Below are 57612 nucleotides of genomic sequence, written 5' to 3'. Positions count from 1 at the left end.
TCTGTTTTGTCTCTGTCAGATAGTGTAAGAGAAGTTTGAAAGCCGGTACAAAAGCAGCTAGCTTGACTTCCTGGCCAGAGTTCACGGTCTAAAACATGACCTGGTCAGGAAGATGATTGAGGGATTAAAGCATCTGTCATACAAGAGGGTGAGAGCTGCTATTCTTCAGCCTGAAGAAAAGAAAGCTCAGGAGGATCTTACCTTGTGTATAAATATGGGGGGTGGGTATAAGAAGGTGGAGCAAGAGTCTTCTCAGTGGGGCCCAGTGACAGGACAAGAGGCTGTGTGCACAAACTGGGATATAGGAAATTCTATTTAAATATAAAACATTTTAAACTCTAAGAGTGGTCAAACACCAAACCAGGTTGCCCAGAGACGTGGTGGAGTTTCTGTCCTTGGAGAAACTCAAAACCTGACTGGATGTGGCCCTTGGACACCTGCTGTAGCTGACCCTGCTTTCAGCAGGGGGCTTGCACTACACCATCTCGAGTCCCTTCCAACCGTAACTACACTAACAGTGATTCTATAATCTGCTACTCAACCTGCTTATTGCATGTGACCACCTCTAGCTTAGACTTTTGTTAATGCAAAAAAACCCCCACTGTCACAGATGGAGGATGACGCACTTCGCTCGTAAAAGAGAAGCAGCAATATGTTTATTGGTATAAAACAGTGGTTTTATTTATTTATTTATTTAATGGTTTGATAGTAAATGCAACAGTGGTTTAACAAGATTTGATGGCAAGGTACACCTTATTATTTACTGCACAGAAGACAGGTCAGACAAAACTGTCAGGGAGACCCTCCCATTGAGTTGAGGTTCAGAAAGGACCCCCTTGTGCTCTGAACTTCTCAGCAGGCAGTTTAGGTGCACCTGGATCCAGGCTTAGTCTCAGCCTTAATCAACAGTTTATGTCTAAAATATTACATGTGCACAATCAATCCCTTATACCACTTAGCTAAGATTTCGAAGTTCTGTCATGCTATTAATCACTTGCCGATCATCTGTGCAGCCCCAGGGAGTAACCTTGAGGGGCGCCCCTACCCAAGGGGAGATTCTGGCATGCAGCCTGCTGCCATGCAGGAGGGCTCAACGGGCTTTGGGCTGTCCACTATTTAATGGAGTAAGATAATTGACTAATAGTCATATTTGCATTCTGATTACAGATGTTCGTTTCTTTCAGACTTGGCTTGACTCGGACCTTGACTGGCACTGCTAGGTGGGCGCACTGTTCAAATTAGCCCTTGGCTCCTGTTGTTACTTGTCTCTCTGGAATCCACTTTGAGTCAGATACAGCCATCACAACCGGACACATCCACTTCCAAGACACATCCATTTTGACAGCCTCAGGCTACTTGAGCACTGCCACTGAAACAAAGCTTGGGTGGGGGTGGGGGGAAGGCACACCACCACACCCATGCACTCCTATTTACATTCTGGCTTCTGAAATATGTTAAGCATTTTGTTTAAAAGTTTCCTTCTTACAGTGTTGAGAGATAGGAGTGCCCTCATCAACGGGAGACAGCTTATATGGGTTTGACTTGGATTTTGTGTTAAAAGCTCCTTGGCTTGAAGTGAAGTACTGTTTTAAGAGTAGGAATATAAAATGGCGAGGATGTTTATTTGTAGTGATAGATTGTGCTGTTTGTTTACCACCAAATTCTTGATTGATTATATTACTGGTGTAGTTACATACAGGATTGCTGAAAGGCTCCACCTTAGAAGCAGCTTTTGTTTCTTGTATTTCAAGGACAAAACCTTAATATATATTGATCAGTTGATGCTTGTCACCTTTAGTTTTTCTTGAATGTTTCTTAAAGTCACCAAAATATCTACAAGTAGTTGTAGTATCAGGCCTATCACACTATTCTCAAATTTCACATCTTAAACCCCAATGTAAACTTCTGAAACTGTTCTTTTCTTGCTGGGACTACAGTGCTACACTCTCCAGTCCTTATTCTTTCCATTAATGCAGTCATGGAAGCAAAGGGGAGAAAGACATGAGGTAAGGCAGGATGACGGGGTTGAAGAGAATAGCTGCCCTCCTAGTTATCTTCCCATCCTGCAGCCCCATGCTCCTAATACGTTCTCACGTCCATGCTTCTACAGAGGCAAGTATCAAACTGAGTGCTTAATTTCTGTTGTCAGTCTGCAGTAAGATTCTAGCTGCATTCTTCCAGCTCCCGAGTTAGCATGTTCTTCTGCACCTTTAGCTGTTACAGCAGCCATCACGGGAAACAGTGGCTGTATCTCCCATCAGTAGGAGTGTGAGCTGAATTAAGCTTTTACACAATATATCTAAGCCAAAAAACTACTGTGAAAACACTGTGAAAAAAACAAATTTTAATCAAATCCATACCACATCAGCAAAACATGAAAACTGAAACACTTTATTTGGACATCGTTCAGCTGAGCAAACATAATACATATTAAAACCTGAGCAGTCACTTCTGGCATGTTTAAGTTCCTCACCAGCCCCTGGGGTCAATGGTCTTGAATGGTTGACAGTTCCGGAGATCTTGCAAACTTGTTGAAACCACTGATTTTGCAGGAGCCCACGTCCAATGCTTAGTATCAAACACAACTTAAACAAGTAGAACTGCATTAATACAGCCATCATTTTCTGGATTGTTTGTTACTTGTGCATATTTCCCTAGAGAGAAAAGGGAATTAAATGTCTACAAAAGCTTGAAGTAGTTCATATAATTAATTAGATTTTTCTATGTTTGCAAGTTCAATCCACAAGTCTCTTAAGTGTAGGGAATTCCTGTTCCAAAATTGAAATGCATTTTGAAATCTGTATCTATCTTCTGCTGAGCTGCAAAACTTAAGTTCTCAAAATAACTTTTTGCAGGTTGCTTTTTATAAATGGACCATTTAGAGTTCTGGGTGAACAAAAAAATAACATCAGAGGTCCTGCTATTGTCTATGTCAACCCCTCTGTTAAAAGAAGTCAGCCTAATCCTACAAAGAAGCTTCTACACAGAACTTCCACTAAAAACATAATACAGTTGTTAATTGTTCACGTGGATAGGTCTTTAGACTTGTAGCATTGCTTAATCTGAGACACAGGCAAACAAACTGAATCTTTGTTCTGAACTTCACCTAATTTGATTTTGAAAGTGTAAACAGAAAGCCTAAGATTAACACGGAAAACTTGCATTTTTAGAGTTGCCCAGTAGTTGCTTCTGCTACAGCCCAAACCTAACATTTAACAATGGATCAATTATGACTATAGGATGTTGTCTTAACAATACCTCAGGCAATGAAGACTGAAAACTTTTAAAAGCAGCTAGCTTAACTACTTACCCCAGATGACTTTGCCCCCTTGTGTCACAAGGCCAAGCTCACTCACGTTCACTTCAATGACAGTACCCTTGGTAATTACACCCAGTGTTGTGTACAAAGGAGAAGAAGGATTCTTCTTTACACCAAGGATAGGTAGGCAAAATGTAGCTTTAAGTTCAGGATGTGTCACATGCGCCTTCTTGAAACGTAAGCCCTGTTGTATAAGGAGTGACAGAATGAGTTAATATTTGCTTTAAGCCCTCATGACTAATCTAGTTTAACACTTTAAGCATTATGTCCTCAGCTTTAGATGTTTTGAGACACTGGGAAAAATGAAACAACTTCGAATACTGAATACTGAATGCCTACTACATAATGCCAGGTTTGCTTAAAAACCTGATTAGTGGCAAGATAAAGCTTTCCACGCATATATTCAGGACGTCAATTCTTAATACTTGTACAAGAATACTTGTTACCTCAGATGGCTTCTGTTTCATGAAGAAATAAGACATTTATGGTAACACATTTAACAGTGCTACTAGTTTTTAAGACTATGAATTTTTCCTTTTTTCTTGTAAAACAGAAAAACACTTCACATATTGTGAAATATTAAATACCCATCTCTTACAGCACCTTCCATCTAATGACCTGTGCTTCATAAAGGGTACTTTACCATCAAGTACCATAAACTTCTCTGTGTCAATAAAAATCTATCCAAGGCTTCTGTGTAAGACCTAGTAATTGAACTAGTTGAACTAGTAATGAAGTACGATCCAACACACAGCCTGCGTAGTGATTCTGTTGATTCCTGTGAGGAAACAGGAACAGCTATTCACAGAAAAATTACACAGTCTTAGTGAATCTAGTTTTATCTCCTGTGCACTGCCAGGCTGCTAGAGTTCAGGCACTGTTCCTGCAGCTGTGTAAGAACACAGCACAGCACTCCCCTTGCCTACGGTCTGAACTGTGCTGCAAGCTTATTTAACAGGCCAGGAGGAGGGAGTTCATGAGTTCCTACAACAAAGTTGGCTTCTGCAGCTTACAGAATCACAGTAGCTTGAAACAGAAGCCTCCAACTTTAAAACCTATTCGAAGTGCTTTTGCTAGAGACATTCCCATGCTAATTAGACAACTCGTAGCTCTAACTTACTGGCACCATCTCAGTTATGGGTGTAAGAGCAGAGATTTCAACAGAGACTGTGACTGCAGGGGCATCTCCCCACCCTCAAGTTATTAGAAGTTTAGGTTTCTGCAAGGGAACTAAAAGGAATGTTCTGCATCAGTAGTAATCAAGTGCATTATCACAGAAGAAAGTTTCCTCACCACAGAAACTCAAAGTAGTAAGTAAAAATAATCGTTACTTCAATATTCTTCAAGGCTGGAGAACATTACCATTGGTCGAATGAATCGCTCGTATTTAGGAGGCTTCCTCGTAAAGCCATCTCCAACAAAACAAACTTTTGTAACCATTCTCTTCCAGGCCTTCTTCTTTCTCTTTCCTGTACGTATCACTTTTAAAACTTCTGTTTCTCCTTGTGCACGGACCTTTGGCACAGGAACCTCCCATTTCCCCTGGAAGAGGTGAGGAAAAAAAAGTCAGTAATCTTACATGCTGCATTGCTGAATGAAAGGGGACAACCAAAACATAAAATAAAATTTATGTAGAGTGTAGTGGTAAACATACTTTTTATATAACTCATAGCTACTTATTTTAACTAGCAATTACAAGTTATGAAAATCAAGATATTGCATCTGCTTACTTTGTCCTAGATTACTCAGTTACTCAAGGATTCAGGTTTTACTTAGGCTATAAGACACCTGAGCATCAGCAACACAAAGTGGTCACTGTCACAAGTAATTGTAAGTATCTGAATTTTAATACAATTACTTACGGCTTTTTCTTTTCTTTTCTGCTTGATCATGTTAGAGAGAACCTTAGCCCGGGACTGGCCTTCTCTGTCCAGCAGGTATGCTGGTACAGCTCCTTTAGGTGTTTTTTCATCATTCTTTTTCTTTGTGTTTCTCTTTTCATGCATTTTAATGCTACAAGGAAAGAAAACCAGTATTAAAAGCAGGGGGGAAAAAAAAAAGAAATGTTCGTGTTTATGTATTTTAACTTAGCTCATGTCTGCTCAAAGTTTTCTTTTAAGAAATATTTGTAAACAAGTACATGCTTATATTTGAGGAATAATCCTAAATAATTTTCAAGGTAAACTAGTAGTTTCACTTAATGTAACAACTGACAGGCTGCACAGCGCATAAAAGCTTGCCAATTCACAACAAGGCAAGAACACAAGACATGCAACTTTCAAGGATTTCTGAATGACTTAAAACAAGTAGCCAAGCACTTTGAGAGATAGAAATTTTCCTCTGACAAAAAACAAACTACTACTCTTCCACGATTTGATGGCAGCATGTACAAATACCAGGAACACATGTGCATAAAAGAGGTTGTGTTTTGTTAATTTTGAGGCTATTTAGGGGGAAATAACTAGTTTGTAGGTCTGTTTAACAAGCCAAATACTTTAACAAGTAGCAGAGGAAAATAACTATCTACACTTGGAAAACAACAAGAACACCACGGTGGATAAAAGAGAATACCATTAACAGCTTTGATTTCAGTTTCTGAACAAGAGATTTTCAGAAAAATGCTTTTGTTTACCTATGCTGCAATTATCCTGGAATACAAGCTTCATGTTCTGCCCAAATACTGCATACGTTACTGTACTGTTCCTATTAACACTGTTGTGAGAATGCCTGCTGCCTCCTGCTACACTAATACATCAGTTGATGTAAAAGACCTAAGTAAATGCATTCATGTTTGTGTCATAACTACATTAGTCACTGCTATTGCTAATTAATGCATTATCTTATGGATGGCTTTTAGGAGCAGAATTATCCACTGAGGAAATCAGAAATGTCTTCGCTGAGGTAAAACCCACACCCTCCTACAACCCGAGTGCTGTTTAGAAGCAGAACTTTTCCAAGTAATGAGTAGCTCTTTGAAACGTCTCATCTCATCCTTCAGCTGTCAGGATGACTGGACGGCGCCACAGAAGCGGCGGGTACTCACGTCTTCTTCATCTGTATCTTCTCAGCATGCCGCTGTTTGTGGTAGAGCTTGGCCTTCAGCCCGATCATCTTCTTGGCTTTCCGGGACCGCTCGTGAGCCTCGCGTCCCTCCTTCTTCCTCCTCTTCTCGTGGTAGTCCAGGCGGTACCCATAGCGCTTGCGGTGGAGCTCGATGTACTCGTTCTGCGGCTGAGGGCACAAGGCAGCGCGGTGAGCGGGCAGCAGCGGCCGAGGCCCGGCGCCGCTGGGACACACGGTAGGGGCCCGACGGGGGCCGCAGCCCGACCGCGGGGCCCCCTCGGCCGCCTTCACCCCCTTCCCCGTCCGCCACCGCCCCCATGCCACACCGCCACCCCGGCCCTTACCATGGCGGAGGCCCCGCGGCGTCTCCCCACGCTCCACCGACGCCTCCACGCAGCCGCCTCCTCCTCGGCGAAAAGGGCGGGCCGCCCGAGAAGCGGCCCCGGCTGGAAACGCTCCCCCGCGGCACTTTGTTTCCTGCCGGCGAGGGGGCGACGGTCCGCGTCCCCCAAGGGCGGCTGTTCCGACTTGGCGGGGCCGCGAAGAGCGGAAAAACGCAGGGGGAAAGATCGAAGGAGAGGGTCTTGTCTTGCCGCCTGGGTCTGTCAGGTGGGGGCGGGAAGGCGGAACGGGGGGAGGGCGGCTAGGTGCCGGGGCTGGGGGGGAAGGGAAAAAGGAGCGCGCCTTCCGGCGGCATGGTGGCCGTCGCGGCCGGCGCCCGGTCTGGGCCCAAAGCGACCGCCCAAGCGTGGTCGCGTTAAAACTCTTCATCCGGAGGCAGAAGGTAACGCGGGCGCCGGCGGTGTAACGTGCCGGCGGCTCGCAGCACGGCAGGGAGGGCAGCGCCGGTTTGCGGAGCGGCCGCCGAGGCGGCGGCGGGGCTCGTCTGCTCGTCAGGGGCAGCGTGAGGGCGCCGCTCCCGCCCGCTCGGCGCGGCGGCGGGGGCCGGAGCGCGGCCTGCACGCAGGCGCCTTCCTTCGCCGCGAAACTGCCGCGGAGCGTAAGGTCGCTAGAGCTGGACATCGCCTCCGTAAAAAAAGCGCAGCCGGCTAGGATTATTCCTGAAACTTTCGCACTTGGCCTCTGTGTCGCAGTGGTTTTGGCAGCGCTTGAAAGCGCATAGTATTTAATATTTTGTGTTGTTTCTATCCCAAATACGTGCTTCTCCCTGCCCCCTTTCCTCCTCCAAAATCGGGAGACCTGTTTATGCTCCAGTGATTGGTAATCGATACCCTGGAGCTCATCTGAGCGCGAGTGTAAACTCCGATGGTGAATTTGCAGCTTTATTGTTCACAGATTTCTTTGAGAAATATATTTAGTGTTTGTGGGCATGCATTAAGCGGCATTTTTAGGGCTTAATAACATTTTTTACAGATCTGACACCGATTTAACCTGCAAAGCAGCAATGTGAAGAATAGTAACCTGATCTAACTTGAAAAATAGCAAAGTTTCATGACTTGTTTATGACCGGTAGCTATATTACTTCCATGTAAATGTTTTGTACAATGTTTCCTTACCTGTCTTGGCAGGGAACAGATTTAGGTACAGGAGTCAGAATGTTGAGGTTTGTGAGGAAATTTTCGGTGAACGCATTCAAGTCATCAAGTCTGTGCAATGAGGTAAACTCTTTCCTCAAATTTTGATACTGCCACTGTGAGCAAAAGAAGTAGTTTGGTTACTCAGAGTAAACACACTTTTGTTGGTTTTGGTTTACAATTCAGTAATCTGAACTGAAGATATAATTTCATGTTGGAACTGGACTTCACATAGTCAGAATTTGAAAGTCATTGTTAAAGTTATATTATTGACACAAATCACTGGACTTATTTAAAATATTGTGGCTACTGACAGCATGTTTTGGTGCCATCACAGATTTTTACTGGACTTCCCAAATAACATTGGGATTGGACTTGATTTAAACCACGGTGCTACCAACTTCATGCTTCTTGTTTCCAAATTGCTGGTATTTTGAGCTTATATAAATACCCAACAACAGTATCCGTTCCCGTAGATATTTTTTTCAGTTTAGTTTTTTACAGCTGGCAAAAATGTAGCTACGAAGTAATTATTTATAGTGATAAGTATTCTGTATGGGTTTGTGTTTTTTTTCCTTTTAAGCGTGTGTGTTTCAGCAAGACAAAAATGAGACTCGTAAGCGTAACATGGCAAGACTGCAGTCTAAGAAAGTACAGTTCTCCACCAGGTATAAGTTTATTTTTGTAATAGTAAAGATTACTCTAAAAATGAGTGAGAATACTTTCTAAATTGTGTTTTATTGTTTATCTTTTGGTCATTATTTATAGAATTTGGTGTCTGAAGCACAAACAGAACAGTTAAAAGGTTCAGGGACTGGAAAGAGGTGTTTCGTATTGCTGCTCTTTTCTCAGTAGATGTATGGTATAAAGCCTTTAGAAAATAAGAGAAAGAAAAGATACAGATGTATAAGAAGTCAGGTGAGTTGTGAAGCGTGCTAGAATTGTCACATCCCACCTGCAGGCAGGGGAGAGTGACTCAGAAGCTAGAGCTAAAGAGGGAGGGAGATCACCAGTCCTGGATCCAGCCCCAGACCTGCCAACAGGGGTGTTCAGTGTGGAGAGCACCCCAGAGGCTTGCACATGCCCCTATTTATTGGCCTTAGTTCCAGGACTTCTGGAACCTTCTCTTGCTCCAGTTGCAGGAGTGGCTGAGACACCAGTCAGCCAAGGGAAGCGATACCTTCTCTGGGGGCGTTGCCAGGGCTTACTGAATTATGGTTAGTTTCATAAAAATTTAGCTTGGCAGCTTATTTTACAACTAAACAGGGTATGAGAAAGGAAATATCTTTCAGGAAAATACGCATTTAAAACTCCTCAGTACCATGTTTTCTTAACTTAGGTCAGTTTGCATTTTGTCCCTGAGAGTTATGCTGTCTTAGCTTCAGTGTTTAAAGAAGAAATGACTTTTGAAATTTGTTACCTAATAGCTGGTTCAGGTGAAAGTCATCATCAGAATTGTCTTGAACTGTGGCATGTTTTGTTATTGCTCCTGCACAGTAAGATTTTGCTGTGCTGCTGATGCTTTTCTGTGTTGGCTTTTCCCTATTGTTTATAAATTACAGCTGTTCTGGAGAATTTATCTTTATCTGAGAGAGAGTGAAATTTATTGAAAATGAACGTGTACATATCTGTAGATGTACATATCTGAGGTGTTAAAAATTACAGATTGTCATGAGTTGTGGTTCTAAATCGTTTTTTTTCTGTAATTGTCTGAAATATATTTAGTTTTGTTAAAATCTATAATTTCTACATTTGGATCAGTCTTACAGATTGTTGTGTTGTTTTGTTTTGTTTGTCTCCAGGAGATATTAAGTCTCTACATTCTGTCATTAATCCTCATATATCCAGGTATGTCATGCTAGCTTATTTTTTGGATGTAACTGGCAGTCAAAGGAACTGATGTGATAAAAAGTCAGGGGTTGCGTGCCCATTATGTGCATAGGTCATGTGCATGTTCTAAATTAAAATTAGTACTTCCTTACTTTTAGCCTTCTGACATTTCAATATGTAAGAGTTTTGGTGTCAGAGAAGTCTTGGACTGTCTCTTGTTTACCTCATCAAAACTTCAAGACTTCACAATTTCAATACTAATGTGCTTCAGTATCAGAAGGTATACTGTATATGCAACAGAGGGAAAATGTTATTCATCTGGTATGCTATTCTCAGTCAGTAGTAATTGTTTATACAAATAACAGTATCAATGAATAAAAAAAAATCGCAGTAAAAGCAATGTTTTCACTTCATGCAGAATCCGAAACATTGGCATTATGGCCCACATTGATGCAGGGAAAACTACGACAACAGAGAGAATGCTGTATTATTCTGGATACATAAGAACACTTGGAGGTTAGGAGTATTTTTTGTATTTCAGTAGCTTTGAGAGATTTAATAGTATGCAGTAACATGCATCGCAGTTAGAGGTTGCTACACTTAGCGTAAAGCCAGCTGTTCCAAAGTTGTGCTCTGTAAAATTTCATTTTAATGCACGTTCCATTATGTTCTAAGGCATTTGTATTTTGAGAGGTCATAGGTTCATATATTTCTTTTAGTTTCAGTGCATTATGTTTTGTTTAACACTTAATTAGAGTATCTCCATGTTTTCGTTGCTACTTATTGGCCTTTCTGGTAAAGCTGTTCCTTCAGTTCTTTCCTAACCTGTAAAGAAACCAGATTAACAAAAAGTCACCATTCTTTTGAAAGCCATAGCACATGAAGAATTCCTTGATTCGACAACTCTCACAAACTTCGTCAAGGTTGAAGGGGTCACAGCAGCCTCCGCTTGTGCTACTTCTTGACTTTTGAATTTAATTTCCTGTTCTCTACTGTGTATGAGAATGGTAGATGATGTTAGGCTTGTGGAGTGGTTGAACTTGGTGGCCTGCTTGTTTAAAAATTTGTAACTGCTTCTCTTTTTAATGAAAATAAGAAAAAACAGAAGTAAAACTCAACATCTTAATTGTTTGGGGGTTTTTTTGACTTCAGTTTAGTTTTAATTACCTTTTAATTACTAAATTTTAAAATGTCAGTCACGTTGATACAGTAAGTGGAGCCATGTTATTTAAAACTGTAGTTTGTTCGTGATTTTGGTCTTTGCTTTGGTTTTTAAGTTTCTTGTGGTGTTAGTTATGATTAAGAACAACAAAAATGTTGTTAGAATTGCTTGTCTTTGACTTACAGAGCATTTGTTCCCTGGAAAGGGAGCCTGGGTAAATTGGCTGACATTACAATTTTCTGAAAAAGACTAGTTTCATAGCTTATATAAAAGGGACAGTGTTTCCAAATCTCTCTCAGTGTCTGTATTCCAAGACAATTTCAGCTTTTGAATAATTTAGGTACCTAACTGTAGTCCTGCCTCCTGTTCACAGATGTTGATGATGGGGACACAGTGACAGATTTTATGGTACAAGAGCGAGAACGTGGTATTACCATTCAGTCTGCTGCTGTTACATTTGACTGGAAGGACTACAGAATCAATCTGATTGACACCCCAGGTACTACACTTTAGCAGTACTCATATTATTAGAGGAGAGTAGATGAGGTGGGATGTCGTAGAATGTCGTAGCGCAATATTTAATTGGTTTAATTGCATCAGTGAAAAGGCCTATACTGAGCTCTGTTCAGCTTTGTTTTCTGGTGCCTAATCTAGTTTGTTTAAAGTGAACTCAGACATTTCCACACTAAATTGCTCTCAGCTCTGGGATTGCAGTGTAACAGTCTTCTGTGTTTAAAGGACTGATGGGTGTTATTTCTCTGCAGGTAAAGACAGGGCTGTTTTGACATGATTTAAAAAAAAATTGTAATGTAAAACTTAAAAATGTAAAACTGTTAATGTTGCCTGTTTGAATTATGATGGTGTAAATGGAAGATTGTTTTTTAGGTCATGTGGACTTTACAGTGGAAGTTGAGCGTTGCTTGAGAGTCCTGGATGGAGCAGTAGCGGTGTTTGATGCTTCAGCTGGTGTTGAGGTAAAAATAACTGGTAGATATTTATTTTTTTGTGTGTAATGACTTAAATCAGACCAAAATAATAATAATGATAGCACAGAGATGTTGCTCAGTATTATCTCTTTTGATGCTTTGATCAAAATTCAGCTTCAAGAAGCTGAGCATTTAATTTCAAGTTCTGTACTGTACAGGGATATCCATGGTAATAAGGGGCGAATAGGTGAGATTCCCATTAAAGTCTGGTGTTTTTTTGTTTTGTTGCTGTCCTTTATACACATTGATTAAGCTGAATGCCTCTGGCTACCTGTACCAATGGAAAGAAATATCTGTTCATTTCTCATTTTCAGATTTCATGTAGAAAATGAGTAAATTTGAGCCAGAATTTCTCCCTCCCCAACAGCCTATTTAACATGCTCTTTGGGGCATAGTGCAGAAAAGGTGGAATTTGACTTCGTAGCATGGGATGGTTTAATGTTCAATCCTGTAGAAAAGTTACATGTTGTGAAATCGTGGTGTTCTATGGGACATCCCTTTTTCCTAGATGAGGCATGAGAGAATGCTTGATCAGTGTGAGTCACATTATTTAACTTAGAATTCAGGTGCCGTCATATATAAACCTGAACCTGAACTGAGTAACAGCCCACCACACCCAAGAACAAAACAATCAGATCTGCTTGTGTTTTTGCTAAAACTGTGTAGGAAATTCTTGCATTATTTCCATATGTTGATAAGAGACTGTTTCTGAATCGGAACTGATTTTCATATGTACCTGTTTTAACTTTCAAATAACAATGCATATCATAAGTGGCTCAGCAGTACACAGATTACTAGCAAAACCACAGTAGTTTTTAGAGTTGTACATGTAGCCACAGAAATGCTTGCCTGGTACACTTAAGTAGCTTGTCAATAAAGTCTGAGGTCTCTACATGACTGAGTTTTTTCTGTATATATCCCCTGTAATGCTTAGTTTCTCTCCCGTGTTCCTTTGACCGTATACCTGTCTGCCCTTAGTGAAGGAGGAGGAATGATGGCAGGTGAGATGTAAGATGAGACAAAGCTGCATGTGAAGTTCACAATGGGATTGTCACAACACACCCAGCACAGTTCCTTTCTGTCCTCTGAACCCAGTACCTCAGCGGTATTGGGGACTGTATAAGTTCAGCTGTTGGCACTAGTGTTTCCATTTTGTCTTTTGCCTTAGGCCCAAACTCTGACAGTGTGGAGACAAGCGGACAAACATCAGATACCACGAATTTGCTTTTTGAACAAGATGGACAAAACCAGGGCAAGGTATTTTGTTATTGTAATCATTAATAAAAACTTTGTAACGGAATGTATCTAATAAGTTTTGCTGTTGAGTGTAGACAAGCCAGTTATGTTAATACTTATTATATACATCTTTGATTATGCATATGTGTATTTTTGTGTAATTGTAGGAGTAATTTTTGCAGTAAATAAGGAATGGTAAACCTATTATGCCATTAAGTTTTTGTAACTTAGTATCTGTTTTTTGTATATAGTTTTACATATGCTGTTGAAAGTATCGAACAAAAGTTGAAGACGAAACCTTTGCTTTTACAGGTAAGCCTAGAAATTAAATGTTTATTTGCTTTCTTTTGAATGGAATTCCTTTCGTCATTTTTTGGAGCTATCTAAAATCAGCACTCTATTTGCAGTTGCCCATTGGGGAAGCCAAGACCTTCAGAGGACTGGTTGATGTTGTGACTAAGGAACAAATAGTTTGGAAATCTACTTCTGATTTGGATGATGGAAAAAATTTTGAGCGAAAGTTGCTGCTGAAGGCTGATGATCCCAACCTATTCCAAGAAGTCCATGATGCCAGAAATACCTTAATAGAACAAGTAAAGTTCTAAAGTAAATATATAATATATTTAACACTGTTTTTTAGAACTGTAAAAAGGGGACCTCTGAAAGGGACCTCTGGAGGTGTCTGGTGCAGTGACCTGCTCAAAGCAGAGCTGACTTCAGCATTAGGTCAGGTTGCTCAGGCCTTGTTCCCTTGAGTTTTCAAGTCTTTAAGGTTGATGGTTACAATCTGTCTAGGCAGCCTGTCCCAGTGTTTGATTATCTTTGTAGCGAAACATACTTCTTTTTGTTCAAAGGGAATTTACCGGGTTGCAACCTGCAGCAGTGGTACTTTGTCTTTCCTTGTGTACCTCTGAGAAGAATCTGGCACTCTCTGTTGTCCCTGAGGCAGGCCCACCACCACCCCATTTCAAGTAGTAAGAGATGGATTTACATCCTGCCATAGCCTGTCTGAGTTACAGGCCTGTCTCTCTGGCCCTCCAGCTGCACTCCAGCCATCTCAGTGGTTTTCAGTTGGACTTCCTGCACTTTGTCAGTCTCTCTTGTACTGGGGAGCGTAGAAGCAGTGTTTTAGATGCAGCTTCACAAGTGCAGAGTAGAGGGTACTAACCACTTGCCCCAGTCCACTGGCTCTGCCAGCGGTCCTCAAACTACGGCCCGCAGGCCAGATACGGCCCCCCAGGGTCCTCAGTCTGGCCCCCGGTATTTACAGACCCCCCCTGCCCCCCCCACTCCGCTGGGGGTTGGGGGGGGGGAAACCAAGCAGCCGCCTGTTTAAAAAGTTTGAGGCTCCCTGGCCTATACTGTTCCTGGTGCAGCCCAGTGTGCAGTTAGCCTTCGTCACTGGAAGGGGATGCTGCTGACTCAAGCTCACTTGTCCGGCAAGACCCTCTGGCTGACTTCTGCAGAGCTGTTTGCTAGCCAGTTGATCCCCACTCTGTATCAGCACATGGATTTGTTCTGTCCTAGGTGTGAGATTATGCATTTGTCCTTATCAAACTCATTTCAGATTTTCTTCGCTTCCTTTCCATCTGTCAGATACTTAATGCACCTTGTAAATGCTAATATGTGGTGGCAAAATATGCTGAATATAGAGAATTGGACTCCCTGGCTGTACAATACATGTGTAAAATGGAAAATACTCCCTGCTTTATAAATAGGGAACTGACGAAAGCTAAATTTCACAGTCAGTTGGCTAACTTGGCATCTTGTACTGTTTTAGATGTCAAAAGATATGTGGGGCACTCACACAAGGCCTGGTAGATGTGACTCAGAACCTGCAGGATATCCATACCTTTCTGGAGTGGCAGCTGGAAGCGGGATGGGGTGTTGCAGGCTGGTCAAAGTGGCACTAAATACTGTGTGAGAGGCAGCTGAATCACACCATAAATCTTGTTCCAGATCCATCCAAAAAGTCCATGGGAGAGATGAGGAAAGAACGGTATAAATACTTGTTTAGCATATATTGTCCTACTGAAACTAGGAAAGATGACAGAAACTTGACCTACTTGCTACCAGGTTTTGCGCAGCTGACAGTTTAGAAGGGGTGAAGAATGGAAGGATTAATGGAAGTAAAATAATAATTTGCCTGTTGAATGTACAGATGTACATTCAAAGGTACAGAACATTTGAAATAGTTTGTCCAGAGTGTTTTTCTTCTCCCTTCACTGGCATTTTAAGGTCCCACATTATTTTGTGTAATTGACATGATGATACTGGAAGATTTGGTTATACTTGAGAGACTAAGCAAGTCCTCTCTCCAAGTAAAAAGTTTTCCTTATTACATTCAGTTTGCTTATATACAGCTTAAAAGTGTTGTAGTGATTACATTTGAATGCATGATTTTATAAGCAAAAACGTGGGAGGTTAACAACTGTGTCTATCTCAGATATCAATCCATTTTGCTGAAAGGGCTGCCCTCCATACAACTTCGAATAACACTATGATTCCTTTAAAATATCAGAATCAGATATCCATTTTATATTGCTCTGAGTTCAAGTAAAACCCATAAACAATGTTTTTTCAAAATTTCCTGGTTTTAAGAGGCTGAGTAGTAACACTCCCATTTATCTTCAGAAATGTATTGTCAGACAGAAGGGTTTGTAAGAACAATGTTGGTTTTTTTTTCTTTGGTTTCTGGTCCTTTTCTGAAGCAGGAAGAGGTGGACCAGTAGTGTGATAATTGAAATAACCTTGTGTTTGTGAAGTATTTTCTTATATGCTTTCTAGACTATGGACACTTCTTATCAGAAACACTGTAAAATTTAGTAGTTCGAATACTGGCCATCTTGAACACTTTGCTTTCACTTAAATAAATGAAAGCTGTCCTTTCTCATGTTGTAACTATCAGCTTGATTAGACTTCTAATTGTTTTATCAGCAATTCATTTCGGCATGTCGTCGGTTGTTGTAGCCACTAGAGGGGCAAAATGCCTTGCTGCACGTAGGGTGTCCCGAGTCTGTGACAGTGCAAGAGTGTATATGAAACGAGGTTTAAAGAATAGTTATTTGTCAAGCTAAGTGGTACAGCTCGAAAACCAGATCAGCTCTTGGACCTACAAGCCTTTGACGTGAAGAAGGTCAAAATGCCCTGAAGGCTTGTCTGGTTTTTCCAGCTCTATATTTGTTGTTTCATAAAGATTACTTGCTGCATACTTTAGACTTCGCCTTGTTTGCACATCTGAAATACACTCAGTTATACCCTTCATGGCTGTCACTGTATGACTGCAGGTTTTTTCAGTCTCGAGGAGAAGTACAAGCTCTCCCACTGATGTTTTACCTGACAGCAGCTTTATAAGTTGATTTGTTTCCTGCCTCTGTCCCCCATCCTTCCTTGAAACCTTCATTTCCATAATTTTCCATGGTATGGGTTTATGATCTGATGTCTTTAAAGGCTTTGTTCCTGCTCTGTTTAGCTATATATCCTAAATAATTAAGATTTGTGACTTGTCTGTGAAACTGCCATATGCCAAATAATAAAGAACTATTCTGTTGAAGGTTGCAGATCTGGATGATGAATTTGCTGAACTGGTTCTAGGAGAATATAGTGAAAATTTAGACTTAATACCAGCTGACAAGGTATTTTTTAAATTTCATTATTTATAAACAAGTTCTTGCAAGTTCTTATTCTCAGGGCTGCATTTTTCTTCCTTTTGGCACATGCAGATGATGATTTTGCGGATGTGTATTTTTTTATTTTAAAAAAATCACACTAGCTTTTGTAGTGAATTTACAGTACTGTGAATTTAGGACAAAGTATATTCAAGCTTTAGTATGAATTTTATGTGATAATGGGCTAACTATGATTCTCAGACATGCTAGGCATGAGTAAAAGTAGGGTACCTTTGTTCAGGAAGGTGGTTGGTGGTTTGTTGTTTTTTGTTTTGTTGTTTGGGGGTTTTTTAAGTTAGGCTGCTGCAGAAGAGTTTATGGAAAGGTGAATGAAATTTCCAGATAGACTTAGTGCAGTTTGTGTACAAGCTGCTGATTCTTCTTAACAGAAGTAGCATCTCAACTGCTATGAATTGGTTGGATCTTCAGGCACTGCATGTTGAAAATGGGGAGATACAACATTCTGAATTAAAAGGACTGTCAGAAAAACAAGAACAGGTGCAGATCTGCATGAAATGTTTAGAAATCTTAAAAGCAGTGATTTAGCATCTAAACATTTGGATTTATGGTTTGGAGCTCATGAAAAGCAGTGAAAGCAGTTTGAATGAGTGAAGTTACAGTTGTAAATGTACTTTTTAACTTTTGGGGATTTGTTAGCAATATCTGATCGCTGCAATGCAATTTAAGGCCAAATTGTAGTTCACATGTTAACAGAAGATAATTCCTTTTTGCAGTTACAGTCTGCTATCCGCAGAGTCACGCTAGCTCAGAAAGCAGTACCTGTACTCTGTGGTAGTGCACTGAAGAACAAAGGAGTGCAGCCATTACTGGATGCTGTTACTATGTACTTGCCTGCACCTAATGAGCGTTCATATGACTTTCTGTAAGTACAGGGAGAAAAGGAGGGTCAGGAAAAATAAGTTGGAAAGCATAAAAGGAGAAAATGAAAAATATTAACAAAGCATTCACATCTTTAAAGATGTTTACTGGTTTTAGGTATTAAATACCAATAGAGATGTGTGAACATGAAAATACACTTGGACTACTGAACCTGCTTTGGTCAGTGCTACTGGAATTGTATGCATTTATCTCCAGTTGTCGAAGTTGCATATTAGTTTTCTAAAATCTATTTTTAATCTGAGGATATTGCCATTTTACAAAATTGGGGTTTAGGGATCATCTTTAGTATTGGACGAGTCACATGATATCTTATATGTCCTACTGGAGCTGAAACTGGTTAGGTTAATATTTTTTAGTATGAATTATTTTAAAAAATCTGTCTCTATTAATATTACAATAACAAACATATCACTTCTTAAATGAGCGGAAATTTAGGTAAATGTAAGTTTGAGTGGACTAATCATACAAGAATGCTTTTTGTTGTACTTTTTATTTTGCAGACAGTGGTACAAGGATGACCTGTGTGCCCTAGCGTTTAAAGTTCTCCATGATAAATGCCGTGGACCACTAGTTTTCATTCGGATTTACTCAGGTTCACTAAAACCTCAGTCAGCTGTATATAACATTAACAAAAATTGCACGTGAGTAAGTTAGGGGTGTGGTTTAGTGTAGCATTGGAATGTCTGTTAAAGTCCCGATTAATACAAGAATTTCTTTTTCAGGGAGAGAATGAGCCGGCTGCTGCTGCCTTTTGCTGATCAGCAGGTTGAAATACCATCACTAATGCCTGGCAACATTGCCCTTGCTGTTGGGTTAAAACAGGTAATGCAAAATACTAATTCTGTAAGAATCATAGAATCATTTAGGTTGGAAAAGACCTTTAAGGTCATCAAGTCCAACTGTTTACCCAGGGCTGCCAAGTTCTCCACTAAACCATGTCCCTAAGCACCACATCTACATGTCTTTGAAATACCTCCAGGGATGGTGACTCAGCCACTTTCCTGGGCAGCCTGTTCCAATGCTTGACAACCCCTTCGGTGAAGAACTTTTTGCTAATATCCAATCTAAACCTCCCCTGGTGCAACTTGAAAGGGAGCTTGTTCAACTAGTGTGTTTGCTACTTCTATGGTATTGTATCTCAGATGTGGTTTTGATTATTGTAATATATATGTAAACTTGCTTTATTTGAAGTACATGTACGTGTACTTCCCTCTAAAATGAGGTACTACAATGTACAAATGTCAGTAATTGATGTGGGAGATGTAGTGCTGATTATGTGGAAAGAACTGAAAACTGAAGGTGTATTTCAGTAGGGTTCTGAGCTTCTATCAATATTGTAACACTTAAAATACAATGCAGTGGCATGGAGACACCTCCTGTGGGAAAGGACAGTGATATTCCAAATAAGTTACCTGAAAGCAACAGTTTAATTCAGTTCAAATAAGTTCATTTCATGCTTGCTTCTTTTAGTTTACTCCTTCGGTGTTTTATTGTGTGAGCAGGCTGCATAATCTCATTTGCATAGATTTTCTAAAATGTAAACAACTTTGGCATGCATAAACATAAATTTTCATTTACCAATACCGTTCTTTGTGGCTTTATATCTTGACTGGTAAGTTAAGATTTAAAATGCAGTGAACTGGACAAAGAAATGTTATTTTAAATCTGAGCGCAGGTTTTCCTCTTTTCAGGTAATTTTAGTTATTTGAAGAGAGAAGTTACAGTAGGTGGCTTTTTTACTTTTTTAATAAATATTTTAATTATTATTATTTATTTTATTTATATATTTACATGTATTAGTATATTTATTTTTTATATAATTATTTATTTATAACTAAGGAGTTTAGCACAAGTGGTTTTGAGGAAGAGAAATGGCCAGGGTTTGTGGTTCTGGGTTTTTCTATTTGGTTTGGGGATTTTTCTTCCATATACCATCCTCTCTTCTGTGTCTCCTGGGTCACTGGGTGTTGATCTATAGAGTGCCACTGGAGATACCATAGTGTCGTCAAAGGCTTCAGCAGCAGCTGCAGCACGCCAAGCTGGAAGGGATGCTGGGGGAGAGAAGAGGTCTAGCAGTGACATAGAGAGCCTTCTGCTGGCAGGTGTTGAGATCCCTGACCCAGTCTTCTTCTGCACAATTGAACCTCCTTCAGTGGCCAAACAACAAGGTACAACGTAACTACTGAAGAATATGATTAACATATTTGCAAAAGAGGTATTCAAGCATTACCATGTTCTCATGTGTAAGGAACAATGCTTGTCCCCAATCCATACACACCTGGTTGACATGAGTGACTTGCACAAATCTTATCAATCAGTGATCTACTAAGGGCCTTTTTGGCGTTTTGCAAAGAAGATACATTTTAGGTTGTGGTTGTCAATATTATTTGCTATTACTATGTCAAGCAGTACTAGTACTAGAACTTTTTCTAATTTTTGAATCTAAAAAAGTAGTAGTTCCTCATTTTTAGAGAAGAGATGGAGGCACTTCCGTTTCCTCCTGTCATGCCTAGTTTTGTTGCAGACTCGCTGGTGTGCTGTACATAGTGTTCCGAGTGCAAATAACCTTGAAATGTGGTTTTGGGTTTGGTTTTTTTTTCAGTTGGCACTCACAGTTTTACTTTATGGTGTAGAAGTCTTCACTTCCCAAGACTTCTGTGTGTCTGGTTATGGTTCACCTGTGCAGCGTGACTTGTAATCTTACTGCCTTTCCCAAGAATCTGTACCAGAGAACTTGGTTATTTGACTCTTTTTGGAAATACATACTTCAAACTCTCTATCATCATTCCAACAAAACTGAGCTTGGTTGAGTGTGAAGAGGAGGAGTGATAAGTACCAGTGTAGATGATGGAATGGAACAAGGTAGAATGCGGATTTGGAGCAACATGTCTGCAGGCTGAGGCACTGGGTTGTAAGGTGTTCCTGTTCTGGGGGAATCTGGATGTTTAGTTTTGGGGGGGTGGGCGTGGTGTCTGGGTGGTTTTTTCGCCGAAGAGTGTAAGATAAATGCAGCCTCAGCTGTGAGTTTATCATTCTGTACCTCCTTTCCTCAGCAGTTAAGATAATGGGGAATCACAAAAAATAATTTGCATTTGAACCTTTTCATGTGTCATGGTTTGACCCCAGCTGGCAACTAAGTACAAAACAGCTGCTTGCTCACTCTGCTCACCCACAGTGGGATGGGGAGGAGAATCAGAAAGAAAAGGTAAAACCCATGGGTTGAGATAAGAACGGTTTAATAATTCAAGTAAAACAATTTAATAATAATAAATAATGAAAGAAAGGCAACAAAAAGAGAGAAAGAAAACCCAAGGCAGACAAGTGATGCACAATACAATTGCTCACCGCCTGCTGACCGGTGCCCAGCCAGTCCCTGAGCAGCGATTGGCAGCCCCTGGCCAACTCCCCCAGTTTATATATTGAGGATGACATTCTATGGTATGGAATATCCCTTTGGCTAGTTCAGGTCAGTTCTGAAAAGTCCCTGACTTAGGGTAAACTGCTTAGAAGCTATTAAAACATCAGTGTGTTACTGACAGTATTCTCATACTAAATTCAAAACAGAGCATTGTCCCAGCTACTGAGAAGAAGTCTATCCCAGCTGAAACCAGGACACATGTTGGAGTAATCAAATATTTAAGCAAGTCATACAAGAGTTAGTTGAAAATTTTTCTTACTACTTTTTACTGACTTGAAGCATTTATTGGTTATGTTCTGTCTTCATACAACTACAAAATATCACTCTGAAAATAATATTTTTAGTAAGTTAAAGCGCTCTGTAGCATGCGGTATTTTTTTTTGAGAATTGAAGATGCAAGTTGCTTGTGATTTGAGTTGACTTTGCCAAAATCTGTGCTTCTCTGAGGCCCTTTTGATTCCTTCTGAGAATCTGACCTTATGAGGAAAGTGATGTTTAGACATTCCTTGTGATCCTCAGGTTACTGAATTCTCTTGTTTGATACTTACGTGCAGACTTGGATAACGCATTGAGCTGCCTTCAGCGTGAAGATCCAAGTTTAAAAGTGAAGATAGATCCTGACACAGGACAAGTAAGATGAATCTTCCACTGCTCACCTTATAACCAAGCTTTATTTTAAAACTGTCAAGACCACCTTTCAGTTAGTTCATTTGTATACTGAGCTTTTCTTACATTAAAAGGACTCTAAATGTTTGTGTCATATACGTACAAAGTTCTGTGTATCAAACTAAAATAGAGTCTTGTGCACTTGTGCTTTACAAGTAGAGGCAATCATCCTGTGCTCTGCATGTTTTTGACAGTTCTGTATTTAAAAAAGTTTGAATCAGTCTTAAAGATAATGTAAGATGACATTTTTTTATAGTGGTCTCTGTACTGGTAATTACCCTCTCATTTCTGTGGTGTTTATGTCAGGTGACCTAAAGCAGTCTAGGCTCCTTAAAATTTGAAATATTTCTAAGAGACTATTAAGAGCATGAAAGTCCTTGTTTAAACAGTTTGTGTTAAAACCTGAGTTTTGCATGTTTTTCCTTTTCTCTCTTAACTCTCTTCTTACTAGACTATTCTTTGTGGCATGGGAGAACTACACATAGAGATCATTCATGACCGAATCAAACGTGAATATGGAATTGAGACTTATTTGGGACCTCTTCAGATAGCATACAGAGAAACCATCCTAAATGCTGCCCAAGCTACAGGTAAAATGGGTGAATGGAAAAAACATCTTGTTTCTGGTTTTGTAGCTTGATTTACTTTAAAGGATCTTATGAGGAACTTTTCAGATGAATTTTACGAGTAAGTTTTTTTCACAGATGGTTGTTTTGCCTTTTTTTTCCCTCTGCAGATACATTGGACAAAACAGTAGGAGATAAACGACACTTTGTAACTGCTGAGTTAGAGGTGAGGCCCAGGTTGGGGGAGAAAGCAATGACAAAACCTGTCATCAAGTATGCTGCAAGTGTCATTGAAGTACTACCCAAAGAACTCCAAGGAGCTATAGAAAATGGAGTCATGAATTCATGCATTCAAGGTAAAGAAAGTGTTACGACAGCTATACTGGTCTAACATTTCTGTAAAAAGCAATTTAGTATGTTTCTAGGAGGAAAAACTCCTGGGCAGCTTGAAAACTAAAAGATAGTACATATTAACATTAGATGCAAAGGAAAATTCTAAAATTTCCTTAACTACAAATTTGCCAAATGCTCCTTTCTCTGTGCCAGGAATGGAAGTCAGCATGCCTTTGGTTTTAAGGTTTTCTTCTCATTCAACAGTGAGCTTGGGGTTCTTTTGGTTTGCTTTTTAATCTAGTATAAGAGATGAGGCGTTTGCTTGATGACATCATGTAAACTGCAGTGATGTAAGAGAAATGGATTGGGAAGCCAACATGTGCATACCACTTCTGTTAGAGTCACTGACGTTTTTATTTTCAAATACGTTAAATCCATTAAAGTAGACAATAAAAAGCCTTACCTAACTGCAAAGTGTGGGATTTCTAGAGAATTTAAAGTGATTAAAAATATTTAATAACTTGTGGCCAAAGAAAAATTTTGCCCTTACAACAAAATTAACAGGTAATGGACTGATAAATGAGAATTACTCTAGAAGAAGCATGAGGTGTTTTTTCCATGTTGCTTTGTTAAGTTTGAAGGCATCTCTTGTCTCTGGCTGTGGAGTGAGTGTTGACTGTGTGTTTTATCCATGCTCCTTGAAGAAACTTCAGAATGATGCTGTCTCCAGCCTAAAATTCATGCCACTAAATGCTTTAAATAAATAAATAAAAATTCTAGCCATATAGGATGTGTTTTTCCTCAGACGTGGTTCAGGTGTCCCATCTGATCTAATACAGTTTTTGGTCTGGCTGAAAGTCCTGCGTTGGAGGGAGATAACCTACCCGGGACACTAGATGTGGTTCAGCCCTTGTGGAATAGTTAACCCTGCAGTTCTGGTAGTGGGTTAGTATCAGGTTTTGTGTGGTAACATTGTGTTTAAAAGGAAAATACAAGATATTCTGGCTTCTTGTTAAACAAAAGCTTTCACTGTTTCAGATGAGCTTTGGTTTCAATAGACAAGTTTTACATACTGCAATGTATTAAAAAATAACTTCATTTTTGCTAACGGTGGTATGAATGTGCATACTAGGGAACTTTATCTCTTTCTTTTTTTTTTCCTAGGACCTTTGCTTGGATTCCCAGTGCAGGATATAGATGTGACAGTGCAGTCGCTGACAGTGCATCCTGACACGTCCCACACCATGTTATCAGCCTGTGTCTCCCGCTGCATGCAAAAGGTACAGTGAAACCGTAAGATGCTGAACACAGTAGCATGCTACACTACTGGGAAAATACGTGTGTTATCGATATCTGGAAGTTGTTCTAGTCTGACAGTGTAATGCCCTCGCTGGGGACTTCATAGCTTTTGGAAGTAGAGAATCTGAGAGGCAGTGTTAGCTTGAGTTATGCAAGTACTTATGTCAATTTTCTAACAAAAAAAAAAAAGGTGTGTGTGGGAGTAAACGTAACTATCCTTCCTTTCCATGTAGGCTTTGAAAAAAGCTGGTATACAAGTACTGGAGCCTCTGATGAATCTAGAAATCACAGTAAGCGAAGATCATCTCAGTGTAGCACTCGCTGACCTTGCACAGCGGAGAGGCAGTATTCAGGAAATTCAGAGTCGTCAAGATAACAGAGTTGTGGTTGCTGCTGTTCCACTAGCAGAAATGATGGTATGTGATTATCTTACTAATGGTAAAATGCAAATTGATATTTTTTTATATTCTTAAAAATAATCAGGCTTCAGTTCAATTTTCCTGTTGTTGTGGATGGTTGTATGTTTTTTATTGTATTTTGATTACTGAAGGCCTGAAGCAAGTGCCCACAAATCTAGTAGTGTGTGTGCCTGATTCACATTGTTAAATGAGCATGTTTTCAACTGTTAAGTCAGAGGAGTAGTAAACACTATTAAAACAGGTTTTACAGAGAGTAGTTGCTTAAAAAGTATGTTATTAGGCTGACTGATAAATGTATTGCACTCTTAATACAGTAATATTATAAAAACAAACTTACTGTGTTTATTTTTATGTTGCAGTATACTTCTGATGTTCCCCTTCCCCCCTCAACCTAAGCAGCTTTCTGTGCTAACTTAGCTTCCCTTTATCCTAAATTGACTTGTGTTGTCCATTTTGTCCAGGGCTACTCAACCGTTTTGCGTTCTCTAACATCAGGCTCAGCAACCTTCACTTTGGAGCTTGCCAGTTACCAAGCCCTGAATAGCCAAGAGCAAAGCGCACTTCTTCAGAGGAGGATGGGCTTGGTGTGATTTGCTTTACTCTGTAGAACGAAGACGGTATTTTCTGTCCTCCCTATTAAATATTTTCAGGAGCCTGCTTATGTACACCAGTGTGTTCTTCTGGGACCAGCTGGTTGTGGCAAAATGCTGAATTTACTGCTGTGAATGAGCAGCTGTATGAGCAGACTGCTTTTAACTGTCCAAGGGAAGGTTAAGAGACACTGTTCTTCTGGCACAAACTTGTAATTGCAAAGCAGCTGAAGCAGAGATGCAACCACAATTTGCTGCTTTGCAAATTCTTACCTTATCATTGTAGATATCTATAAGTGATGCAAATCCTCTCCATAGAAATGAGCATTAATTGGACCTTAATGTGCCATTAGGACTGTTTCTTACTTCAGTAACCAAAGTTTGTGAAGTTTATGTCTATAAATGAAGTAACTACAGTTGTGGTGGTCTGTCTTGATTTTTTTTTTCTGAATAAAAGAATATGGTTAATAAGCATTTTAAACTGTACAACTGTAAGTATTACTTCCTGTATTGTTAGAAACAAATTTGTACCAGAGTTCAGGCCTGGGTGTAACTTCTGCCTGAGGTCTGTGCAAAAGACAGAAGAAAAGTAGAAGTTTCCCAGAACGGTGAGTTCTACCTACCACCTTGGAGTATGTTGAGGGAGGATTTTTTTGACTTTTTTTTTTATTTAACCTGTAACATTTCTGAATTGCTATGTGTTACAAGTCAGTTCTGATTTGCAATTATCTGATTATGTGCTACAATGACAAATGAAGTGAAAAATTACAAGGTATTTGGAAATAAAAAAATAGTTTGCTCTTTATTTAAGTAGCATCTTAGCTTTATTTTTCCTCAGCTTTAGAAGGTGTAAGGAAACTGGAATTAGTAACCATGGCATCAAGTTTCAGGACTTAACAGTGTAGAATCCCTCTTTCTAATGAAAGCTATTATTTTTACTCCCATTTTTTTTAATTTACTCCTATTGCCCCACCATTTTTACTCCAACCAGAATGTCAAAGAACTTTATTTTTAAAGTGAAAATTTTAACTGTTGGTTCAAATACAACACAGGTACATATATTGATTCACCCCCCCAGAGGCACTTCAGGTTGTTGACTAGAAGTCTTTGCAGTAATTACTGCCCTCTTGCTTCATGGGCACAGTATCCAACAAACACAGGTTCGGCTGCTATGCCACGGCTGTTAAAATAAAGTAGAATGTGTATGATTAAATTAAACAACTAGCCCACTGTGTAGGTGGACAGATAACAGCACTCCATCTTACTCTGTGTAAGCAAAACTGTTTTGAAGAAATAACAGATGGCCTGTTTAGGGAGAAAAAAGGGCCCTATACCATTGATTGAAACAGAGAACTGTACTTAACTGAAGTTAATAGTGATTGATTAATGAAGAAATAGATGCACCAGGGTATTAGAAAACAGGTTAAAAGCTTACATTCAGGGGCTAGTTGTCTCTACATTCTGCAAAATCTATTGCTTTTATTGAATAAAAGTCATAAGAAGATGAAAATATCAATCGGTTGACATTTGCACACTCACCAACCTAAATAGTTTCCTTCATATGCAGCTCTAATTAAGTAATTTTCATTAATTTTTGAGGGAACCCAGTTTTAGTAAACAAGATTTTTCCCAGCTATGCTATCATAAATTATTCTGTGGCTTTAAAAACAAACAAGCAAAAAAACGCTGTAGCTTATGATGTGCAGGAAGATAGTCTAAAAAGATGTTTCAGGGTTAAAGTGGTTACAGTCAAAATTCCGCTTCTTGGCTATTTAAGAGCTAGACAGTACTGCTATAGTGATTTGTAGGGTAATACACACTGGTGTTTAAACTGCACTTATGAGCTGCTGTGGAAGAAACTGAATAATGAAATGGCTCAGCTGAACTGCTTGCCCCCAAGCAAGACCTGCTCTTAGTAAATGACAGGGTTGTTGTCTCAGTCTCTGGAATATATGCCCACCTTTTTGTTTCCCTTCCTCTGCAGTTTGGGCTGCTGTATTCTACAGGAAGCCGAGTTTAGATCTGAATAGCAACTTCTGCTTTCATGGTACTATTTCAACAGCAGTGACCTTGGATAGGCAGAGCTACTGTTCTTATAGTGACTGTGATCCAACTGTTAGGGAGCTCTATATACCTGCTCTTTCACTCCCTGGTACCCAGCTCTGGAGCAAACCAGAGCTGTTCATTCTACCTGGAAAGCTCCTTGGCCTGCCACAGCTGCCATGGTCTGTATATACCACGTATAAAAATGTTAGTAAGGAGATAGCCTTTTTGCCCACACTCTAAGACTACAACAACCTGGCTGATTAAATCAGCTCTTTGAGTTCACACAGTGATGAGGAAGCCCTGTATACATAAAAGGCAACAGAACTGCTGCTCCAAGGAAGGCTCATTTAATCAGCAGTAAGGGAATGGTTTCTCTAATGTTCTTCAGGTTCAAAGCCTATATAAAAGAAATAATTTTCAGGAGGACATGTCCTTTTATTAAGGTAGTCTGTTTGTAACAGGAATTGTTCAAGTTTTACGCCAACAAAGCAGTTTTAGCACCACAAAGTAGTTTAAGATCTGCTCCGTGTACTCGTGCACTTTTCCCTTAGTCTGCCCCTGCATTCTCCATCTCTCACACTTGCACTACCAGAGCAGCTGCAGCCACCTGGATCAGCTCCTTATACAGCAATACAAGTGCCAGCATTAAAGGAAGATGGAGATGCAGCAATAGTTAACCAGGCCCAGGAACTATAAAACCCTAATCTTAGAGGTACAGTCCCTGTACGCTTCACTTTTCAGTTTTATCCATGTTTTCTCTAAGCCCCACCAAGAGATGTACCATCCTGTTAAGTGCTAGGTCCTAAGTCTTTAAAGCCCTTTGATCTTGTTTTTAACATGTATTTGTTAACTCTTTCTTCATGTATCTACTTTTCTCATGACTGAGGGAGATAATTTACATAGGGTTATTTTTCGCCACCTTGAAATAAACCCAACAAGTCAAAATTTACAAGTCTTTTGGTCACTCTGTGTATATCACTATCTATACTGTAAGCTCAAAGTCAGTGATTTCAACATAATCATGCTAAGATATCTACAGGAACATGAGCAGAGTGCTTAAGTTTTAAGTGCTAACTGCCATTGTATCTTGTGCTCTAAATAGCTGATTTGTATCTCCCTTGAAATACTTCACACTGTTGGGATTTTCAGTTTCCTGTCATAAACTTCTGCAGAGAAATCAAATGACATGTTCTTGCTGCAGTCCAACTTTGCAGCAGCATTTGGGAAAACCTAAAAGGCTCTCTGACTGTATACTTCTAAAAGTGGAGTCAAACTTGGACTTCAGACCTAGAAATCACTGACTTCTAAAAGTGCAAATATACAAAGCACTAGCAGTAATTAACCAGTAACTTGTCTAGGTACTTTTCAGGAAAGAACTGCAGAGAAAAGTATGTTATGAACTGCCCTTGTTTACAGTAGCCATAAATGAATTAAAATCTATCAGACTCCTTATCCACCTCTTTCAGTCCCTATGCTAAGGTAATACCTGAAAGAATATAGCTTGCTAAAGCTCACCTCTCATGCACAGCTCCACTTGATTGCCTGCTGCAGGTCTTTAATTATGATTTATAATAAATAATCTAAAACTTTTTTTAAAGTCTATTTTTTCTCCTGTGTACTCCTCCCACATACACTTTAATAACCTTTTTATCTTAAATAAGTCAATCACGGTGTTGTTTTTTCCTTTAAAGAGAGATATAGATGAGTTCTAGTATTTCACTGAAGAAAGTTAAGTTCTGAAAATGTTAGTTGCAGGCCTGTCTAGAACTCCTGTCTTAATGTATCTGTCCTCACCTTTTCTGTGGATACAAAAACCACACAGGATGACAGCTAGCTCTCCTCCCTTCATCTCCAGGCCAGTGTTCAGTCCTGTACTTGAACTCCATTGGTTATAAGGCATGAGAACCAAGCATTACTATAACTATTAATCCTACCGGAGCATGCGGCATCGATGATTAGTCAGTCTTTTATAGGCATCCTGCAAGTTGGTTACATTCCTGCTGCTCCAGAGTCTCTCCCCTACAGCACTTGCTCGAGGCCTGTAAAGATATACTAAATTTTAGAGTAGGTATGGTCTATAACCAGGAATGGATAAAAGTTTTTAATACCAGGTCTTAAACAGAAAGAAGCATCCATTTTTATAGCTGCTTACATTCAGCACAGAGCACGGTTACCACTAACATACAGTCCTGTTGGATTAATGCTCCATATAGCTAGCTTTCCAAAATTTAACAATAAAACAGTCCATACCATAATCTTGGTGTAAGGTTAGTTGCATCCACAAATTCCCCCCACAGGCAGGCTTCTCCACCTATTAAAAGCTTTTTCTGTTTTTCAGATCCTGAATTCAAAGCAGAAAGTTAGAATTTCTATTTGCTTGGAAGATGGGCATGTATCAGCAATTTCCTTTTCCAATACTGAGAGGGGACTGATGTTCAGTTGTTCGTTTTATGATATAAAATATCTATCCTGAGCACTAACTTAATGTTTTGGTAGTCTTGTTACTAAATATGAGAACCACTGGCCCATTTGCCCAGAGAACCAATTTCCCTTCTCTGTCAGAAAGGATTTTACCTTTTATCCTCTGAAGAAATTCCTCAGCCTCCTGACATTCTTCAAAGACTTCAATCCTGATTAAAACTGTTCATTCTATCACAGACAGAACATTCCTTGAAAAAGCTACATTCAAGTATTCTCCCTAATCAGGTCTGAGAGCTACCTTGCACAAAATTCAAGCCCTGGGGAAAGCATTAGATGTTTGTATCAGCTTTAGCTGGAGGGAGAGAACATGTCTTTGTCTGTAACAGTCTAACGCTCTAGAAGCTTGCTAATGTATGTACTCAATGTCTACCAGCAAACATTTTGCACAACTCTGCCCCCAGTGCATGATGCATCTGCCCACCTAGTTCAGCATCCTGTCTCATACAAGCACCACTGCCAGATGCTTGAGGAAGGTAACAATTTTCCCTGTGAGAATTGGAAAGTTGCGTATTTTTATTTGAGAATTTTCCAGAGTTCTAGCTGAAATTAAAGTCCTTTGATTACACAGTGTATCTGATCATAGTGACTGCATGACCACTCTAAATAGCCTTATTCTTTCCATTTACACCTTACTATGAACCAAAGACTTTTAATGCACAGAACATGCATAGAAAAAATGTAACAAACCAGGAAAGTTAAGTGGTTCAACACTGTAGTATTTCTTCCAGTCTTGCCCGTAACTAATGTAGTCTAAGTACCAGGGAGCTGCCAGGATAGCAGTGAACCCAGCTGCAGTGACACTGCTCAGTTCATGAGCATAGTTGTTTTCCATCCACACTTGAACTACTGTGTCTGGTTTCAGCTAAAAGGGGGAAAAAACAGAACAAAAGAAAACCCCAAAACATTAAAGACAACCCTAATTGCTGTTCCCAGGAAAGGATGACAGATTTCAAATATATGGTTTGGTTTTGTTTTTTTTCAAGAGGAACATTTTGGAAGCTACCTTTTGTAATTTCCCGTTCCCCACCCCCACCCCCCCACCCCCCAGTCTAAAGGCAAGTAGCTCTTTGCTGGTTTTAAAAACCTCACACTAGAGTGAAGCCTAGGTTATACTATAGACAGTTAATGCCCTAAGAGGGTTCCTACATGCACCAGTTATCTGACCAGCTCCAAAAAGCTGAGCACCTGGTGTTGCTAGATGAGATGCAGTTATGTGAGAAAACAAAGGTGTGAAAACTTACAGAAATTTCCCTACCCTTTACTCTGATGCTCTAAAACATGTTGTATTATGTACTCACCTGCAGAAAGCACTTCAGTGCTGGTGTTCCTGTTCCACCTGTTTTACATGTTCAACAAATGATAATTTCAAGGCAGGCCCCATACCTGGGGAGACTTGCTAAAGTGCGCAGACTTGCCTTAACTCTTAAGAGACACAACCATAACTACTTCAACAGTCCCCTTTGGAAGCCTCCCACAATATGATTATGCAAGAGTACCTTACTTACTTTCCCATCTTACCTCTGCTTTGTTATCAAACACTTCTTGCCAGACTATGTATCCTTTATTATAGGAGGAAACAATGTCCAAAACCCTAGAATTTAGAAATAAAATCATGTTTGTGAACTTCAGTGAGATCAGTACAGGCACATCACGTAGTGACATTTTCCACCCTAAGTCACATCAGGCTTTTCCCAGCACTGCATACGGGACCAAGAAAAAACAGGGTTTTCTCGTTTTGGCCTTCAGTGCTCTGCCTCGAGGAGCGTGTTCTCCCATGTAGAAGGGTATGCATGTGCAGTAACACAAAGTGATGTTCAGAACTACCAGCAACTCATACAGGTGTCTTAAGTCCATGTTATTTAAGAAACAGAGAAATAAATAGCTACAAAAACAATAGGACTTTCCCTTCCCACCCTGCATGCTGACATCACAGCAGATACCTAGCTTAACATACCCCATGCGTTCATACTGTCCATAGAACTAGCCTACACATCCTTGTTGTGTCCCACCTTTTAAAGCTGTGAACTTAACATTCAGTGTATTAAAGTCGGTAGTCCCTAATACAAAGCAGTTTTTGAAAACAGTATAGACTAACCTAAATTAGCTTCAGTACCTGCACCTGACCACCACCCTCAGATGGCAGCTGTGAAAAGCAGAGCAAAAATTAACGAAAAGAACGTACTTCTGAATATAGTAAGATTCCAGTTTAGCATAATCGATGCCAAATCCTTGCTTCTTCATGAACTCTTTCACTTCAGGGTTAGATTTCCTTAAATAACAACAACAAAACAAGAATAATTTTGCTTTGCTTTAAACCAGACTTCCCAACCATTTCCACCTACGCACAGCACCCTAGCTGGTGCCTTAGGCACACCACAGCCTGCAGAAGCAGCAGGTTAACTTGATTTAGATATACTGAAACAGCTTCATGCTAATTAGAAATAAAGCTGCCAATAGGCCTACTTCTCTGGTAGAACTACTGGAGGCCCTGTCCTGAAGCAGCCTCTGGCAGGCTGACCCAGGCTTCTAAGAGCTCTGGAGTTTCTGGCTTCTCTGCGACTTTGTGGGAAGGTTGCCAGCAGGTCTGGAAACGGCAGCCATAGTACCAGGGGATCTGCAGGAGTGACATCAAGAATTTGGGAAGATTCCCCAAAGCTAACAAGTACTTCTGTGACAAAGCATTTGTCAGAAATTGTTTCTTTTTCAAAGTTAAAGCAAGTGTTCAGATCTGATGTTACAAGAGACAAAAACTAACTAGATCAATTTGAATATCATGCAATTAGATCTGCTCCAAATTCTGTATTATTAGTTACTCCAGCAGAGATGCTCCAAAACATTCAAAATCTGCAACTAACTAAAGAACCCTATTAATAAATGCCGTGCTTGTGATACAAGCACAAAAGAGTCAGTACTGTAATACTTAATGTTAGCAGATGTTCTGGAAGACAGAACTCAATGGAAAGAACTGCTTTTCCTTTAACACAAAGCATTTAAATATTCATTATCTTACATGGTACTTTTCTACCCTGCTAGTTCTCTTTCCTGCCATGTTAATTTTCATAAAGAAATCCTTTAGAGTACCTGAACATTTGCGAAACTGCTAATCAAAGCAAAATTCTGCACAACATCACTTGCTTGTTAAGAATCACAAATGTTCTGCCTGTAAATAGCTACAGAAGTAGGAGTGGAGATCTTTGGGTTAAGCAGTGAAAACAGTCCCATGCAACTGAGTTCCCTAATTGATGGATTTAAGCAAGTTTAAGAGGCACTAGATATTTATTCTTTGAACTGTCACCATACCAACAATCGAAGTTCACTTCATCTCCTCCCAAATGAATGTATGCATCTGGAAATACACTGCTGATTTCTTTGAAGAATTTAGTCATGAAGTCATAAGTTGTATTCAAAATGGGATTTACAGGTCCAAAGGACCCAGTTGGCTGTTCTCCACTGTAACAAGGGGTGAGAAGATCTTTTTGACCTAGTAGAAACAATTAATAGAGGATATTCAGTTCCACGTTGGTATGTCAGCTTTGCTAGTGGGAAGAGGCAGTTAGCCATATTTAAAAGGTTAATATTAATGACTTGAGTGCTTATCATTCTAATTATAATCAAATAGAAGCAGGATGAAATAAAACAACTTGGCCAAGGTTGAAGAACCCTCTAACTGGAATGAGGACTCTGACTTTTAGATTTGTGATTTAACACATACTAATTTATGGAACAAGTCACTATATCTGGAAAACAGCTTCTGGATGACTACTTGAATAAAAAAAGCTTTAATGGATTTAGGAAGGAAGCCAATTAGAAGGAAGCCAAATATAATGAGTGTGCTCCAAAGGCCTCTCCTCTCTTTTTATTACTCTGCTTTGTTAACACCTAAGTAGGTGGTACATGGTTCAAGGTAGATGTCCTACATCAATCTGCTAGGAATTTACCTCTACACAAGGAAGGCTAGACAGACATCAAAACTAAGCACTGGTTCTTGGGTCAAGGTAACTGAAGGAACACAAGCCAGGATAACAAAATAGGGAAAAGTTATTATTTCTAGGTTGGAGATTCCTAAGTCCAGTTTCTTTGGTAAACTGTGGTTGCATCAGCTTCCTGGCAGTGCATTTCCTGCCCTAAGCACATTTCCCCCAAACAGAGCCCTAGTGATACATTGCTTCAACTGCCCTCCTTGCATGCCTTAAGACTTCTCTGCAGTATCTTGAATTTTAATGCAAACAAAGCATAGTTACCCAGGTTCACAGGCAAAGCCAGGACTAGCTCCTGTGCATCACATTAAAAAAAAAGCTATTATACAAGAAGTTATCAGGTACAATTGTTTTTTAGGCAAGGGACCTGAACCTTGCTCTTAATATGAATGTAGACCACTTCACATATCATCAGGCAAGAAGCTGACTTTTACTAGTGCTCTGTAACAGCAAAGACTCCATAAGATGACAGACTCGGAAATGAGTGTTCAGCAAATTTACTTTTTGTCTTGTTCCTCTGCAGTTTAAATTAGTGAGAAAGAGCCTGAGGCATCTTGCAACGTTATGGTCATATCTCCACAGGATGAGCACAAGACTCACCCTGTGGATAAAGCTAATGCTATGAAGCACTAGAAAAATCTTTACTATTTCCAGTTTAGCCAAAACCATATTATATTAATTGCAGTCAAATCACAGTCAGTGCACCCTGAACTAAGGCACAAGATTCCCTGGTCCTCGAGTACATGTAAACACCACCGCTTTCAGGACTCAAGCACTCTCTAGCAAGAGAAGCATTAGTCTGAAACCCAGAGGACAGAGCATGAAGAAGCATCCTGCTTTGCTCTGTTTTGTACACTGACAGATTACCACTTTACTAATATCCAGAAACATCAATCACTTTGAAAGAACACTCCCCAAGCAGAAATATCTACTCTAGAGACAGCAACTCATTATTTCTAGCTACTGCCCAATTACTCGAAAGCCCAGCACTGGATGGGGGCATAACAATAACATGAAGTCTGAGGCAGACAGAAAATATCTGTGCCTTCACACACACATGCAGCACAGCAAGTGTCAAGCTTTCTCCATTCACTTTAGTTCCTCTGATACGTAAAGGTCATCACCATTCCCAAGTCAGCCCCTTGCTTACCTGTTATCAAGGGCCTTCCAAGGCACTTTAAAGGCTGGTTTTTACCAAGTTCACTTGCTTGCTACACCCTAATTACGTCAGTCTTTTAACCATTAATATTCTCTTGGACATACCTTTTCCCCAAGACTGCGTGTGTCCTGGAGTATCAAACTCTGGGATAACTCTAATGCCTCTTAACCGGGCATACTCAATCACCAGACGGACGTCAGTAGGAGTGTAGATGTGGTTATAGGAGTATGCTCCCTGTAAAGTATTCACATTCAGAGACAGTTTACAAAACATTATACCAGCAGCTAATAAAACTGGGATTAAAATGTTATAATTTAGATTGTTGAGCAGTTTTACAAGTTGGCCTTTTCTGGTTTATCACATGGGCAGCTGCAATGAACTTTTCAGCTGACTAGCTGCGGGGGGGGGGGGGGGGAACCCCAAACAAAAATTAACCCCTTTTTCCACACTAAGACAAATCTCCTGAGACTGTCCATTCCTCCTTAGCTCATAGTTACTGAAAGAAACAGAAAAGCTAGCTTCTACTCCATCAGATGTTTGAAAGATGCATTTTTCAATTCTTCTGTACAGAGGCAAGTTAGTATTCCCTCCACTTCTGTATCATTAGTTCCAAAACATAGGGGCCCTTGCTACATGACATGAAAGACTAATGGAAAAATTCTGCCAAGTCAGAAAGAATGGTGTCTTCTTCCAACACCTCTGCTTGTCAGTTGATACAATACCCAATTTAGCAGGTGTATTTGTTTTGTGACACTGAATTTGGGCATTATTCCATTCCCACACAGTCAGGGACCATGACAAACTGCCCAGACTGCTACAGTTCCTACAGTTCCGTGAAACAGATGCTTGCCAAAGAGCGAAACTACATAAAGAAAAGCATCATGACTCCTCATGATTAGTAGCACCTTAAGCTTCCATTTATCTGGAAATGGTTTCCACAGCCGAGTTATTCAAAAACAGATAACGGTAAACAAAAAGCCTTTCAAAAAGATGGCTATTGAGACACTGGCCATCTCCCTCTCCAGCTGTCAGTGAGGAACAGGACAGAATTCCACAGCCATTACTAGGAAAAATAATCTGAATGCACCATGCAACATTTACAGTTTTTGAATTATAAAACTCTTCATGGCATCTGCTCAACCACTGCCTACGTAATTTTTATGAGGGTCAGATTCTAGCAAGCATTTTAAAACAGAATCACAAATCTCGTGCTTAGGTCCAGTCTACTTAATTATTCGTGCTTCATTTGGCTACTACTGTACCATGACTGAGCAATAACCTCATGATGGCTTTCATTAATTAGCAAAATTTGCTGTGAATCTTGAAATAAAGAGATACATTGCAACTATATCTATTTGAGAAAACAACTTCACTTTTGGAGCTCTTATAAGGTATGTTGTGTTTTGTAAAGTTAACTAGGTCTCAGACAGGGCAAAAGTACTACTGCAGTGGTTCCAAGCCTCGAGCTGACAGGAAACTCCCTTATATTTGTTTGAGTGGCAGGAAGTCTACCAGTTAAACAAACAAAACAACAAAAATCCGAGAAGTGTGCACATCAAGCTATTTGCATGCCATTACTGCTTGAAGGCCTGCAGACACTGCGGATCAGCATCACTAGCAAATTTGCACACAAGAGTTAGGAAGGTCATTTACCATGCATCCATTAAGGAAGACTTGAACATGGTCCACATAGACACTCAGGTAGGATCCTGAGTTTGGACCTACTGATTACTGGTCCTCTGGTACTGTTTTGCAATCAGCCAAGGCAGATGTATTGAACTGTTGGTAGGCTCTGCATTTTATTTCCATTAAATAAGTGCCAGATTTCTGCCCTCCCACTCTGCTCCAATGATGTTTACTCACCTTGTCACTTAACTCAGGGAAATAAATACTCTGGTAAGGGAATGACTGATCATCTACTATATGCCAGTGGAGAACATTGAACTTGTTAAAAGCCATGGCATCCTGTAACAAATAATGCAACACAGTCTAGTTAAGCACTTCACTCTCACAGAAAACTGATGCAAAAAGCTGGCTTTATCCCAGTACATCCTACAGGCTTAAAGCAACTGAAGGGGGGAGGAGGGGGAACCAACCAATAAGCCATACAGTGTTCCACAAATCCTAGAAGCACACAACAAAATGCACCAGCCTGTTTATACTGCTACTCCATTCCTCTGCCATCTATTTGCACCACTCCTGTTAACAAGCTCTTGATCTGATTATGCTTACACTGGCTGAAGAGGAACTACTATAAATGGTTATGAATTTCTTCCACTTCAAAACATATCTGGGTAATTCTCTATGCAACATCAGCTATTTCACCTTACAGAAAAGCTTGAACTTTTCTACCTAAATACTTTGGACTCAAAAATTAAAGAACACAAGCGAGTTCCCTACTATTTCATACATGCCTACTTACTAGTGACTTCTGCAGAATCCATTTCAAATGCATGCAAAATAAACCACGCATTTTCCCTGCAGAAGATAGTGTTCCCCTTGTGTTTTCAGTCATTAGTGTCAGCACTTCCCTTTTCTTGAAGATAATCAAGATAAACATTTAACACACATATTTCAAATTATGACTCCAGATGGATGGTTACACACATACCCCAAGTTACCCAAGTTTGTCCGTCGCTAGAAGTGGTGTGTGCTATGGGCAGACAGAATAAATGTTCTCTACATTGTTCATGACTCAGTAATTGCAACACAGTTGCTTCCAACCCCTTGCCACAATACAATTATTTCCACCCCTCTGCCTTGCTTTTCTCACCAAGCTGCATTTAAAAAAGTGATGAAATCTCTTCAGGAATTCCCACCAAATCCAAAGGAAGATTTATACTATGTCCACTCCCCCAAAATATCTCACCTGTTTTATCAGACAGCATTACATTTTAATTAACCACATGTCTTCATGCATTTCTATCAAATTAACATCTTTCCACATAGAAAATTCTACCTCCTGACCTTCACCTCTGCCACAAGGTGGACAACACCCTTCCTGGAAATACAGTACAGCAGCTGAACACAAACAAGAAATGTACCTGAACTGCTGCCTTAAGCATCTAATTACCACACGTCAGTGAAGGGATTACTGCTGCTTTTTATTAGGTTAGCCTGGATTCAAGCAGGCACAGAGGTGGGAGGAAAAGCACACTTGTCCTTAAACGAGCAAAATGCCATAAAATGCACTCTAGAAAAGTATTAGAGTGACAGGCATAATCTAAGGAAAGAAAACAGAATAGCAACAGTTACAGAAACACAAGAATGCTTAGAAATGCAAGTGTCAAAAATCAGGTTACTCTTTTGACTTTGTTGTCTCTTAGAAAAGACAATAAATACTGATACAAGTAACTACCTGAGTCTTTGAAGCACCCTCAGTTGCAAATGAAACACTACACAAACACTACTTGCTGAACAAGGACTGACCTTATAGGTAAATAAAAGTGGTAAATACCCATGGAGGGGCAGGTTTTGACCATAGTTCAAGGATGACCTCAGAAATGAAGACTGGTTTTACCTGCACTCTCTTCCTGCGCATCTTAAGCCTGCTCTGCAGAGTCAAGACAGGAAACTGCATGTTCCTCTACTCAAAGGCTCCTCCATTTCAACCCACCAAATAATCCCTACTACACTACAAGGATTTCAACAGCAGAAAAGGGGAGTACAAAACAGAAAAACTCACAGCTTCGGTTGCTATATTTATACAAACTCACCACCTTCCCATCAAGGTTGGAGTACACAGTCCTTAGTGTGCTTACTTAGGCTTTTCAGAGGAAGGTTTTCTTGGGTTTTTTTGTCTGGTTTTCTTCTTTTTGAAGTGACACAGTGAAAGAAATCAGTAGCTACCAATGAATGCTTCTGATTTCCCCCGTTGCTCTGTACTTCTTCATTAGTGGCTTGCTTTTAGCAGCCTAATACAGGACTACCAAAGCCTGGTTATTGAAAGGACTGGGATTTTCCTGCAACCACTGGCACTGAAGCTAGGACTTGCAAGGTCTCCCATGTATTGCTTGGTAACAGTTGAATGTCTCAAAACATGCTTCCAAGAAATATGTGAACTGGTTTAGGCAACAGAAAATACGGAAAACCCAAGGTACCACAAATCCCAGCCTCCTTTACAGATTTACGCAACTCCTCTCTCGCCTATCAATTACTCTCTGATGTGTGTTCTGACCTCTACTTAGCAGAGATCACTGTCCTTTTAGAAGTCAGCCAGAGAAGACAGGCTGTCCTTACATACCAGCTCCAGTTGCTACCTAAAGATTTCATTATTAATGATATAAAACTGCTCACTTACCAGGTTTGTAAGAATAGATTTCAATGGTAAATAATGCCTTGAGGTGTCTAGTAAGATTCCTCTATGAGCAAATCTTGGGAAGTCGTCGATTTCAGACTCATTGACAAGAAACTATGAGATATAAAAATCAGAATTCCTGCTTTATATTCATATTTGCAAATAGGAAATACTTTTAATTTTGTTATCAGCTTTTCAAAGATCATTTTCTGAAAAAATACTTACTGAAACTAGTAGAACTGCTGTTTCTAGAAAAGTACCTAATAAAGAACATGGTTGTCTGTTATCAGGACTGTGGTTTTAGTTAATAGCTATACTCACACTTCCATAGTCATCTTCATAAACCAACTGGCTGAAGGTTTCCAAGCCTGGTAAAAAATCCAAGAAAGAGAAAGGGAGTATAAGCTAGCACTTGTCCAGGTTTAGTTAAGTTAAAAACAGGACCAGAACTATTTACAGACACTCACATAGCTAGAAAGAATGCTCTGTAGCTGAGTTTTCTTTCTCTTTAGCATAGTTCCTTGATTGCTTAAGCACCACAGTTGAAGAAATTCTGAAGACAGAACTACTCAAACTCTCTATTATACACACATACTGAATATTAGTACTACAGCTCAGCTGTACCAAATTAATCCTTGAATAGCATGGAAGTTACTGAGGGTAAGGTAGGAATTTCATCAAAAGGTGTTAACATGCTGGTCATTTCTGCAGCTGGTGAAGTTTCTAATTTAGCATGAAAAATCTGCTAATTTAGACTAACAGTAAGAAGAGCAGACTGAAACTTCAGCATTATGGTCTTCCTGGTGATGTGTCTATCATGTCCAGTTATTAGGTGCACCAAGAGAATAATGTGTTCACACTGTAGATCAGACAGCATTTTAGCACCCAGGATTTGGTTGGCTTGGCTGATTCCAGGCACAGCAGAGTTAACTTACAGCATGCTACTGGATCTGAGATAGTGAGCATTTGGACTGAGGGTCTGACCAACATGCATCTGGGTATCCTTCTGGCCTCTACGCACAAGCTTACTTCCCATTAAGGACTGAAGACAGGCAAGGCTCAGTGGTCAGCTGGTTCTTAGTCTGCCATGGGGCCCGTGTCAGCCCAGAACAAACAGCTCTATAGGAAAATTATCAGCTTACCTCTTAAAGCACCCCATACTTCATCTGCTTTCAGTACAGCCACAGGCTCAGTTATAGTTAAATGATCTAAATAAAAACAAACAAACAAAAAAGTTATTCCTTAAGAAAGCATGATTGACAGGACAATGCTAACAAGCATTAAGGAGGCTGAGTCCCACATCTCCCTTTGTTTTTTAAATTCTGACTACTGTTGTTTTTAATGGTGGTATCATGCAGCTATTTTTCACTTATGTGCTTCTGAAGTAATGCAAGCTACTAATCAGACAGTAAACAGTTAATCAGTAAGATGATAAAACAAATATAGTACTTACTAATGGCAATGTTAATGGGCCAGAATTCCAGCCAAGTCTAACCCAACTGATTTAAAACATATCAGATGATATTTTTGCATTTAAGACATAAGTGATAAGAGATGGGTAACTAAGCCAGACCTAACTGCAAAAGTTTAATCCTCCTTTTACCTACCTTTTATAGAGATTATGCTTACCTTGTCAAGTAATATTGTTAGGTGCTTACTGTAAAGTTCTAACTCCAAAGAAAAACAAACAATCCAACCAACCCACCCCACCATCTAATAAGCACATGTATAGGGACAGTGAAATGAAATCAGGTAAGTAAAATGAAGAATGGTATCAGAAGGTATCCATAACAATCCTCCCTTTAGTTTGGGTACCGAAGTATAGTACAAAGTGCTAAAAGAAAAAAAAAAAAAGCTAAAATAATTTTGGTTTTTCATTTAAGATCATTTGGTAAATTTCAGTGAACAAATACAAATACATTTTAAATATGTTAATTATTTTTTTTAAAATCACATACATATATATGTATAGAAATACACTATAAATCTATGGATCCATATTAATATTTAAACATCAAAGCAGTAATAAACTGACCAGAGTCACACATTTGAAGCAGCAGAGGAAAAGTCAGAAGGGTAAATTGCTGTACAATGTTTTATTGGATCTGCCTCAGTATGAAAGAATGGTGGGTTGTAAGTTATACGGTTCAAACATTTATCTAAACTACAAGAGAAAAGCCGTTCAGGGACATTAAGAAAGTACCTCACGCTTCCATTTTAACGTAAGCACTGACTGTATATACTGGAAGTTCTGGGTAAGAAGGAGAACTTAGAAGACCACTGCAATCTCCACTGGTCTTTCTGTGGTAAATTGTAGCTGAGTCAGGGATTTACTTCCAAGACAGCAGGCTTTTTTCTGAACATATAACCTTAAATGAACACTGAACAGTAAATTTTATATGGCTGCTTGGAACCTTTTACGCAAGCAGGCAAGAAGCCAGCAGGGAGAAGGGCAATTAACTTGTACTGTGATTACATATCCAATATTCTTCATGGAATCCTAGAACAGTTTGGGTAGGAAGGGACCTTAACAATCATCTAGTCCCACTCCCCTGCCATGGGCAGGGGCACTTTCCGCTAGATCAGGTTGCTCAAAGTCCCAGTCTGGTCTTGAACACTTTCAGGGATGGGGCATCCAGCTTCTCTGGGCAGCTTGTTCCAGTGTCTCGCCACCTTCACATTAAAGAATTTCTTCCTAATCCCTAACCTAAATCTACCCTCTTTCAGTTATTATTACTCTTTCTATAGGATAGTCATCAACTGATCCATACCCTCTCTATTAAGAAAAGGAGCAAAGCTGCTCAATCCAGCAAGTGACTAATAACTGCGTATTTCAGTATTTGTTCCCTAAACAAGCTATCCTATTAACAGAAAATTAAAATCTTGCTGAAGCCTGGAGAGCTCAGCTTACTACATTAGGAAACCTCCATGTCATTTTTAACAGGAAACTCCTTTCCTACAGCAGAGGGAAAAACTCTGAGTGTTCTGAAGGGTGCCACCTAAGAATCCAATGATCTGACAGATTCCCTAACAGAAGGGAAGAACCAGCTTTAGCACAGATCTGAAGTTCACAAACAACATCAAAGTTCAACTAGTTGTAAAGCAGTATAACAACCTGCCTGTGACAGGAAAATTCTAAAGCGTTAGCAATTTTGCTGCTATAACCTATTTGCACTGAAATGCATGATAAACTTGCCCAAAAAGTTAAGCTACTTGGTTAAGTGTCCCCAAAAGACTGAGTAGATTTAATATCAGTACATTCTATTACAAGTCAGGTAGAATTAATCCTGCTGCTGATATATGACTTAAGATTAAAAGGATCTTTTTCTAAGGACCTGTATCCTGGATACCAAAAAACTGCCTTGCCAAGTACTGAAGATTATCTCAAGACAGAACAAGATTAACTGAATATGTTGAATTCTGTGATAACCTGTCCAGACAGAAAGCAGTATTACCCACTCGTCCTTATTTCTGTTAAAAAATTTCTCTGGTGATGAGGACTTGATTTAGAGTACTTCTCCACTCTGGATTCCAGTCACAGTACTGAAGCAACATAGCAGAACAAACCCAAGGTAACCACTGTGGTTTTAAATCCTTTCTTGTAATTAAGAAAATTCTTATTACCCTACTGATAGAAAGAAAGGGGATATATAATACTGCAAGATGAATTACAAGAAGTTCAACAAACACTTTCCAGTTTTGCTGGAAAAAACAGAAATACCATGTATGTAAGCCAGTGTTGGCAGCTTCAGTTCAAATGCTGTTATTTCTAAGCAAAGCAGCTGAACAAGCAGCGCCAGCCCTCACTCAGCTCAGCACCCTGTGCTGGAGGAAAGGGCGATCTCTGACTACGCGCAGATCTCACCATGCATAACCAGGTACAGCACAACATAGTAAGACCTCTGATTCTTAACGACTGTTACCAGAAAGGCTAGCAGCAGGCGAACGAGCTGAATGCTAGCTAACCTGTGATTTCTGCTGCTAGCCTTTCTGGTAACAGTCGTTAAGAATCAGAGGTCTTACCTGGTTATGTATGTATGGCAAGATCTGCATGTAGCCAAAGATCGCCCTTTCTTCATTATTCACTGTGGGCTGAGATTATCTTCTGGTTGCCACTGTTGTGAAACGCTCCCGAGTGCCTCGGCGAGCCTGTGACTTCCAGTTCCTTAAAAAACACCCTACTGTGACACCGGGCACGGGACGGTGAAGCAAGCGGTAACGGTGCGGCGCCAGCCGGTACTCACAGGCCTCGCTGGAGAAGAGGTGCGGGAAGCCGCGGCAGCCGGGGTCCTGGAACCCGATCACCACCTGCAGCCGCAACAGCTCGGGCCGCGCCAGGGCGCCCAGCTGCCTGCGGCCCCGCGTCCGCCGGCCGGGCCGCCCGAACACGTACTCGTAGTACCTGCCGAGGAAGCACAGTCGCCGGCGGGGCTCTGAGGTAACCGCTCCGGCCGCCCGCCGCCCCCCCCCCCGCGCCTCCGGCCCCGCCGCCCCTCACCTGCGGAAGGCGTCCTCCAGCAGACCGCAGGCCGGCCCCGCCGAGGAGCCGGCGCCGTGTACCAGCTGGAAGCGGTCGGGGGCCAGCTGCAGCTGGCGGCGGGACGTGCGGAGCCTCTGCGGCAGGGGCCACAGCGAGTCCTCCGCGGGCACGGCGCCCGAGGCCGGCTCCCACTCGGCCGGCTCGGGCTGGCTCCGCGGGGCGCCGTGCCGAAGGCTGGTGCTCACCAACACGGCGGACACGAAGAAGAGCCCCGCCAGCAGCCCGGCCAGCCCCATGGCTCTGCCCATGCCGCGGCGGGCCCCGCACCCCCGGCAGCCCCCCACCCCCGGCAGCCCGCGGCGACAGTCACACGAGGCCGCCGGGCCCCGCCTCCGCCATCACGGAGCCGGCTGGGGCGGCCTGCGCGCCCGCCCGCACACCCCGGCCCCGCCTCCTCCGCGGCCGCCGCGCCTGCGCGGCCAGGGCGGGCCCGGGGGCGGGGTCCCGGCGGGGCGGGCGGTGCGTCCCGCCGCCATGGCGGGGGGTGGGTTGCGCCGCGGTGGGGGCGCCCGAGGGAGCGGGGGCCGGGCGCTGCTGGGTCGGCAGTTCTGGCCAGGTTCATGTCTGTGCGGAACGGGCGTGGGTTGGGTTACGTGTTTATAAAGGGAGAACGAACGCATCTCTCGCACTGCTGCAGAGCAGTTTGAGCCTTAGCAGAAACTGCGTTTGAACTGGCTTTCTGCCGGCTGTGTCACAAACTGCGTTGTGACTGAGCAGGAGTCCGAGTCGCAGTGAAGTATTCTGAGCTTTAACCGAATAAACTGGGTGTTTCGGCAGACCTCAGTACAAAATTGTGGAAGCTGTTGTGAAGTGCTCAGGGGACGGATGGAGCGTTTGAAAACTGGAAGTGACCGTGGCAGGAATTCAGGCTTTAAGCCACCTCTGATGGAACAGTTCTTGCAAACACTGAAGTGCCAGGGAGCTGGCACCTGCCCGCTGTCGGTGCAGCGTGACTGAGGAGCTGGTCAGCCATCTCGCCCTCAGCGGTCTTCCGTCTGCGGCAGGCTGGCTGTGGTCGCGTGCTCTGGGTTACAAACTGACTCTTAAGTTTAAAGCAAAAAACCAAACCACACAACAGAAAAAAAAGTGTCTCCATAATGAAGGTTGCATCTCTTTGCAAAGAACACAGGCGTCTTGCTGCAGAATTACCAAGAAGCCAAACCCCTCTTCTTCAGTAGGGTTTGTCCTCCTCTTCTGGCCTGTCGCTTTGCAAGTCTGGAGGAGCGGCTCTTCCTACTGACAAGAAGCCCTGGGAGACCCTGGCACCTCACCCACGTGGTGAATCACTGTGGGCCTGGGCTGCACAGCAGTTCAAGAGGTGAGTCCCAGCTGCCCGCTCTGCTCCCGGTCACGCTTTCTGTGATTGCACAGTCAGCAGGTCTGGGGGGCTGATCTAACCTCGCCCCCCTCCAAAAAGGTGATGGTGCCTTGGAAAGAGAGGGAATAAATGGCAGGATGAGCGGAAGGCTGGGACTGTGCCAGGCCTGTTTAGACTGTGGAACGCACCTGAAGGGAATGACTCACAAAACATCCTTGTTTTGTCATTCACTGTGCCCATTCATGCAGCTGGAGTGTGAAGGCCTGATGGAACAGTTTGATGCAGCCTGTCCGTGGCAGAATGTTATTTAACCTTGTCATGCTGTAAGTAAAAAGCAATTCTTTATTATGTGATACCAAACAGGTAACACAGCACACACCGCCTGCACATCTCCTCTCCCACTCGCAGCATACTGTGAGGTATGTGGAAATGGCAGTGCAGCCTCTCTGGCCCTGTCAGAGGCAATTGTTACACCTCGCTGCTCAAGTGGCCGCAGAGGTTTGGGCTTGCCTGTTAGATACACCTCCCCTTTGCCTGGTGTGGCTGTCTCCTCAACTGTGCTGACTTAGCTGTTCGTGTTGCCTACCTCTGTTCATCTTTTTAGGCATATTTAGAAAATCTGGATTATTTCATAGGTTTCTTTTGCACAACTGAGAGATCAGTAAACTGTTGGGGAGGTAGAGGGCAAACATGAGTTGCTGAAGTTGCTGTGGAGCTCTAAGATACTAAACTAGGTCTGCTGTTTACAGGCAAGTGTTAACCAGCCTGGCCATCCCAAAGGCTTTAAACTAAAGTTGCAGGGGGAGAGGAACCTCAGTCCATCCCGCTCCTACCAGTTTGATGCCAGTGCCAGCAAGAGATGCTCAGAGAGGGATTTCAGGTGAGCAGGAGAGCACCTGAAGAGCACCACAAAGGAATTCCAGCCATTCCAGCCGGTAAGTCAGCTTCATGGGGGCCCAACTTCAATGCCTCTATGCAAACACGTGTAGCACAGGGAATAAACATGAGGAGTTAAGAGACATGTGCATGCCTGCAGGGTTATGATCTTATTGGCATCATGGAGACAGTGGTGGGATGGCTCCTATGACTGGAGTGTTGGGATGGAAGGATGCAGGCTCTTCAGGAAAGACAGACAGGGGAGACAAGGAGGCGATGTTGCTCTCTATGTCAACGACCAGGTGGAGGGCATGGAGCTCCTCCTCAGGATGAATGAAGAGCAATGGGAGAGTTTACAGGAGAGGACCAAAGGGAGGGAAGGGACAGGTGACATTATAGTGGGGGTCTGCTAGAGGCTGCCCAACCAGGTAGTCTAAGCAGATGAGGCCCTCTATAGACAGAGAGGGGCAGCTCATGTTCACAAGCCCTGCTCCTCACGGAATTTCAGCCACCCCAATGTCTGTTGGAGGGACTACACAGCAGGGCATAAGCAATTCAGGAGGTTCTTGGAACACATTGATAACTTTCTTTTCCAAATGGTAGAGGAGCCAACGAGGAGAGATGCTATGCTGGAACAAGGAGGGGCTGGTGAGACATATGAAGCTCAAAGACAGTCTTGTCTGCAGTGACCATGAAACAGTAGATTTCAGATCCTTAGGCCGTTGAGGAGGGTGCACAGCAATCTCATTATCCTGCACTTCAGGAAAGCAGAATTTTGCCCATTTCAGGGATCTGTTGGTAGGGTACTATGGGATAAAGCCCTGGTGGGAAGAGGGGCCCCAGAAAGCCGGTTAGTAGTCAGGGATCACCTCCTCCAAGCTCAGGAGTGATGTGTCCCAACAAAAAGGAAATTGGGCAAAACCACCAGGAGGCCTGCATGGATGAACAAGGAGCTCCTGGACAAACTCAAACACAGAAAGGAAGCCTGCATAGTGTGGAAGCAAGGAGGTAGCCTGGGAGGAATACAGAGAAATTGTCTGAGAAGCCAGGGATCAGGTTAGCAAAACTAAAGTCCTGTTAAACCTGACCAGGGACAACAGGAAAAACTTCTATAGGCTCGTCATGATAAAAGGAAGACTATGGAATATGTGGGCCCTCTCCAGAAGGAAGCAGGAGACCTGGTTACCTGGGACATGGAGAAGGCTGAAGTACTTAATGACTTTTTTGCCTCACTCTTCACCAGCAAGTGCTCCTGCTGCACCACCCAAGTCACAGAAGGCAAAAGCAGCAACTGAGAGAATGAAGAAATACCTGCTGTAGGAGAAGATCAGGTTTGAGGCCATCTAAGGAACTTGGAGGTGCACAAATCCATAGGACCTGATGAGATGCGTCCCTGGGCCCTGAGGGAACTGGCAGGTCGAGTGGGTAAGACACTATCCATCATATTTGAGAAGTCATAGCAGTCTGGTGAAGTTCTCACTGACTGGAAAAGGGGAAACATAACTCCCATTTTTAAAAAGAAAAAAAAGGAAGACCCAAGGAACTAAAGGCTGGTCAGTCTCACTTCAGTGCCCAGCAAGATCACGGAGCATATCCTCCTGGAAACTATGCTAAGGCACATGGAAATTAAGGAGGTGATTGGTAACAGCCAGCATGGCTTCACTAAGGGTAAATCATGCCTGACAGATTTGATATTCTTCTGTGGTGGCATTACAGCGTTGGTGGATAAGGGAAGAGCAACTCATGTCATCTACCTGTACTTCTGCAAAGCATTTGACACTGTCTCGCATGACATCCTTTTCTCTGAACTAGAGAGACATGGATTTGATGGATGGACCACTCAGTGGATAAGGAATTGGCTGGATGGTCGCATTCAGAGAGTTGCACTCAACCCAATGGCTCGGTGTCCAAGTGGAGACCAGTGACATGTGCCATTCCTCAGGGACTGGTATCGGGACTGGTGCTATTTAACATCTTCGTTGGTGACATGGACAGTGGGATTGAGTGGCAGCCTCAGTAAGTTTGTTGATGACACCAAGCTGGTAGTATGGTACACTGGAAGGGTGGGGTGCCATCCAGAGGGACCTTGACAGGCTTGAGAGCTGGGCCTGTGTGAACCTCATGAAGTTCAACAAGGCCAAATGCAAGATCCTGCACCTGGGTTGGGGCAGTCCCAAGCACAGATACAGGCTAGGCAGAGAACAGATTGAGAGCAGCCCTCAGGAGGGCTTGGGGGTGCTGGTTGGTGAGAAGCTCAACATGACCCAGCAATGTGCACTTGCAGCCCAGAAAGCCAACCAAATCCTGGGCTGCGTCAAAAGAAGCATGACTAGGAGGTCAAAGGAGGGGATTCTTCCCCTCTACTCAGCTCTTGTGAAACCCCACCTGGAGTGCTGTGTTCAGCTCTGGAGCCCCAGCATCAGAAGATCATGGACCTATTGAAGTGAGTCCAGAGGAGGGCCATGAAAACGATTAGAGGGCTGGAGCACCTCTCCTATGAAGACAGGCTGAGAGAGTTGGGGTTGTTCAGCCTGGAGAAGGAAGGTTCTGGTGAGACCTTATTAAGCAGCCTTCCAATACCTAAAGGGGGCCTGCAAGACAGTTGGAGAGGGACTTTTTACAAGGGCTAATGGCTTTAAACTGAAAGAGGGTAGATTTAGATTAGATATTAGGAAGAAATTCTTTACTGTGAGAGTGGCGAGTCACTGGAACAGGTTGCCCAGAGAAGCTGTGGATGCCTCATCCCTGGAACTGTTCAAGGCCAGGCTGGTTGTGGCTTTGAGTAGCCTAGTTGGCCTAGTGGAAGATGTCCCTGCCCATGGCATGTGGGTGGAATTAAATGATTTTAAGGTCCCTTCCAACCCAACCTATTCTATGATTCTATGAAAATGCTGGTGGCTATAGACACACTAAGCATTTTTGCTTTCAGCTCCGTTTTCGGTGGTTGTAGTTTCTATACCAATAAGTATGTATATTTATTAGTCACCTAATAAATACTGACCTATTTATTTATTATTTTCACTCTTTAAATAAGCAATTCTGTGCACAGAAAAGTAATTAAATAATTTGGCTTTTTTTTTTTTTTCTTCTCTGGGTAGATTTTCTGATAATCAATGAAGAGAACAGGTAGCCTTTCCTTGTTTAAGTCTATGAATATAGTTTCTTTCTTTTACTCATCTGTATATTCAATGAACTTACAGGAACTTAGTACTTCTGAGACATCTAGCTCTCTGCCATTTTTGCTTGAAATTGGCCACTAGGACTTAAAACTTATTGGATGGGAGCATGGAGTAGACAGACATGAATGTGCTATCCTCTTTTTCTGAGGAAACCTGACTGTAGAGTCTTTAATAACCACAAGCAGTCTGAGTTTGCATTGGTATTTTTAGACACTATTTACGTTTGAAGTGCTGTAATGTAACCCAGTTTTATATTGCATCTGGGGACTGGTTCTAAGCTCACAGGGAAGAAGTAGAAGATAAGCAGGGAGAGGCAAAATTGAAGAGTATTTGACCGCAGCCTGCAGTCCTCCAGTATGTCTGTCTTCAGAGGCCTGCTGATTTCAGTGGGGTTTCCGCTGAGCATAGCAGACTGATGAAATTGCAGAGCTGGGACTGTAATTGTTTCCAGCATGTGCACAAGGAGAGAAGACATCAGTGTGATTCATGCTCTTTAGGGGAAAAAAAAAACCCAAACCCCAGTCAATTCAAGGAACATAACAAGGGGAAATTTTAAAACAATAAAGACATGGGGCTAGCATTGCAGAGATGTGGAATGGAGTCTGAGGTTAGACAGCCACAGACTGATGTATGTCTGTCCTTTTCCTCTGTACTTCCTTGGTAGGGAATGAACACAAGATCTGGATGATTGAGTGGATCCCAAGCACACACAGTTGACATTTTCAGTTCCTTGAAGACAGCTAACAAGGCAGAAAGAAAATATGCGCATGGCGTAAATCAGTTGTCAATATGAGGCAACTTCTTTGAGATTAATTAATCCCCCAAACAAAATCTTTATTCACAGGGGTATAGAGAAAATAACCACACTTAAATTATTATTAAAGCCAAGGACATGACAGGCTTCCTGGCCAGACAGCCTGTTTCAGTTACCTTGTCTCTTATGAACCTCATAACCATGCCCCATTACTACCCTAAAAAAACATGGCATGCACCCTCTGCCACATGAATGACAAACCCTGGTGTCAGTGATGGAAACACATCTGCATGCACTGGCAGAACAAATGGTTCCATATGTTCTCGGGGGACAGCAGGACACCAATAGAAGGTATGTGCTGTGTTATTTCCTATTAGTCTGTGGGGAGGGGTCTGGGACGTGAGGACTTTCTTAGTGGAAGTTCTTAGTAGGACATGTAAGTGGCAACATGTGGCATGGTCATTTCCTTTACCTGAAGAATATGCACCGTGGGATTTAATTCCTGAGTAACTTTTCTGTCTTTGACAGAATTAGTAGTTGCCTCCAACTTGCCTGTTTTATAGAATCGGATATGTATGTTGGCAATGGAGAGAAGCAGGATGAGACATAGTAAATGAGGCTGAAGAGGAGTCTGGGAAGGAAGGAATAGTTTGCAGCTATTTGTAGAAATAAGGAAATGGGGCCATAACAGCTGGGGACAGTGATGGAAAAAACACCTCATTTGTGTAAGGAGGCTTTGACAGTGAAGTAGATTTCAGGTATGAGGTACACCTTATTTTTTATACTCATTATAGTGGATTAAAGACATATCATGATTTGGGGGAGAATTTTCTTTTTGAAAACTGTCAGTAAGCTGATACATCGAGTGATAACTAAGACTTTAATGATAACAGATTATCCTTAAAGGTTAATGCTTCCAGACTGTACTATGACTAGCAAATGCTGTTTTAAAGTATCTGTGCTTTATGACTTTATACCTCTAATTCATAGGACAACCTGGACAAGCAGTAAGTCTTACAGATCACTGTGCTCCACTATCAACTCAAAGTCTTGGATTTGGAAATCTATCATGCTTTATCCTTAGCCTGTCTGTATGTTTGATGTCGTGCTCCTGAGAGGATTGGATTTTGATCCTTTGTTACTGTAGACTTTTTGCTTAGATTGTAAACTGTGTAGAACAAGAATGTACACTTATCTATGCCTGTAAAGACTTACACAACTTTATAGCTTATAAATACCTAGTGTATGAGTACTAGAAGTACATTTGCATTTCTGTGGACATTTTTAAAAACTCAGCAGTGAAAATGTGAATCAATATTCGGATAAGGAATCTGCATCCCTTGGTTCTGTCAGTGACGGCTTTTCCATTCTCTAAGGTATAAAGTTAAGCATCAATTAGTTATGGTTTAACCCTATCTTCTGGGAGGTCTGAAGGGGGAAAAAATTTCTGCAGTGAAAAATAAAACATGATATGAATATAGCTGAGCTTGACTTCTACAACAGAATTGTACAGGTTCTTTCACACATCACCCCCCTTGTGTTAAAAAGGAGAAAAAAACAAAAGCAGTTTTGGACATTAAGGAATCTCAAAGGTTCATCTTGCTAACCAAAATGGTGGAAGAGGGCTGGACAGCCATAGCTTTTACAGGAGGAAGTGGTAAAGTTGGCTCTCAGTTCTTCCAGTTCTGCTGTGGCTACCACAGTCACTTCAAAGTGATTGGAGATCTCCCAGCAGTGGACAGCCATAGCTTTTACAGGAGGAAGTGGTAAAGTTGGCTCCCAGTTCTTCCAGTTCTGCTGTGGCTACCACAGTCACTTCAAAGTGATTGGAGATCTCCCAGCAGTGTTTCCAGGTGTGCAAAGAAATTTACCATATAGTCTCTGCACTTGACTCCCCTTCTTACTTGAGAAATAACAAAGCAGCAGAGAGGAAATAGTGACTTCTTATCACTGAGTAATAATTCTGTGGCCTCTGTAGTCTGGCCAACACATGGGGATGTTACTGCCCAGTAAAATAGGGTGTGAATTGACACCAGACTGGGAATTCCACATTGGTGTCTCTTGAAGACATTTTTAGAGTATGCTGAAGGCCCGTTGGTTAATTTTTGAAATAAATTTATCACAGTTAGCAAGAAGTGTGACTTTCCCATTATTTGGAAACCAGTTGATACTTTACTTGCTGCCTTTCCAAGCTAAGCTAAATTCCTAAGTTAACTGAAACTGACTTAAATTACAGCTAAATGTTTTCACCCTGGTTGTAAGCAGTTGAGCTGTTTGACTTTGTTTAGTAGTGGAACACGTCCTTTAAGTATGCGTGGTCATATTTTTTGCAGACGAGCCTGAAACTTTACATGCAGTAGCTTACTCTCTATGTAAATGGCATAGAGTACTGCAGCTGAGGGACTTGTGTACAAGGAGGAGTTATGACTAAGATAGGTAGATAATTCCATACTACAAGTAGCTACATACATGAATTTCCTATAGGGAAAAGCTGTGAAGACTCTGCAGTTTGAAAATGGAATAAACTTCTAGCAGGGTGTCATTTGCTGCACTGTAAATTCCTCACCTAGCTTATACACAGTCTTCTGTAGGGTGATTGTATGCCCAGATTTTGCCAGATGTATGTTCTCTTTTATTCTGGCTACTTTGTACAGATTTATTTTTAAGGACATCCTTTATATATCAGGGGTGTCCAGGTACCTGTTAGATCTAGAAGGCTGAAAACCCCCAGCAGACTACAAATCCTGTGTGTAACCACAGAGTGCTTGAATTATGAGCTCAGGACCAGCTGACTTCAAGTATGTTTGTTGGCTGAAGAGAATTTCAAAATGGAAGAAGATTATACAGGAGCTGTGTGTGAGCTACACACTGAGACTGCTGGTACTGATGTTGACATACATAAGTAATTAGGGATGAGAACTAACCAAAACAGGATGTTTAACTGGTGTAACTTGAAGAAAACTCACAGGCCAAACCTGCCTCAAACAAGAGTTTGTGAATGGATGCACATGCCAGACACATGATGAGTGTAAGTATGTGAACCACCTACAAAGCAAACTGTGGACACAGCACATGTAATATTCACATTGTTTTGTAAAGGGAATTGTGGTTTCGATGGCAGCCTCACTGTGTGTTATTGTGTGATTAGTGTTTCAGTGTTTGCTATGTTGTTTGAATTAAAGAAAACCTGAATGATTCTGGTATTGAGTCAAGTCTGTGGCTTCGGTATTTAAGCCCCTAGAAGGTGTGAAAAACATGTTGGGAGAAAGCACCAGCACAGCAGAAATATTCTTGTCTACTGGCTGGCTATAAAACTCCTTGTGGTCTTTTGTTGATTTTTCTTTTCGCTTCACAGCTGTCTGGGAATTCTGAGGTCTGAAGCAGTGTTGTCACTGGGTTTGGGGTCTTCAGACTAATGGAGTCTCCTATTCTGGTGGAGAACTACTGCTTCCAAGTAGATAGCTCTGGGGTCTTTAGTTTTATCAGCCCTGGCTCTTTGGTCTGCAGTGATTGCAATGAGTTATCAGATGGGGGAAAAGGCTGAAGCAAATAAGGGCACAGTCTGTTTTGAGTAGTGATTTGTGCTTGTTCATTACCTGCTGGTTTCTCAGACTGTTGTCCATCACTGCACAACAGTTTTGCAGGGTAGGACATGGTAGAGTTGTCCTGTATTAGAAGCAAGGTAGTCAGCAAATGAGTCACTAATTTGAGCACAGAGAAATAAGGACTATTCAAGCAGAAGAATTTCTTACACTTCTAGGACCACTTCTCTGGAGATCTCTAGGTCTTTTACCACTACAGACCAAACATTCAAGTGGTTCTGGCCTGCTAAAAAAAGTTGTCCTTCAAAACAGCTCCAGTTGTTCTTCTTCACTTCTGGGCAGGCTTCCTCATAATTATGCGCTATAGTCTCCAGCCCCTTATCTGTCTGGTTTCCTGCAACTGCATTCCTTTAGTCATGAGCTATTAAAAGGTCTCTTGTGCAAAACTTCTAATCATGTTAGAGCTTCTTTGTGCATATATAGAGAGGGTGCAACTCAGGTGGTGAGAGGGAGGAGAGGGAACTCAGACAGAGCCACTAGGCTGTCTGTGCAAGATAGCTATGATAGCAGTGCAAGACAGTAATTTCCTCAGAAGTTTTCTGATGTTAAGCATTCAGGGCATCCTGCCTCTTTGCTGCTTCCTGGGGGAAATAAAATCCAGGATCACACCAGAGCTCCAGCTGATAACAGGACAAGGCAGCATAGCACATAAACCGGGAACCGAGCCTGCTAGTTAGGTGCTCTGTCTTCTGGAAGTGGACCAAGCCCAGCGTGGTGGGTTGACCCTAGCTAAATGTGAGGTGCCCACTAAAGCTGCTATATCACTCCCTCAACCAGACAGGGGAGAGAAAATGTAATGAGAGGCTTGTGGGTCAAAATAAGGACAGGGACTCACTGATCACCATTGTGGCCAAAACAGACTTGGCTTGGGGAAAAACTAGTTTAATTTATTACCATGAAAATCAGAGTAGGATAATGAAAATAAAATGAAATCTTAAAAAGACCTTCTCCCCATCCCTTCCTTTTTCCCAGGCTTAATTTGACTCTTGAATTTATCTATCTCCTCCTCCCCCTCAGTGGCACAGGGGTCGGGGTGTGGGGGCTGCGGTCAGCCCCTCACACGCTGTCTCTGCTGCTCCTGCCCCCTCAGGGGAGGCTCCTCATGCTCTGCCCTGCCCCAGCGTGGGGTCGCTCCCACGGGAGACAGTTCTCCACTAACTTCTCCAACGTGAGTCCTTCCCATGGGCTACAGTTCTTCATGAACTCCTCCAGCATGGGTCCCTTCCACGGGGTGCAGTCATTCAGGATCAGACCGCTCCAGCATGTGTCCCCGACAGGTCCTGCCAGGAGCCTGCTCCAGCGTGGGCTTCCCACAGGGTCAAGCCTCCTTTGGGAACATCCACCTGCTCCACCGCTAACCTCCATGGGCTGCAGGGCACAGGCTGCCTCACCATGGGCTTCCCCACGGGCTGCAGGGGAACCTCTGCCCTGGTGCCTCGGGCACCTCCTGCCCTCCTTCTGCACTGCCCTGGGGGTCTGCAGGGTTGTTGCCCTCACATAGTCTCACTCCTCTCTACGACTGCAGTTGTGCAGGGGTTTTGCTACCTTCTTAAATACACCACAGAGGCGCTACCACTGCTGCTGATGGGCTCAGCCTCAGCTAGCAGTGGGTCCATCATGGAGCCAGCTGGCACTGGCTCTGTCAGACATGGAGAAAAATTCTGGAAGCTTCTCACAGAAGCTTTCCCACTACAAAAACCTTGCCATGCAAACCCAATATTCCCAGCTGCACAGCAGCATTTTTTAAGAGAGGTGACACCAAGCTTCTAAGATGTCAGGAGAGCAGAATGCATCCACATGAGTAGGCTGGTGGATCAGGAAGAGGTGCGGTACAGGAAGGCACCTGCTAATGTGTTATGAACCAAAGGCAGACCCACACAGACATAACTACTGTATATTTGTTTGAGGTTGAATTACTGTCAGAGCATCTTAGTCACTTATTTGTTGCATCATTGTAATAAATTACACATTGAAGACACAGGTCCTTCTACATCCCTTGCTTTATACTAGACTAAACTACCTGTGTGTACAAAAGCTATAAGGCATGTTTTCTAGAGAAGCACCTTGGCAGCACTGAATGTGAACATGACAAAATAATTGAAATGGCTCAGAAACACCTAGTAGGAGTATCCACACAATGTCTGAGGTGCAGAACCCTTGAAAGTTTTATATGTTGGAGACTTCTTTAATAATCAGAGGATAAGGTCTATACAGAGAGGTAGTTTATTTTTATTTTTTTTTAGTTAAACCTAGCAATATTACGTGGAAAGATGGCAAAAACGTCTTCCTTCTGAAGCCTAACTTGGGCAGCAGGTGGCGCTATGCTCTCAGTGAATCAGCGCTTGGCACTCACTCCGGAGGACATCGCTCTGGAAGTGGAACTACAGGTGAGATGGAAATAGCAATTAGTCTCGTCTGCACCTTTTGTTAGCAGATTAAAAACTGCCCCGGGATTCCGCACACATAGTTTTTTTTCTGTATTCCTCCGTGCTATGCGTATATGGTAAAATAAATACTGCATTTTGTCACTGAAGAAATCCATGCAAATCAGATGCCTACTTGATGATTACTTGTATTCTGAGTAGTTAACATTCAAATTTACTGATTACAGATTGCAGGATAATAGTTAATTGCGTAATTGTTGCAGCTTCTGAGATGGCAAAATTCAATGCACTGTGGTAAGCCCATGCTTTTTAAGGACACTAAAGGAATTTTCCAGTAGCAAAACCCTAAACCAGCTGTTTAGAAAGGCGAGAAACAGAATTGTTTCTCAGGACCTGAGTGGATCTTGTTTTATTCCTGCCTCCCTCCTCACTGTCAGTGAAAATGTTAGACTTAGGATGAATTCAAATGCCAGGGCCCTGGAGAAGTTTTGATCTCTTCCTCCTAATGATTTTACAAACACAGATAGTGGTTTCAAGTGGAGTTCCAGTTCTCTAGGAAGGGTTGTGCTGGGTCTGTTGCGATGAGATGTCCAATTTGTGGCAGTACAATTTAGTGGAAGAGGGTGACATGCCTACAGGCAGAGCTTCTATTGAGAGACTTTGAGAAACTTGAGGATCAGACATACAGAAAACTCGTGGACTTCAGTGACAAGAAGTGTGTCAGAGTGCAGGCCGGTAACTTCTTTGGCCCAGCACTGGAACAAGCTACCTGGAGAGGCCATAGTGTTTCATCCACAGGGGCTTGTGAGCCTGGCCAGGTGAAGCTGTGGCTGACCTTATCTGGTGTTGGCGTTAGTCCACTCTGCGCAGAAGTCCTTTCCTGCCGATACCCTTTGATCAACGCTACTGTGGCTTAGTGCTAGTTGCATTAGATCTATAACATATACTACAGTTAAATTAAATATATGCACTGATCAATGAGGTACAAAGTTATTAGACACAGTACCCTAACGATACTGCCTTCTGTCCTCTTTGGATACCCTTAACTAGGTTCAGCTGCTCTATGCCACCCAACCATGTTATGCCCCTCTCTGCTGCAGGTGGAGAGAGACCCTGCAGCGTCATTGTGACTGTGCCCTGGTGCACTGGCATAGGGAGGGTGCAGGACATGGAGGAGAGCTACCACTGTGTTTATGTGGGCCTGGAAGGGGCGTAAGTCTTGTAGGGAGGGCAGAAGAGAAGAAAAAGGGGGTGTGTATTACACCAGGTTTTCTATTGAGGTAAAGTCCCATATCGATCAAGAGCGGTGAGATCGCCTAAGAAAGGGGTTAGCAAAACGTAAAAGTGAAAGATGCTCCAAAAATGTTTGGGTTGCTTCTATTACGATACCTATTTGGTATCTGTACATCCAAAAACTCAGACTGTATTGCTCACCACTAATGTGTTCTACTGCGTTGCCAAACTAGGTCTGGCGCATTGTTCACTGCTGGCAAATTGTTACTGATTTTCCATTATTTTAAAACAGGACTGTGATCCTAAAAGTTAGCAATCTGCATGCAGGTAGTCTGTTAAGAAGAAAATAACCTAAACCAATGTCAAATACAGACTCCTTAGTGCGGGATGGAGTGGATGTGGGATGTGGAAGAAGGAGGTATGAATTAGGCTCCTTAGGCTCATTTCATTTTTATCATAAACTTTGATTACAGAAGAGGCATGCTTTTTGGAGCAGTAAAGAAGCCAGTGGATACAAACTCTTCCGCTGGTCCTTATAAAATGAAATAAGAACATGTGTTAGGATTACAGCATGTATGCAAACAAGACCCAGAGTACATAAAAGGCAGACTCATTTTCTAGTCCAGAAAATTGAAGATAGATGGATATCCATTTTTTCCTTGGATTTCACAAGAACTGCAAAAGGAATACCCTGTGGTTTAGGCAATAACATAGATAACAGTATATTGAAATATCCCCAGAGGATTAAACTTTGAGGATACTGTTTTGTTTTCAAC

The 57612-nt window shown here is 41.7% G+C and overlaps 3 protein-coding genes across 4 annotated transcripts; 1 reads left to right on the top strand and 2 right to left on the bottom strand.

The window, feature by feature from the left end:
• Positions 1-2329: 2329 nt before the first annotated feature.
• On the bottom strand, positions 2330-6978 carry NSA2 (NSA2 ribosome biogenesis factor). The gene is made up of 6 exons (XM_037373611.1): positions 6727-6978; positions 6363-6550; positions 5182-5332; positions 4682-4861; positions 3311-3503; positions 2330-2654 (listed from the first exon to the last, which is right to left on the bottom strand). Exons 1-6 carry the CDS (start codon positions 6727-6729, stop codon positions 2587-2589), a joined length of 783 nt encoding a protein of 260 aa, XP_037229508.1. The 5' UTR covers positions 6730-6978; the 3' UTR covers positions 2330-2586.
• A 66-nt stretch (positions 6979-7044) lies between these two features.
• Positions 7045-25795, top strand: GFM2 (GTP dependent ribosome recycling factor mitochondrial 2). Its single transcript, XM_037373603.1, has 21 exons — positions 7045-7166; positions 7912-8001; positions 8501-8585; positions 9720-9765; positions 10166-10263; positions 11283-11408; positions 11795-11883; positions 13064-13152; positions 13383-13443; positions 13539-13724; positions 16686-16766; positions 17534-17682; positions 18200-18340; positions 18422-18521; positions 19678-19867; positions 21672-21748; positions 22235-22373; positions 22520-22705; positions 23847-23962; positions 24215-24397; positions 24862-25795. The coding sequence occupies exons 2-21, from the start codon at positions 7939-7941 to the stop codon at positions 24988-24990; spliced, it is 2334 nt and encodes a 777-aa protein (XP_037229500.1). The 5' UTR covers positions 7045-7166; positions 7912-7938; the 3' UTR covers positions 24991-25795.
• A 132-nt stretch (positions 25796-25927) lies between these two features.
• On the bottom strand, positions 25928-43801 carry HEXB (hexosaminidase subunit beta). Of its 2 annotated transcripts, XM_037373609.1 has the most exons (15): positions 43449-43788; positions 43195-43352; positions 40093-40158; positions 39272-39318; positions 38954-39064; positions 37076-37189; positions 36517-36618; positions 34758-34887; positions 32818-32998; positions 31700-31786; positions 31036-31108; positions 30205-30379; positions 29287-29377; positions 28971-29075; positions 25928-26170 (listed from the first exon to the last, which is right to left on the bottom strand). In XM_037373609.1, exons 1-15 carry the CDS (start codon positions 43736-43738, stop codon positions 26107-26109), a joined length of 1794 nt encoding a protein of 597 aa, XP_037229506.1. In that variant the 5' UTR covers positions 43739-43788; the 3' UTR covers positions 25928-26106. The 2 variants fall into 2 exon arrangements, with proteins under 2 accessions (XP_037229506.1, XP_037229507.1); XM_037373610.1 differs by lacking the exon at positions 37076-37189 and having other exon boundaries at positions 43449-43801.
• Between the last annotated feature and the right edge of the window lie 13811 nt (positions 43802-57612).

This window comes from Falco rusticolus, chromosome Z (assembly GCF_015220075.1).
Source record: "Falco rusticolus isolate bFalRus1 chromosome Z, bFalRus1.pri, whole genome shotgun sequence".
Classification (NCBI taxonomy): domain Eukaryota; kingdom Metazoa; phylum Chordata; class Aves; order Falconiformes; family Falconidae; genus Falco; species Falco rusticolus.
Note: the sequence above shows the minus strand (reverse complement) of the source record. Positions and strands in the feature narration are given on the sequence as shown.

Coding starts and splice junctions, on each gene's coding strand:
- GFM2 (XM_037373603.1), top strand. CDS start 7,939: ATGTTGAGGTTTGTGAGGAAATTTTCGGTGAACGCATTCAAGTCATCA. Junction 11,884..13,063: donor ATGCTTCAGCTGGTGTTGAG/GTAAAAATAACT, acceptor CTTTTGCCTTAG/GCCCAAACTCTGACAGTGTG. Junction 22,374..22,519: donor AAATGCTGCCCAAGCTACAG/GTAAAATGGGTG, acceptor TTCCCTCTGCAG/ATACATTGGACAAAACAGTA.
- HEXB (XM_037373609.1), bottom strand. CDS start 43,738: ATGGGCAGAGCCATGGGGCTGGCCGGGCTGCTGGCGGGGCTCTTCTTC. Junction 31,787..32,817: donor GAAGTGAACTTCGATTGTTG/GTATGGTGACAG, acceptor TTGTTATTTAAG/GAAATCTAACCCTGAAGTGA. Junction 29,076..29,286: donor AACCTTACACCAAGATTATG/GTATGGACTGTT, acceptor ATATCTTTACAG/GCCTCGAGCAAGTGCTGTAG.
- NSA2 (XM_037373611.1), bottom strand. Junction 3,504..4,681: donor AGCGATTCATTCGACCAATG/GTAATGTTCTCC, acceptor CTTATACAACAG/GGCTTACGTTTCAAGAAGGC. Junction 2,655..3,310: donor AGGGGGCAAAGTCATCTGGG/GTAAGTAGTTAA, acceptor TTTTCTCTCTAG/GGAAATATGCACAAGTAACA.